Source organism: Scyliorhinus torazame, chromosome 4 (genome assembly GCF_047496885.1).
Source record: "Scyliorhinus torazame isolate Kashiwa2021f chromosome 4, sScyTor2.1, whole genome shotgun sequence".
Taxonomy (NCBI): domain Eukaryota; kingdom Metazoa; phylum Chordata; class Chondrichthyes; order Carcharhiniformes; family Scyliorhinidae; genus Scyliorhinus; species Scyliorhinus torazame.
The window spans coordinates 207821520-207893608 of record NC_092710.1 but is presented as its reverse complement, the minus strand read 5'-3'; positions in this window follow the sequence as shown (position 1 = coordinate 207893608).

Below are 72089 nucleotides of genomic sequence, written 5' to 3'. Positions count from 1 at the left end.
TTGGGTAGGGTGCTCTTTCCAAGAGCTGGTGCAGACTCGATGGGCCGAATGGCCTCCTTCTGCACTGTAAATTCTATGATAATCTATGATTAGATACATCACACGGTAGATCCCAACTGGGTCTGCCTTGCCAGTGCTTAACTGACCAGCTTTATATACCGTACAACTATACATTGTTTAGAGGTCCCCGCCCCCTTAACGGGGGAGCTCATATTCTGCAAGGTCCATGGGACAGTTCATTGTTCACACCCCGTAAGGTACTTGTAACTTGTAACAGAAGGATTCAAAATATGTTTTTATTTGCTGTAACAATGTGCCCTCATGCACAAAATAACAGCTGGATGAGGGTCAGAGGAAGTTAAAGTCTACGTTCTCCAATCAATATAATATAATGCAGTATAATTTGGATAAGTGTGAGGTTATTCACTTTGGAAGCAAAAACAGGAAGGCAGATTACTACCTGAATGGTTGTAAATTGGGAGAGGGGAGTATGCAGCGGGACCTGTGTGTCCTTGTGCACCAGTCGCTGAAGGTCAGCATGCAGGTGCAGCAGCCGGTAAAGAAGGCTAATGGTATGTTGGCCTTCATTGCAAGAGGTTTTGAGTATAGAAGCAGGGATGTGTTGCTGCAATTATACAGGGCCTGGGTGAGGCCACACCTGGAGTATTGTGTGCAGTTTCGGTCTCCTTCTCTAAGGAAGGATGTTCTTGCTCTCGAGGTAGTGCAGCGAAGGTTTACCAGACTGATACCAGGGATGGCAGGACTGTCATATGAGGAGAGATTGACTAGGTTGGGATTGTTCTCACTGGAGTTCAGAAGAATGATGGGGGATCTCATCGAGACTTATCAAATTTTAACGGGACTAGACAGGGTAGATGCAGGGAAGATGTTAACAATTATGGGTGTGTCCAGAACCAGGGGTCAGTCTGAGGATTCAGGGTAAACCATTTTGGACAGATATAAGGAGACATTTCTTCACCCAAAGAGTGGTGAGCCTGTGAAATTCATTATTACCACAGGAAGTAGTTGATGCTAAAATATTGAATATATTCAAGATAGCACTTGGGGAGAATGGGATCAAAGGCTTTGGGGAGAAAGCAGGATTAGGCTATTGTCATGTGAGAGTACCTTTAAGACATGGATGTTTAAGCAATGTACCTTTAAGAAAACAGTGATGTCAGAGAGTGGGTGGAACGGAGGTCAGGTCAGCCATTTTGCAGTTTAGTTTTGCAGTTTGAAAAAGCAGCTTGTGTGTGTCTGTGTGTTTCCAGAGAGCTGCAGTTGCAGTTTGAAAAGAGCTTGGGAGTGTCTGTGTTTGCAGTGTTCCAGTTAAGAGATCCAATGTTTATTTAAGATATTAAGTTGAGCTCATGGAATAAACATTGTTTTGTGTTTAAAAACCCACGTGTCCATAATTGTAATCCCACCCCTAGGGAACAAGCCGTGTGCTAGGAAAAGCAACAAATACATTAAAGGGGGAGGTTGGTTGAACTCCATGATACATTTTGGGGTTCTGAAAACGCCTCGCCCATAACAATTGGGGGCTCGTCTGGGATAAAAGTCTATCTATTGGATTGGCTTTTGTGAACTTAAAGACGGTGAAGGATTGTTGCTTTTCCGGTGTGGTATTTTAGTTTAAGTGGGGAGAGTGTTGTGAACAATGGCTCTTTCAGAGGCTCAGAAGTTTTTGGGGGTGGAGAATGTCACACGTAGTACCTTACAGACAGAAACGAAAGCAGACTGTTAGATTTGGCAAGAATATTGCAGTTAGCATTACCGTTAGCGAAAAGGTGAGGTAATTATGGCAGAGGTTAAGCATTTAAAGTTGCCTGAGATAGAGTTTGACTCATTGTAAATGGCAAAAATTCAGTTGCAAATTAAACAATTGGAACATGAGAAAGAATTAAAGCGGCTTGAATACATGAGTGAGAGAGCGGAAAAAGAAAGAGAAAGAGAGAGAGAGGAAAAAGAAAGAGAAAGAGAGAGAGAGGAAAAAGAAAAGGAGAGGGAAGAAAGGAGAAAAGAAAGAATAAGAAAGGGATATATAGATCAGGGAAAAAGATAAAGAGAGGGAGTTTGAACTTCAGAAAATGGCCATGAAACATGGCAATCAGTTAAAATTGGCAGACATAAAGGGAAACGTACAGTTGGATGATAGTGATAAGGATAGTGAGAAAGAGTGTCATAGTCGAAGGCTTGGTAGGAATCTATTTAAATATGTCCAAGCATTGCCAAGGTTTGGCGAGAAGGAAGTGGAAGCCTTTTTCATTTCATTTGAGAAGGTAGCTAAACAAATGAAATGGCCACAGGACATGTGGGTGTTACTGATTCAAATAAAGCTGGTAGGTAGAGCTAGTGAAGTGTTTGCATCACTACCGGAGGAGGTGTCTGGAACGTATGAGGAGGTGAAGAAATCCATCTTAAGTGCATATGAGCTAGTGCCTAAAGCTTACAGACAAAGGTTAAGAAATCTAAGGAAAAACTTTTGTCAAACATACATGGAGTTTGAAAGGCTCAAACAGAGTAATTTTGATAGGTGGATAAGGGCTTTGAAAATAGACCAAACTTATGAAGCTCTCAGAGAAATTATACTTTTGGAGGAGCTGAAAAAATTCAATTCCTGATGTAGTGAGAACTCTTGTGGAAGAACAGAGGGTTAAAACTGTGAGATTAACAGCAGAAATGGCAGATGATTATGAATTAGTTCATAAATCAAAGATTGGTTTCCAACATCAGTTTCAGCCAGTGAGGGATAGAAACTGGGGACATGAGAAATACTCAAGTTGTAAATGTAAAGGTGATCTGATGGGAGACAATAAAGAGAGTGTACCTCAGATTAAAAAAGAAATCCAGGCGGGTGGAAAAGAAATGAAAAGTTTCAGATGTTTTCACTGTAATAAACAAGCCATGTAAAGTCACAGTGTTGGTGGTTGAAGAAAAGCACTGGGAAGGCTGATGTGGTAAAACAGGATAAGTGGGGTTTGTTAGAGTGGTAAAGGAAAGCCCAAGGGAAGTGAAGGAGGTACAAACGATTGTACAGCCTGTTCTAGAAGTAATTGTTAAGAAGGTGCCAGATGTCTTTAAAGAATTTACTTGTGTGGGTAAAGTTTACTCATGTGCATCAGGAGGAGCAGGTAAAGAAGTCACAATTTTAAGAGATACAGGGGCAAGTCAATCTTTAATGGTAACAGATGAGGAAATTATTTCGTTTGGGAAGAATGTTGCCAGAAAAGGTGGTGATATGTGGAATTCAGGGTGAGAGGAGTAGTGTTCCATTATATAAGGTAAGGTTGGAAAGTCCAGTGAAGAGTGGTGAAGTGGTCGTAGGAGTAATAGAGAAACTATCTGGTCCAGGAATACAGTTTATCTTGGGTAATGATACAGCTGGATCGCAGGTGGGAGTGATGCCTACTGTGGTTGATAAGCAGTCAACTGAAGTGTTGAAGGACAAATATCCTGGGATTTTTCCGGATTGTGTAGTAACAAGGTCACAAAGTCACAGGTTAAGACAAGAGGAGAAATCAAAGAGTGAAATGAAGTTGAAGTGCAATTATCAGAAATGATTTTTTGATCAGATGGTTGAAAAAGAACAAGAACAGGTGGAGGATGAGGCGGATATTTTTAGTTCAGGAAAATTGGCAGAGTTACAACAGAAAGATGTAGAAATAAAACGGATATATCAGAAAGCATATACGGAAGAGGAATCTGAGAGTATACCAGAGTGTTATTACCGTACAAATGATGTCTTGATGAGAAAATGGAGACTTGTACATATGCAGGTGGATGAAAAGTGGGCAGAAGTTCATCAAGTAGTATTGGAGGTAGGGTATAGAAAGGAGGTGTTGCGAGTTGCACATGAGGTACCAGTGGGAGGTCACTTGGGAATAAGGAAAACTCAAGCTAAAATCCAGAAACATTTTTATTGGCCTGGATTACATAAAGATGTAGTTAAATTTTGTCAATCATGTCACACATGTCAAGTAATAGGGGAAACTCAAGCAGTGATAAAACCAGCACCCTTAATACCCATTCCAGCATTTGAGGAACCTTTTACAAGGGTCCTAATCGATTGTGTAGGACCACTTCCTAAAACAAAAAGTGGGAATCAATATCTTTTGACTAAAATGGATGTGTCTACTAGGTTTCCAGAGGCCATTCCAGTACGTAATATTACAGCTAAAAGGATTGTGGAGGAGTTACTTAAATTCTTTACTAGATAGGGACTACCCACAGAAATTCAATCGGATCAAGGAACAAATTTTACTTCAAAGTTATTCAAAGAAGTTATGGATAGCTTAGGAATAAAACAATTTAAATTAACTGTGTACCATCCAGAATCGCAGGGAGCATTAGAAAGGTGGCATCAGACATTAAAGACAATGTTGAGAGCGTATTGTCAAGATTATCCAGAGAATTAGGATAAAGGAATCTCATTCGTATTGTTTGCAATTAGGGCTGCACCTAATGAGTCAACCAAATTTAGTCCTTTTGAACTAATTTTTGGTCATGAGGTAAGAGGACCACTTAAATTGATTAAGGAAAAATTGGTGGGTGAGAAATCGGAAATTATACTATTGGATTACGTGTCAAATTTTAGGGAACGATTAAATAGAGCAGATGAATTGGCTAGACAACATTTGAAAGGTGTACAAAATGTGATGAAACGGGTTGTTACCAGTGGTAGGGGAGCCTTTAAGAGCTAGGTTTTGTGGATCGTATCAGATTGAAAGGAAATTAAGTGAGGTGAATTATGTGGTAAAAACACCAGATAGAAGGAAGACTCACCGAGTGTGTCATGTGAATATGCTTAAAAAGTACTTTGAAAGGGAAGGAGAGGAAAAGGAGGTTTTAATGATTGTAACTCAAAGTGATGAACCAAATCCAGATGACTGTGAATTTGACATACCTCAAATTAAATTGGAAAATGAGGGTGTTCTTAAAAAATGGGATGAATTGTTAAGTTACCTTCCAGGGGAAAAACAAACTGACCTGAAAGAGTTATTGACATCACATGGGCAAGTTTCTCGAGATAAATTGGGAAGTACTAAAATGGCTATACATGACGTAGATGTGGGCAATGCTGTTCCTATCAAACAACATCCATACAGACTTAATCCTTTAAAATTGGCACAGGTTAACAAAGAGATTTAGAGTATGCTGAAGAATGGCATAATTGAAGTGTGTTGCAGCCAATGGAGCTCACCCATAGTGATGGTACCTAAACCAGACGGCACCCAATGGTTGTGTGTGGACTGTCGAAAGCTGAGTGCAGTTACAAGAATGGACTCTTATCTTATCCCACGTTTGGAAGATTGCATTGAGAAAGTGCGACAATCCGCTTTTATTTCCAAATTGGATTTACTGAAACGTTACTGGCAGGTACCTTTATCCGAAAGGGTGAAGGAGAATTCAGCTTTGTGACTCCAGATGGTATATACCAGTTCAAAGTTCTGCCATTTGGCATGAAAAACGCCCCAGCAACATTTCAACGGATAACTAATACAGTCGTTTCAGGATTACCTAATTGTGCGGTATACATCGACGATCTGGTAGTTTGCAGCCAGACATGGAAAGAACATTTAAAACATCTGATGGAGTTATTTGATCGACTTCAAGTGGTGGGTTTGGTGATATACCTAGCCAAAAGTGTATTTGGAAAAGCCCAAGTCACTTTCCTTGGTCATACAATCGGACAGGGTCGACTGGTCCCACGAGATGCGAAAACAAAAGTTATTGGGGAGTTTCCGATACCCTCGACACGACAGGAAATAATGCGATTTCTTGGTATGAGCGGATTGTACCTGAAATTTGTACCAAATTTTAGCAGTGTGGCCGCTCCACTGACGGACTTGCTCAAGAAGCGTAACAAATCCCAGTGGACAGCGGAGTGTCAACAGGCATTTGACGGCCTGAAGGCTGTGTTAACCACTGCTCCTGTGTTAGTCATCCCAAATTATACCAAACCCTTCAAAGTGGCTGTTGATGCGAGCGATGTGGGTGTAGGTGCGGTGCTTCTACAAGACGATGATGAAGGGCTAGAGCGGCCTGTTAGTTATTTTTCAAAGAAATTGAATTCTCACCAGAACACGTATTTGACGATTGAGAAGGAGACTTTGAGTTTGGTGCTGGCTTTGCAACATTTTCACATTTATGTGACCAGTAATCAGTCTGACACCATTATATATACAGATCATAATCCTTTGACGTTTTTGGAGCGATTCCGGAATAACAATGCAAGGCTGTTTCACTGGAGTTTGTTGTTACAGCCATTTCATTTAAAAATAGTACATGTGGCAGGACGGGAAAATGTGATAGCCGATGCTTTGTCACGAATGTGATCAATCGAGAAGGATTTTGGGTGGAGGAAAAACGACGAAGAAAAATGGACTATATTATTATAGCTGTTTGCATGTGTTGTATTTTTTTTAAATGAAAATGTATATTTACTGTGTGCATTTCTTAGTGGATGGTGCAAAAGTGAAAAATGAAACCATCTTGAAGTTGATGGTTTATTTTTTTTCTTGGGGGGAGGTTTCGTGTGAGAATACCTTTAAGACATGGATGTTTAAGCAATGTACCATTAAGAAAACAGTGATGTCAGAGAGTGGGTGGAGCTGAGGTCAAGTCAGCCATTTTGCAGTTTAGTTTTGCAGTTCGAAAAAGCAGCTTGTGTGTGTCTGTGTGTTTCCAGAGAGCTGCAGTTGCCGTTTGAAAAGAGCTTGGGAGTGTCTGTGTTTGTAGTGAGCTGGATCTCTGCCATGAAAGACTATCTCTGGATCATTTGGGTGATTTAAACTCATAATAGTAAAGCCTTTAACCTGATGTGATTCTGTTTAAAGGTGTTAAGTCTCTTGGAAGTTTGAAGGAACATTTTGAGGAATTATTTACTGTTGCAATATTTTCTGAGTTATCTTTGGAGTAAGGGGTGTTAAGAGATCCAATGTTTATTTAAGATGTTAAGTTGAGCTCATTGTTTTGTGTTTAAAAACCCACGTGTCCATAATTGTAATCCCACACCTAGGGAACAAGCCGTGTGCTAGGAAAAGCAACAAATCCATTAAAGGGGCAGGTTGATTGAACTCCGTGATACATTTTGGGGTTCTGAAAACGCCTCGCCCATAACAATATTGAGTTGGATGATCAGCCATGATCGTGATGAATGGCAGAGCAGGCTGAAGTGCCAAAAGGCCTCCTCCTATTCCTATATTCTATGTATGTATCTATATATGTAACTCTGGTATTAGAGAAAGTTGTTGCACCACTCCAGAATCCTTCATTTCGGTCATGAATTGGATCCTTGAAAGGAGCCCTCATTTCTCGAGGAATGGAAGCCATATTGTCAACCGTATTGCTGGCAATGCCCTATTATCAGAAATGTTTGCAATCTTTGTCTTGTCCTTTAAAATATTACATAAGAAGCCAGCCCCTTGTTAACTTCACACAAAATCATAAAGTGTTCAAACCATCCCTTTACTTTTGGATCAGAGCCAAAGTCCAGTGAGAGATGCAAGAGCAAAAATTCCACTGTCATATATCATCATTGATCCTAGCGGGATCACTGATACAGGAAGCACCTCATATGGCTTCATCAGATAAACAAACTCAACACAGGGATAGGTAGAAAGCTGTGTTTTAATTACTTGCATTAAACATTTAATAAACTTCTTCAAATCCTGGGACTCAGAAGTGAATCACACGTGTTGGAAATGCTATGTGAGCAATTAGTTGGGGTTTAAAATGTCTTTGCATTTGCGAGACTTATCCATTATTGGTAGTTCTTAAGATGTGTTCTTGGAAGATTTTAATAAAGTGCTTCAAATAAAGTAATGGAAATCAGACTGTCGATAGATTCACCAATGTTCTAAAACCGGGTACACAATGGTTTTAACATGCCTAGTCAAAGGTGCTAGAAATATAGCGAAAGAATGTCAGGTGTGGCACCATCAAAACCATTACTTACTGGGATCTCTGAAGCTGTATAGCTAATCCAAAGGTAGTATTGTGGACTGTTGGTAGGTTTAGTTGGCCATTAAACTGAGTAACAGAGTTAATAAGAACAGCAGCTTACTGGAAGGCCAAGTGCAAAATGTAACATTTTCAGAGCAATCCTCATTGTTTGCCACCCACTCAGAGATAAATCACACTGCAGATACGTTAAAGACCAATTGAATGTCAAAATGTGCAGTGCCTGTGAATGAGGAAAAGTACAGATTGAAATCATGAGAGGTTTGTTGGACTAGTACAATGGTTTTTATTTATATTTGTTACACTCTCCTTACAATGACCAATGTTAACCATTGTTATTTTTCAATATCGTAGAAAGAAACTTGTTTTCTGTGTATCTGTCTGTGAATGTTGCAGTGATACCCATTCTTGCTCCGCTTGCTGTGCCAAGGATGTAATGCATGCTTGTGGCTTTACAAACAGAAAAATATTTTTCAGCATGTTGATGCCATAGAGGTATTTTAGAGTTTGAGTTTTTAAAGTTATTTTACTCCATTTGTTTCTCCCTTTAAATGTACCATTTCCCTACTGACAGAACGCACAAGTGACTTAGCAACTGACTGACAAATAAATGTATGAGAACAACAAAGGTGATTGACTTTATTACTTTTTCATTTCCTTTAAAGAGCTTTTAACCAAGGTTTGCATTTTAACACATGGTGCCACAGTGCAGCAACATGCCCTGACATGACTATGGGTTAACCACCAATCTTTACACATACAGGAGAATTATTTAAAGGATGTTCACACAACAAGCACAAACACAGGTGGAGACTTTGGGAGCATTTCAACTGACTGCATCATGGTTTTTATACTCATTTCTAGTTCTGTAATATGTTATAAAAAATGTGCTCTCATAATCAGCACAGCAGATTCTAACTTATTGCTAGTAATTTCCTTCAATTACGAAGCATAATTAAGTGTACACTTAACAGAATATTGATGCCTGAGTAATTGAAAGATAGATTATTACAATCTAAATTACTTTGTGCCTGGTATTTTAAAAATGAATCAGATAACACGTAACTTGTATAAATGTATTAACATTTGTGGGTTGCTGTAGCATCTCGCTACTGAATGTGGAAGTAGCTAGATTCATGTTAGTCCGTGAACATGGTGAATTGTTCTATTTATTTATTCTAAGTTCAGTTTTATTATACACCATGTTCATTTCCAGCAAGTGGAGGTTTTAAAGTCTGAACAATAACCTACATTTTTTGTACTCCTTTCAACGTAACAAATCATTCCAAAGTGCTTTAAAGTGGTGGAAAAATGACACCAAACAGGCGACAGGATAGGGGATATTGTCCAAAGAGTGATCAAAGGGGAGGCTCTTGAAGGCGATTATTGTAACCCCCATGAGATCCACGGGGATGACCTGATTGATCTCCCCGTGGGGCTTGTGGAATATGAGCAACCCCCCCATCCCCCAGCCCACCCCCGCAGATGGGCGAAGGCCCAACAGCAGGGCTAGTCAATTTCATCTAATCAAAGCCAGCCCAGAAGGGAAGCGGCATCTTTGGATGGTCCCGGCTGGGACTAGCTGGGCTCTCCACCGCTCTGCAGCTTTATTTTGTACCAGAAATAAAACTTCTTGAAATAGCCTTTTCAGGACTCCTCGTGACTACTGTCGAAATGTAATATATTGAATGGGTTTCGGATCAGCATCTTAAAAAGTTCAGGAAAAGCAGCGACCGAGTCTGTGATCAAAATGGGGCAAAAAGAGGAGAGGATGCAAAGGAAATCTGACTCAGTATGGTGGAGGCAACTAACTAACTTATATCTTTTTTTAATTAACATTTAAAAAAAAACATTTTTAAAATGTTTCCAATTGTAATAATCTTTATTGTCACAAGTAGGCTTGCATTAACACTGCAATGAAGTTACTGTGAAAAGCCCCGAGTCGCCACATTCCGGCGCCTGTTCGGGTACACAGAGGGAGAATTCAGAATGTCCAAATTACTTAACAGCATGTCTTTAGGGACTTGTGGAAGGAAACCGGAGCACCCGGAGGAAACTCACGCAGACACAGGGAGAATTTGCAGACTCCATGCAGATAGTGACCCAAGCCGGGAGTCGAACCTGGGACCCTGGAGCAGTTAAGCAACAGTGCTAACCACTGTGCTACTGTACTGCCCAACGAGCAATTTAGCATAGCCAATACACCTACCCTGCACATATTTGGATTGTGGGGGTGAAACCCCCGCAGCCACGGGGAGAATGTGCAAACTCCACACATACAGTGACCCAGGGCCGGATTCGAACCCGGGTCCTCAGCGGCGTAAGGCAGTAGTGCTAACCACTGTGTTACCGTGCTGCCCCTAACTGACTAACTTATAAAGCTGGAGGAGGTTGCAGAGTTAGGGAAGAAGTGGGTCCATGAGATGAGGACAAGGATTTTGAATGATTTATATTGAAGGATGGGAAATCAAAGCAAGTTGATAAGGACAAATTGACAGGATGGCCGGCAAAGATGTAGTTGGAATACAAAGAAACGGCGAGGAACATAGAATTTCATAGAATTTACAGTGCAGAAGGAGGCCACTCGGCCCATCGAGTCTGCACCGGCTCTTGGAAAGAACACCCTACCCAAGGTCAACACCTACACCCTATCCCCATAACCCAGTAACCCCACCCAACACTAAGGGCAATTTTGGACACTAAGGGCAATTTATCATGGCCAATCCACCTAACCTGCACATCTTTGGACTGTGGGAGGAAACCGGAGCACCCGGAGGAAACCCACGCACACACGGGGAGGATGTGCAGACTCCGCACAGACAGTGACCCAAGCCGTAATCGAACCTGGGACCCTGGAGCTGTGAAACAATTGTGCTATCCACAATGCTACCGTCTTGCCCTTAAGCATGTTTTGGAAGTCAAGTCTAGATGTGGCCAAGGTGTAGGAAAGGGTTAGAGTGATATATGTGAGTGAGTGAGATATTAGTGGAAGGAAGCCATGCTGCAGAGGGAGAAACTTGATGATGACTAGAATGTGAGTTCAAGCAAGACAATAAGATTGCATGTGTTCAGATTCTGTTAAAAAAAACAGGAAAGGGCTGGAATCAAGAGCGAAGGTGAACCTTCTTTGCCAACAGTCAAACAACATGACTACCTCACCTCAGGCACAATAAAGCCGAATGCAAACAGACAAAGCTGCGCGTCTCAAATGAGCAGCCCTACTGCACAGCATAAATTTTCCATTTTTCATATCAACCATCCTCCATTCGCACCACACAAGTGCCAGACAATGACCATCTCTTAGTTCAGGATCCCCCCCATGAGGGAAAATATCTTCTCAGCATCTACCCTGGCAAGCCATCTATCAATCTAATGTTTCAGTAAGATCACCTCTCATTCTTCTAGCGTCCAATGAATACAGGCAAATGTGCACAACCAATCCTCAGAAGACAACCCCTTCATCCCAGAAATCAGCCTAATTAATGTTCTCTGAACTTCCTCCAATGCAAGTATGTCCCTCCTTAAGTAATGTGACCAAAACTGCACACAGTTCTCTAGCTATGGTCTGATCAATGCCCTGTTCCTCAAACCAGCCTACAACCCTCCCCCAATCCTCCCTCCAACCTATCCCTAAACTATTAACCTCCACAAAACCCTGCAACCTCCCCTTCAAACTCCTATAACATCCCCTGCAAAAATCTGTGGCACCGAGGATCCCAAGTGTCCTTATACATGAATCATAAAATGTCACGATGAAGGTACCGCAAGGAATTAAAAAGGCAAATGGAATGTTGGAGTTTAATACAAGGGGAATGGAGTATAAAAGTAGGCAAGTCTTGAGATTGGAAGAAGTTCTGGAGGAGATTGGAGGGGAGGTTGGCCTTTGGAGAGGAGGTTAGAAGGGTTGAGGCGGAGTTTGGAGGAATTTGGGGGGAATCTAGATGTTGGGGTTGGAGTGGCATTGCGTTGGAGGTTGGAGGGGAGTTGGAGTGGTTAGTTGGGGGTTGCCAGGGAGGTTAGCTGCAGAGTTGAATTGTTTTGCAAATGTAATGATTTCTTTGTAGCCACTTTCCTAACATTCGTTGATTGCTCTGTGATTAATTATCCTTAGAGAATCAGCATTGGGCCTCTAATTTCATCATTGCTACAGTCACTCTGCTTACTGCAGGAGGGTGTAATGAAAGAAAGACAAAACTGACATATATACAGCACCTTTCACAAAATCCCAAATTACTTTACAATAATTCAGTACTTTGGAATTGTAATGGCTGGTGTTCTCGTACCAGCCTCCCCGAACAGGCGCCAGAATGTGGCGACTAGGGGCTTTTCACAGTAACTTCATTTGAAGCCTACTAGTGACAATAAGCGATTTTCATTTCATTCATGTAGGCAATGTTATCAAATGGCAGAGTAGGCTCGAGGGTCAGAATGACCTACTCCTGTTTCTAATACAAATGTTCACATGTCATTTTGGCATGGATGAGATGAACTGGACAAGATGAGTTTAATAACTCTGACAAGGCCAGGCTTCATACAAAACTTTTCTTTATTCAAACAAGGAAAACAACTGCTGCCATGGTGTACAGTGCTTGCATCCCAGCCCAGTAATCATTGGGGACGCCAGTCCAGGTCTGAGCTGCGGGTTCAAAACTCCTGCTGAATGGTGCCTATAGGGAAAGCGTCCACCCCCTCAATAGGTGAACTCGTATTCCATGGACCCCACGGGGAGATCAATTAACAATCCCCCGTGTCCTTTGTGGTCGTCATAATATCCCTCCCCCCTCAAGTCAGTTTCACCCCCCTGGTGCTTCAGAAAGAGGAGGCCTCTTCACACTATAGCCTCAAGTCCGCAGTAGATGGAGCCAGATCGGGAAGTGCAAAACAGATTGGTGATCTTCGCTTTCAAATCTTCTCTGTCCACTGGAGAGGTGTCAGAGGACTAGAGGATAGCTAATGTGTCGCCATTATTCAGGAAGAGAAGTGGAGATAAACCAGGAAGTTACAGGCCAGTCAGTCTAATTTCAGTGGTCGGGAAACAACTGGAAAAAATTCTGAGGGACAGAATTAATCTCCATTTCGGGAGGCAAGGATTAATCAAGATTCGTCAGCATGGCTCTGTCAAAGGGAGATCAGGTCTAACAAATTTTATTGAATTTTTCAAGGATGTAACGAGGTGTGTAGATGAGAATAGTGCAGTTGATGTAGTCTCCATGGACTTAAATAAGGCTTTTGACAAGTTCTCGCATGGGAGACTGGTCAGGAAGGTAAGAGCCCATGGGATCCAGGGCAATTTGCAAATTCGATCCAAAATTGGCTTAGTGGCAGGAGGCAGAGTGTGATGGTCAAAGGTTATTCTTGTGACTGGAAGCCTGTGTCCAGTGGTGTTTCACAGGGATCGGTGCTGGGTTCCTTGCTGTTTGTAGTGTAGACTAATAATTTTGGCGTGAATGTAGGAGATTTGATCAGTAAGTATGCAGATAACACAAAAATTGGGAGTGATAAATAGTGAGGAGGAAGCCTTAGGTTACAGGACGATGTAGATGAACGGGTTAGATGGGTGACAAATGGAATTTAACCCTGAAAAGTGTGAGGTAATACATTGTGAGAGGACTAACAAGGCAAGGGAATATACAATGAATGGTAGGATCCTGGGAAGTGCAGAGGATCAGAGGGACCTTACTGTGCATGTCCATAAATCCTTGAGGACTGCAGGAAAGTAGATAAGTGGCTATGAAAGCATATGTGATACATGGCTTTATTAACCAAGGCACAGAATATAAGAGCAGGGAGGTTATGATGGAGCTATATAAAATGCTATTTAGGCCACAGTTGAAGTAATGTGAGCAGCTCTGGTCACCACGTTATAGGAAGGAAGTGAGTGCACTAGAAAGGGTGTTGAGGATATTTACCAAGATGTTGCCTGGGCTGGGGTGTTTCAGCTAATGAAGAGAGACTGGATAGGCTGGGGTTGTTTTCCGTGGCGCAGAGAAAACTGAGGGTAGGCCAGATTGAGGTGTATAAAATTATGAGGGGCATAGATAGGGTAGATAGGAAGTAACTTCTCCCCTAGTGAAGAGGTTAATATCCAGGGGGCATAGAGTTACGGTAATGGGCAGGAGGTTTAGAGGAGATGTGAGGAAAAACCTTTTCACCCCGAGGAGGGTGGGAATCTGGAACTCTCTGCCTGAAAGGGTGGTGGAGGCAGGAAGTCTAACTACGTTTAAAAAGTATTTAGAAGAGCACTTGAAATGCCATTGCATACAAGGCCACAGGCCAAGTGCTGTAAAATGGGATGAGAGAAGATGGGTGCTTGATAGCTGGTGCAGACACGATGGGCCAGAGGGCCACTTTCCGTGCTGTAAAATCTCCATGACTCTGAAATTCAGGTCCCAGCCTTGGCCATATCGTAACTATATCTCTATGATGGCAATTTATTTCTATTTGTGCTTTCAATTCACCCATCTACTTATGAGTCACGAGAGGAATCAGATAAAAAGCCTTTAGCTCTGCCTTTTATCATTTTTGCTTATTCTGACCTTATTTTCTGGTGTTCACTTATGTTTATATACTCTGTTCTTCCTGTCACACTCTGATTATAAATACTTGTATCATTAACGTGCACTATCATCTTCTCCTCAAGATTGGGCCAGAGACTGGAAATTCTGCAGCACATAACCCACACCCTAACCCCCAAAGTATGTCCACCTTTTACAAGGCAGGACGTCAGGGGTGAGGTTTCATAGCTTTCATAGAATTTGCAGTGCAGAAGGAGGCCATTCGGCCCATCAAGTCTGCACTGGGCCTTGGAAAGACCACCCTACTGCCCACCCCTCCACCCTATCCCCGTAACCCAGTAACCCTACCTAAACTTTTTTGGACATTAAAGGCAATTTAACCTGGTCAATCCCCTAACTTGCACATCTTTGGGCTTGTGGGAGGAAACCGAAGCACCCGGAGGAAACCCACGCAGACACGGGGAGAACGTGCAGACTCCGTGCAGACAATGACCCAAGCCGGGAATTGAATCCGGGACGTTGGAGCTGTGAAGCAACAGTGCTAACCACTGTGCTACCGTGCTTTACTGCTACTTTCTCGAAGCTAAATAGGAATGGTAATAAATAAGTGACCTGGCCAGTGGTACTCAAAAGGAACAGATAAATAATGCTTAATTTGAGCTTAAAAGGGCAAAGACACTGGGTGGGATTCTCCGTCCCGCCAGCCCCATTTTCTGGCACAGCACACCCCCGCCGACTGCAAGATTCTCCATACCATCAGACGGCTAATGAGCTTTCCCATCATAGCCACCCCTAAGCCCACGGGTGTGGGTGCGCTGCCGGTCAAGCGGAGGATCCTGCCAACGGGAGTCCCGCAGACCATATTTATCTTTTATCCATCACTGGTGGAAGTGTAGTGGGGTGCCCCTTGCCGGCCAGACTCAACGCTGATTCCACAAAATCTAGTGCCATTTGCATCATATAATTAATTTCAGTGGGCTCCCAGTGATGTTGCTGCCTAAGATTCAAGGCAAATCTCCAGACGAGGCAGGAGGAGGAAATGGCGTACACCTGTAGGAATTTAAAATGCTAGCAGCAATTTTAAGGGTCAGCCATCTTTGAGAAGTATCTCGTTTCCATGGAGAAGCAACTGTTTGCTGAATGTCAAAGAAGGTAGTTTCAAAGAGCAGAGCTCACAATTGAAGATCAGGATGAGGAGAAGCCAGCCAGGGGTGCTGAATGGAAAATTCACAGGCAGCATTTGTTCAAATTCTCAAAATGACTCCTTGTATCATTATCGTGTTACAAAGGAGAGGAGTGACAAACTGCAATTGCCACTTAGATGAATTTATCTGGCACATTAGTACACCTCATAAAACTGAGATCTCAAAGCTCTTCACGTTCAATGAATTACCCTGAATATAACACTTCAACAAAAATAAAACGTTCCAAAGCAATTAGCAAGAGCATTATAAAGCAAAATTTGACACCAAGCTGCAGAAGGTAATTAACGGGCAGATGGCCAAAACCTTGTTCAAACAGACAGGTTTTAAGGATCATCTTAATGGAGAAAAGATGATCGAGAGGTAGGAGAGTTTAAGGAGAGAATTCAAGCGCTTTGGCAGCATAAGGCTCCACCAATGGTACAGCAATTAAAGTTGGGATATTCAAAAGCTAAGAATGAAAGAAGTGGAGATAATGGGTGGAATTTTCCGGAACAATTACTGTGATTTCCCAGGTAAAAGCTGGTACGATTCCCATTGGCTCAGGTGGTGCAAAACTGATCGTGATCTTCCCACACCTAGATACAATAACTGAACCCCCCACGTGAAAGAAGCAGAGCTGGAGTTCCCAGATGTCTGATTTCCGGGATCTGGGGCTCATCTCTTCACTGCTAACAAGGGGGAGAAGCATCTAAACTATCCAGCAGCGCTCACTCCCAGTCAAGCCAGGAGGATGGCAACGCTTCCAATAGGGGGACCTGGCCAGACTGCTGGACACAGTGAAGGAGAGGTGGGCACCCAGACCCCTTAAGTCACATGATTAATCCTGCCTGGGTGCGGCAGTAGCTGCAGTCAGTGCCAGCAGTCTGTCAAGGTGAACCAGCATCCAATGTCAAAAGAAAATGAATGACCTCCTACGAGCTACAAGGATGAGTTTCCAGTTCCCACCTGTCTCCTCCTGACATCAGTCCCGGCTGCCACCCCTGGAATCTCACCCTTAATCCCCTCGCATCCATCTCACAGCATCCGAACACCCGCCCTCCCAGTATCCTCCTCAGAAACCCCTCCGGCACTCGTCATCACAACCCCTTTCTGTCCAGGCGAAGTGCCCACATATGCTACTTGCTGAAGACTCTATTTTTTGACCTACCAGCCGTCCGGCTCACAATGTCCTCTTTGTGGCCCTGCAGTAGAAGTTACCCCATAATAAAAGGTAGAGGAAGAAGATGTGCAGAGGTTGCCCAAGGTATGATTCCTCAACTCCTATGAGGAAAGGGTGATGGGGATTGCACGGGAGGGCAAAGACTGAGCAGTGGAGGACAGCGAGGTTGGCCTCTGCCAGAGAAGTGAGTATCCACTGCACCTTCATCTGCAAGACAGCTGCAACCCTCAACTGCACCTCGGAGGAGAGCTCCGAGGAATATAGCAAAGAAGTGTCACATTTTGCACCATCCAGCAGCGCAGACACACACTTCAGTGGGCGATCTTAGCAGACAGGCTTCAGGGTCACTATCTGGTGAGCGCCACACAACTATTGATGCACAACAGGTGGAGGCACAAATGACCCAGGGATCGGGCAGTCGGAGGTCTGCTGGATCCCAGGAAACAGATGGCCCACTGCCAGATGCAGAGCCTCTGGAAAAGTTTCTCCCTGAGCTGCTGGAAATTCAAAGGCAGAGCTGGGAAATCCAGGAAGAGTTGTCAGTGACATTTCTGCAACTGCAGGGCCGATTGGAGGAGTCACAAAGCCTTCAGTCGCAGGCGATGTTGCTAGCATTGTGTCACACTAAGGCCAACACTGGAAGGATGGTGACCACAGTGGAAAACCTGGGGCAGGACATCCGGACCATGAGTGCTGGAGTGAAAGGCATAATTCAGTGTCTGAGGACCATGACTGAGGGCCTCAAGAGCATGGTCCAGTCACAGAGGGCCACTGCTTCAGCACCATGGAACAGACAATGGTGGGCCTCCAGGACTGCTGACACAGGGTGTCCTGGAGCCTACTCCAGCTGCCTATCCATCCCATGGAGTAACTCAGGGACCCACAAGCACCCTGAAGGAGAAGGAGGTGCTGGAGCCCATCCTGGGGCCTTCCACCAAAGAGATTGCAGTCTGCAGTCCCCCCTTCCTGACACCAAAGCATCTCAGGGGCAGCAAGCAGAACAAGATGACACAGCAACGCCAGTGACACCCAAAAGTCGGCCAGTCCTTCCGGCTCCAGGATGGATATCTGCCAATGACATCTCCGTCTACAGGGCAGGGAAGGCAGCATGCTGCCTCCACCGCCAATGTGCATCCTGGGGTAACAACTAGACATAGCAATAGGCCTTGTAAGATTAAGGAGTTTTAGGAGCACAGTGTGGGCATGGGTGAAGTCAGACGCCGTTATGAAGGGAGTAGATAATGTAGCAATGTAACGATTCATTACATTAAAGAATTTTGCACCTCAAAGCCACAACGCCTCTGTCTTTGACCCCTATCCCACAGGGAAGATATATCTCCCCAACTGAACTCAGGTCCTCCTGTAGGTCCTCCAATCAATCCCAACAGTTAGGCCTCAAGAGACCCACTGTGACAGACATCTGGAATCACTGCTGCTTCACCTTGGCCTTGCAACATTTCCCCCTTGGAGCAGTGGAGCAAAGGAATGCCCCCAACGATCACTCAGACTTGAACCCGGGAGTTAGTGTGCAGTCAGCAGACAGATTGGGTTCAGACATAAGCCAAACCTGAACAGCATCACAGCTTCCCTCACAGCGAGTAGTCATCACTCTCCTGCCTTGGCAAGCGACTCACTTTTACTGCCAACCCAAGCTCATCACCACTGTGTGTTGCCAAAGAGACCTTCGGGTGGTGGTGGTGGGGGGGGGGGGGGGGGGGGGGGTAGTTAATGTTTGATGGGGGGGAAGGGTTTTGGGGGAAGTTAAAGGTTGGTGGGGGGTGGTGGAACTGCCGGACGCCGAGTCTCCTATCCAAGAATCTGGATGCTGTAAGGGCGCTCACGAGCTTGGAAAATTTCCGAGGAAGCCACCTGTAGTCTCAATTGGCATGCCAGCAGATGACTGATCTTCTCCCCATACTCAGAAACTGCCCCTTCCCCGTCTCAACTGCTGCACCACCTTATCCGTGGACACCAGATCAAACTGAGTCTGCAACAACTTCCTACTGGCCAAAAGCTTGGGAGTAGGATCCTCCAAATACTTCCCATCCACCTCATTCACCAACCGCCTACGTTCCTCTCTTGCTTCCGTATCCACCTGCATCTTGTAGCCAATCGCCTCCTCCCTCACTAGGACCTTCAGAAGTTACCCTCCAACTCCGCCTTAACCATAACATACCTTCCCCCCGGTTTGTTACCAACTTCTCCATCTGGAGACAAGTTATTTTGTTAATCAAGACTGCCACCGCCCAGGCCCTACTGTCAAATCCTGAGTGGAACACATGACTCATCCAACCTTTACGGAGCCTTACCTGGTCCTTCACTCGCAAGTGTGCCTCCTGTAATAGCACAACATCGGCCCTCAGATTCTTTAAATGCACCAGCCACTCGCCCATTTCACCTTGCCTCGGACATTCCATGTCACCATCCGGATTAGGGAGCTCTCATCCCCTCCGGGGAATGCCCACATTCCCCCCACTTGAATACCGGAGCCCGAAGCCCACATAACATGGCGCCGTGCCCCACCCATCACTCGCACCCAGTCACCCTCCCCTTCCCAGAAACCTCACATTCACTTTCTCTTGAAATCACCTCATTCCCCAAAATCTTCCTCCCCACATTCACACCTCCTAGGTGTGCAGAAACCTGCCAAAACAGGTTCAACAAGCCGCAGCCCATCCTCCAACCTCGCTCCCATTCACTAGCGAACTGCAGCTTGCTAGCAAGGAAGCCCCTCCACCAAAGTCGCCCCCCGCCCCCCCCCCCCCCCCCCACTCGAGCAAAAGAAATTGAAATGTCACCAACCCACCTAACCACCCTGCCGCCTCGAAGCACCCCACCAAAACACACTCTTCACCCCACCAAATACCCATATTCGAGGCAAGGGCACTGTGGTAAACACCACTGGTCACACACTACGTGTATTTCAGTACTGCCACTGTACTACAGTTAACACAGTAAATCCCAGCCTGCTGGCTCCTCCCAGCAGGCGATGTATAAAAGTGTATGTTTTCCTGCGCTGCTTCCATTCTGGTTCCAGCTGCAGGAGGCTCAACATCTTGTGCAATAAAGCCTCGATTGCTTCACCATTCTCGTCTCGTGGTCATTGATGAGACATCAATTTATTGCACTAGAATTCTAGAGATGAACGTCTTAATCAAGCCTGATCACCTGGAGCTGAACCCTCACGCAGCCGACGCCACAGCCACCTTCGAGCACTGGCGAGCCTGCCTTGAAGGATACCTCGGAGCATCCACAGAAGCCCTCTCAGACCCGCAGAAGCTCCAGATCCTCTACTCACGGGTGAGCCCACAAGTTTTCCCCCTCATTCGGGACGCGCCCACCTACACGGAAGCGATGGCGCTACTAAAAGGACAGTACACCAGGACTGTGAATCAAGTGTTCGCCAGGCACCTCCTGGCCACGAGACGGCAACTCCCGGGGGAGTCTCAGGACGATTTCTTGCGTCCTCTGCGGATACTTGGTAGGAACTGTAATTGCCAGGCAGTGTCAGCAGTCCAACACACAGAACTGCTGATCAGAGATGCCTATGTCACGGGCAATAAGTCTAACTACGTTCGTCAGCGGTTATTGGAAGGGGGTACGCTCGACCTTACAGAGACTGTGCAGCTCGCTAACTCCCTAGAAGTGGCCACCCGCAATCTAGAGTCCTACACCTCCGACCGCGCGGCACCCTCGTGGGCATCATGGGCCCCACCACATTCCGACCCGGGTACGTCGCAAGCCTGCGCCGCGCGGCAGCCAGCCAACTCCGGAGGGCCCAAATGCTCTTTTGTGGCCAGAGCAAGCACCCCAGACAGCGCTGCCCAGCGCGGAGCGTGACCTGCAACGGGTGTGGCAAGAAGGGCCACTTTATCTCCGTTTGCCAGGCCCGATCGGTCACTGCCGTTTCCAGGCCCAGCATCGCTACACCCTCCACGTGCAATCCAGGGGCGCTGCCATCTTCGCCGCCGCCCGCCACGTGCGGCCCGTGGGCATTGCCATCTTCGGCGCCATCTTAGACCAAGCCTCAGGACCCCTGCTCGCCTGGCCATTCGCGGCCCGCCGATACCTCCGCCACCGCCGATCAGCCCAACAACTCCCACCATCTTCTGCAGCTCGCCTCCATCACCCTCGATCAGTCTCGGCCCCGTAACCTCGCAACCGCTACGACGACTGTAAGGATCAACGGGCACGAGACGACCTGCCTCTTCGACTCCGGGAGCACAGAGAGTTTCATCCACCCTGCTACGGTCAGGCGCTGCTCCCTCCCGGTCCTCCCCGTCACCCAGAAAATCTCCCTGGCCTCCGGATCCCATTCCGTACAAATCCGGCGGTACTGCGTCGCGACCCTCTCCGTACAGGGCGTAGAGTACAGCAACTTCAGACTCTACGTTCTCTCCCACCCTCTGCGCTGCCCTGTTACTAGGTCTCGATTTTCAGTGCCACCTCCAAAGCCTTACTCTGAGGTTCGGCAGACCCCTGCCCCCCCCCTCACCATCTGTGGCCTCACGACCCTTAAGGTCGATCCGCCCTCACTTTTCGCAAACCTCACCCCGGACTGTCAGCCGTCGCCACTAGGAGCAGATGGTACAGTGCACAGGACAGGACCTTTATCAGGTCGGAAGTCACACGGCTTCTGCGGGACGGGGTCATTAAGGCCAGTAACAGCCCCTGGAGAGCTCAAGTGGTGGTAGTTAAGACTGGGGAGAAACACCGGATGGTCATCGACTACAGTCAGACCATCAACCGGTACACGCAGCTCGATGCGTACCCCCTCCCACACATACCTGGCATAGTCAATCAGATTGCGCAGTATCGAGTCTTCTCCATAGTTGACTTGATGTCCACCTATCACCAGCTCGCCATCCGCCCGGAGGACTGCCAATACACTGCATTCGAAGCAGATGGCCGCCTCTATCGCCTCCTCAGGGTTCCCTTCATCGTCACCAATGGGATCTTGGTCTTCTAGCGGGCCATGTTCCCGTACCTAGATAATGTCACCATTTGCGGCCACGACCAGCAGGACCACGATGCAAATCTCCAGAAATTCCTCCATACCACCAAACTCCTTAACCTCACCTACAATAATGAGAAATGCGTTTTCCGCACCACCCGCTTAGCTATTTTTGGCTACGTTGTGGAAAATGGAGTCCTAGGGCCCAACCCCGACAGCATTCGCCCCCTCCTGGAACTCCCCCTCCCCACTGCCCCAAGGCTCTGAAACGATGCCTGGGGTTCTTCTCATATTACACCCAGTGGGTCCCTAATTATGCGGACAAGGCCCGCCCACTCATCAACTCCACAGTTTTTCCCCTGATGGCTGAGGCCCGCCGGGCCTTCAACCACATCAAGGCGGACATCGCCAAAGCCACGATGCACGTGGTCGATGAGATCCTCCCCTTTCCGGTGGAGAGCGATGCATCGGACGTGGCTCTGGACGCCACCCTCAGCCGGGCAGACCCGTGGCTTTCTTCTCCCACACCCTTAATGCCTCCAAAATTCGGCACACCTCTGTCGAAAAGGAGGCCCACGCCATTGTGGAAGCTGTGTGACATTGGCGGCATTACCTGGCCGGCAGGAGATTCACTCTCCTCACTGACCAACGGTCGGTTGCCTTCATGTTTAGCAATACACAGCGGGGCAAGATCAAGAACGACAAGATCTTGAGGTGGAGGATCGAGTTCTCCACCGAAAACTATGAGATCTTGTATCGCCCGGGAAGCTCAATGAGCCCCCATAGAACATAGAACATTACAGCGCAGTACAGGCCTTTCAGCCCTTGATGTTACGCCGACCTGTGAAACCACTCTAAAGCCCATCTACACTATTCCCTTATCGTCCATATGTCTATCCAATGACCATTTGAATGCCCTTAGTGTTGGCAAGTCCACTACTGTTGCAGGCAGGGCATTCTGCGCCCTTACTACTCTCTGAGTAAAGAACCTACCTCTGACATCTGTCCTATATCTATCTCCCCTCAATTTAAATATATGTCCCCTCGTGCTAGACATCACCATCCGAGGAAAAAGGCTCTCACTGTCCACCCTATCTAACCCTCTGATCATCTTGTATGCCTCAATTAAGTCACCTCTTAACTTTCTTCTCTCGTACGAAAATAGCCTCAAGTCCCTCAGCTTTCCCTCATAAGATCTTCCCTCCATACCAGGCAACATTCTGGTAAATCTCCTCTGCACCCTTTCCAATGTTTCCACATCCTTCCTATAATGCGGTGACCAGAATTGCACGCAATACTCCAAATGCGGCCGCACCAGAGTGTTGTATAGCTGCAACATGACCTCATGGCTCCGAAACTCAATCCCTCTACCAATAAAAGCTAACACACCGTACGCCTTCTTAACAACCCTCTCAACCTGGGTGGCAACTTTCAGGGATCTATGTACATGGACACCGCGATCTCTCTGCTCATCCACACTACCAAGAATCTTACCATTAGCCCAGTACTCTGTCTTCCTGTTATTCCTTCAAAAATGAATCACCTCACACTTTTCTGCATTAAACTCCATTTGCTACCTCTCAGCCCAGCTCTGCAGCTTATCTGTGTCCCTCCGTAACTTGTAACATCCTTCCGCACTGTCCACATCCCCACCGACTTTAGTGTCATCTGCAAATTTACTCACCCATCCTTCTACGCCCTCCTCCAGGTCGTTTATAAAAATGACAAACAGCAGTGGCCCCAAAATAGATCCTTGTGGTACAGCACTAGTAACTGGACTCCAGGCTGAACATTTCCCATCAACCACCACCCTTCGTCTTCTTCCAGCTAGCCAATTTCTGATCCAAACTGCTAAATCACCCTGAATCCCATGCCTCCATATTTTCTGCAATAGCCTACCGTGGGGAACCTTATCAAACGCTTTACTGAAATCCATATACATCACATCAACTGCTTTACCCTCATCCACCTGCTTGGTCACCTTCTTAAAGAACTCAATAAGGTTTGTGAGGCACGACCTACTCTTCACAAAACCGTGTTGACTATCTCTAATCAAATTATTCCTTTACAGATGATTATACATCCTATCTCTTATAAACCTTTCCAAGACTTTGCCCACAACAGAAGTAAGGCTCACTGGTCTATAATTACCGGGGTTATCTCTACTCCCCTTCTTGAACAAGGGGACAACATTTGCTATCCTCCAGTCTTCTGGCACTATTCCTGTAGACAAAGATGACTTAAAATCAAAGCCAAAGGCTCAGCAATCTCCTCCCTAGCTTCCCAGAGAATCCTAGGATAAATCCCATCCGGCCCAGGGGACTATATTTTTTCACACTTTCCAGAATTGCTAACACCTCCTCCTTATGAACCTCAAGCCCTTCTAGTCTAGTAGCCTGCATCTCAGTATTCTCCTCGACAACATTGTATTTTTCCTGTGTGAATACTGACGACAAATATTCATTTCGCACCTCTCCTATCTCCTCGGACTCCACGCACAACTTCCCACTACTGTCCTTGACTGGCCCTACTCTTACCCTAGTCATTCTTTTATTCCTGACATATCTATAGAAAGCTTTAGGATTATCCTTGATCCTACCTGCCAAAGACTTCTCATGTCCCCTCCTGGCTCTTCTTAGCTCTCTCTTTAGGTCCTTCCTAGCTATCTTGTAACTCTCAAGCGCCCTAACTGAACCTTCACGTCTCATCTTTACATAAGCCTCCTTCTTCCTCTTGACAAGTGTTTCAACTGCTTTAGTAAACCACGGTTCCCTCGCTCGACCTCTTCCTCCCTGCCTGACAGGTACATACTTATCAAGGATACGCAGTAGCTGTTCCTTGAACAAGCTCCACATTTCCATTGTGCCCATCCCCTGCTGTTTTCCTCTCCATCCGATGCATCCTAAGTCTTGCCTCATCGCATCATAATTGCCTTTCCCCCAGATATAACTCTTGCCCTGCGGTATATACCTATCCCTTTCCATCACTAAAGTAAACGTAATCGAATTGTGGTCACTATCACCAAAGTGCTCACCTACCTCCAGATCTAACACCTGTCCTGGTTCATTACCCAGTCCAAATCCAATATGGCTTCGCCTCTCGTTGGCCTATCTACATACAGTGTCAGGAAACCCTCCTGCACACATTGGACAAAAACGGACCCATCTAATGTACTCGAACTATAGCGTTTCCAGTCAATATTTGGAAAGTTAAAGTCCCCCATAACAACTACCCTGTTGCTTTCGCTCATATCCAGAATCATCTTTGCAATCCTTTCCTCTACATCTCTGGAACATTTTGGAGGCCTATAGAAAACCCCTCACAGTGTGACCTCTCCTTTCCTGTTTCTAACCTCAGCCCATACTACCTCAGTAGACGAGTCCTCATCAAACGTCCTTTCTGCCACCGTAATACTGTCCTTGACTAACAATGCCACCCCTCCCCCTCTTTTACCACCTTCCCTGAGCTTACTAAAATATCTAAACCCCGGCACCTGCAACAACCATTCCTGTCCCTGCTCTATCCATATCTCCGAAATGGCCACAACATCGAAGTCCCAGGTACCAACCCATGCCGCAAGTTCACCCACCTTATTCCGGATGCTCCTGGCATTGAAGTAGACACACTTTAAGCCACCTTCCTGCCTGTCAGTACACTCCTGCAACTTTGAAACCTTACTCATGACCTCACTACTCTCAACCTCCTGTATACTGGAGCTACAAATCAGGTTCCCAATCCCCTGCTGAACTAGTTTAAACCCTCCCGAAGAGCATTAGCAAATTTCCCCCCAGGATATTGGTACCCCTCTGGTCCAGGTGTAGATCATCCCATTTGTAGAGGTCCCACCTACCCCAGAATGAGCCCCAATTATCCAGGAATCTGAAACCCTCCCTCCTGCACCATCCCTGTAGCCATGTGTTGAACTGCTCTCTCTCCCTTTTCCTCGTCTCGCCAGCACGTGGCACGGGTAATAACTCAGAGATAATAACTCTGTTTGTCCTAGATCTAAGTTTCCACCCTAGCTCCCTGAATTCCTGCCTTACATCCCTATCCCTTTTCCTACCTATGTCGTTGGTACCTATGTGGACCACGACTTGGGGCTGCTCCCTCTCCCCCTTAAGGGTCCTGAAAACACGATCCGAGACATCGCGCACCCTGGCACCTGGGAGGCAAGACACCAACTGCGAGTCTCTCTCGTTCCCACAGAATCTCCTATCTATCCCCCTAACTATGGAGTCTCCAATGACTAATGCTCTACTCCTCTCCCCCCTTCCCTTCTGAGCAACAGGGACAGACTCTGTGCCAGAGACCTGTACCCCATGGCTTACCCCTGGTAAGTCGTCCCCCCCAACAGTATCCAAAGCGGTATACTTGTTACTAAGGGGAACGACCACAGGGGATCCCTGTACTGACTGCTTCCTCCCAGCCCGTCTCACCGTCACCCATCTATCTTTATTCTTCGGAGTTACTACATCCCTGAAGCTTCGATCTATGACCACTTCTGCTTCCCGAATGATCCGTACTTCATCCAGCTCCAGCTCCAGTTTCCTAACACGGCTTCTGAGGAGCTGGAGATGGGTGCACTTCCCACAGCTGAAATCAGCAGGGACACAGGCGGCGTCCCTCACCTCAAACATTCTGCAGGAGGAACATTGCACTGCCTTCCCTGCCATCCCCTCTAGATAAAACAAGAAAAAGAAAGGAAGAGCTTACCTGATTTTCACTCAACCCCTTAGGTTAGAGGTGGTGGAAGGGTGGGGGACAGTACAAGTGTCGTGTCTCGGGTTTAGCAACCGCCCAACTTATATATAGGTACTAACAAATCTTCCCAGAAATCCCCACGGCCGACTTGCTGCAGCTGTAAAGATAAGTTTTTAATGTTACACTTACCTTCCTGACAGGCCCCTGGACACTGCTCCAGCCGAAAATCTGAAGGCTGCTTCTCCTGCAAGGTAAATTTTTAAAGTTAACCTTATCTTCCCGACAGGCCCCTGGACACTGCTCCCGCCGAAAATCCAGATGCCCTATCCCGCGGTACATGTGCCAGCGCACAAGTGGACTGACTCCGGGCTCTCCACAATGACCTCTGCCACCCGGGGGTCACCCGGTTCTTCCATTTTATCAAGGCCCGTAACCTGCCCTACTCCATCGAGGAGGTCAGGACCATGACCAGAGACTGCCAAGTCTGCGCAGAGTGCAAGCCGCACTTCTACCGGCCAGACAGAGCACACCTGGTGAAGGCCTCCCACCCCTTTGAGCGCCTCAGCATGGACTTCAAAGGGCCCCTCCCCTCCACAGACCGCAACGTGTACTTTCTCAATATAATAGATGAGTACTCCCGTTTCCCATTCGCCATTCCATGCGCCGACATGACGTCTACCACGGTCATCAAGGCCCTACACAGCATCTTCACCTTGTTCGGTTTCCCACCTACATCCATAGCAATTGGGGATCCTCCTTCATGAGTGATGAGCTGCGGCAGTTCCTGCTCAGCAAGGGCATCGGCTCGAGCAGGACGACCAGCTACAACCCCCGGGGAAACGGGCAGGTGGAGAGGGAGAACGCGACGATCTGGAAGGCCGTCCTGCTGGCCCTTCGGTCTAGGAGTCTCCCGGTCTCCCGCTGGCAGGAGGTCCTCCCCGATGCGCTCCACTCCATCCCGTCGCTCCTGTGCACTGCTACTAATGAGACCTCTCACGAACGTGTGTTTGCCTTCCCTAGGAAGTCCACCTCCGGGGTCTCACTCCCAACCTGGCTGACGGTTCCTGGGCCCGTCCTCCCCGGAAGCATGCGAGGAGTCATAAGTCGGATCCCCTTGTCGGAAAGGTCCTCCTCCTCCATGCAAATCCACAATACGCCTACGTGGCACACCATGACGGGCGACAGGACACAGTCTCCCTCCGGGACCTGGCACCCGCAGTGTCCCCACCCACAACCACCACCACCCCCGACCCGATACTGTCCCCTCCCCCTCCGGTTGCCTCCACCGCCCCTGCGCTGTTCACCCTCCCACCAACGACCCTCACCGCAGCCCCCACCCCAGCAGCATCCGTCCCTCACCGGATCCACTACTGGGTGAAGAAGGAGAGGACAACACACTCCCGGATTCGCAGGTACCCACATCGGCACCCACACCACAACCAGGACTGAGGCGATCGCGGCGGAGGGTCAAAGCCCCCGACAGACTCAATCTGTAACGTTGTTTTTCACCCCTGCTGGACTTTTTTAAACAGGGGGTGAATGTGGTAAACACCACTGGTCACATACTATGTGTATTACGGTACTGCCACTGTACTACAATTAACACAGTAAATCCCAGTGTCGTACCCTCAATAACGACGCTAGAGAGTAAAACGGTAAAGAAGGCTTTAATAAGCTAATAACTAGCCTGATGCCAAGACGGGTGCTTACTGGGTGCCGCCTGCAAGGCGGCCCCTTATATATGACTCCCAGGTGGGCGGAGCCAGAGGCGGTGTCCCCCAGAGTTCCAAGCCTGGTCTTAAAGGGGACATCACCTTACATGATGATAAGGGTACAATAATACAATAACCGTTCATCACACCCAGCCTGCTGGCTCCTCCCAGCAGGCGCTGTATAAAAGTGTATGCTCTCCTGCGCTGCTTCCATTCTGGTTCCAGCTGCAGGAGGCTCAACATCTAGTGCAATAAAGTCTCAATAGTTTCACCATTTCATCTTGTGGTCGTTGAAGGTACATCAGGCACCAAAACACCTGGACAGAATAAACAGGAAAATACAACTTTATCAAATGTTTGTTCACAACCAACCCCAGCCCACCCCCCACCCCCACCCCCCACAGCAACAAAGTCTCTCTTCCACCATACTCAATCCAGTCCTTCTACCTTTATGAATGTTTCCGCCTCTTTTATCATCGCAAAGAAATGGTCCCTCGAGTTGTGCATAACCCTCAATTTTGATGGGTAGACCACTCCGAAACGTACTCCAATCTTGTGCAATGTCACCTTGCCCTGTTAAAGCCAGCTGACTCTTCGCTAGGTCCACCATAAGGTCCTAGTAAATACAAATATCAGTGCCTTCCCACGTCACCTCTTGTGTCTGCTTGGACCACTTCAGCACTTTCTCCTGCAACTGGTATCTATGGAAGCAGACTATTACCGCCCTCAGTGGCTCATTCGCCCGCGGTTTTGGCCGAAGCGACCAATGGGCCCTCTCCAACGCCATGGGAGGAGCTCCATCCCTCTCCCATCAGCTTCCTCAGCATCATTACAATAAACTGTCCACTCTGTTGGACAGCCACACGATCCTCAAATTCTGCTCCGGCCCGATCTATTTTCAGGGTCCTCCACCGTGATTCTCAGGTTCTTATTCTCCACCTTTGCCAGTGAGGCGAGCTGGTCACAGAGCTTCGACAGTGCGTCTTTCAACACCTCACCCTGCTCCCACACGGCTTCCGATGTTCTTCCAACTCGCTCTCTGATCGGGGCCATCACAGCTTCATCGACTGCTTACGCCATTCCAGCATATCCCTCACATGCCACCCAAAATTGTCGTTGAATTGTCGTTCAAATTCCGCCGCCAACACTTCCGCCAGTGTCTCTACCGGCTGGTTCAGCACACTGGGCTAAATCGCTGGCTTTTGAAGCAGACCAAGCAAGCCAGCAGCACGGGTCAATTCCCGTACCAGCCTCCCCAAACATGCGACGCAATGTGGCGACTAGGGGCTTTTCACAGTAACTTCATTGAGGGGCTGGTTTAGCTCACTGGGCTAAATCGCTGGCTTTTAAAGCAGACCAAGGCAGGCCAGCAGCACGGTTCAATTCCCGTAACAGCCTCCCCGAACAGGTGCCGGAATGTGGCGACTAGGGGCTTTTCACAGTAACCTCATTGAAGCCTACTCGTGACAATAAACGATTTTCATTTTTTAATTTAATTTTACTTAGCAAGCTTGCCTCTGCCATCTTCCCTGCCAATGAACCTTTCACTGTGCTCTAACCTGCCGGGGTAAAGTATCCTTTCCTCACAGTTTTATAAATTGAAAAATCGTTGGGGGTCGCGTCTAGTTTCCTAACATAAATTGGCATCTGATCTGGGATCTTAACAAACGCACCAAAGATCCCTTTGTTCCGGAACTTCAGTGATGGGGATGTGCTGAGCGCGAGAGATGGATCTCCGCCTGAAATTTGAAATTAGGCACTTTTAGGCGATAAAAAGGCGGCTAAATCCACACCACCACAACGAAAGAGACATGCCAGGCAACAATTGTAGGTGCCGATAGGATGGCAGAATCAGCAAAAGACTGGAGAGGAAGAATGAGGCGACGATGAACACGCGGCAACAAGGAATCGTCCACACCCGAATGGGATGGACCGGCAGGATATATGCCGGGCTACCCCTCGATAAACAAATGGATGGACCTCCTAACACAGGAGATCCAATTGCACAGAGACGCCATCAAATTACAAAGGATGGCGAAGGAGAAGGCGATGGTAGCAGAGGCACTGGTCCCCTTTCATGTGGCGCTGGAAAAGGCAGAGCGGCGACTAGAGACACAGGAGGCGACAATCAGGGAGCTGGAGAAGGCTGTGACCGAACAGAGCGACCAGATCGCCTCACTGGAGATGGTGGCAGGGTTGGTGTCGATACAATGGACTCTGAGGGGGAAGATCAAAGAGCAGGGGAACCGGTCACACCGCATTGTAGGCCTACCAGAGGGTACCGAAGGCAGGAACCTCATGGAATACGTGATCCAGATGCTGGGAAGGTTGGTTGGGGGGAAAGTTTCCCCAAGCCCCAGTAGTGGACAGAGCCCACAGATAAATCTGGCCGAGGTCCAAAGCCAGGGAGCAGCACGAGCCATCATCACAAAACTGCACCGGTACCATGGCGGGAAAAAAGTAGGAGGAACACTCAATTGGTGTGTACTAGGACACGGGGCAGACCTGGCCAAGCGCTGGGTGGAATTCAACGCAGCCAAGGTGTCCCTATACAAGAGCTACGTGCAGTTTGGGATGCTGTACCCTGCCAAACTCTGAGTGACTTTCCAGGGTAGGGGGTACTACTTCACCGCACCGGCAAAAGTAGACCATTTTGTGCACAGGCACAGGATGGGAAGGCAGCGACACAAGCAGTGATCTCGAACTCTGGTTTCCTCTGTTTAAAAAGAAGAGATTAATTGCATAGGATAAATCGGCCTCGTCTTCGGTCTGACTATGAGTCTCAGGAAGGAGGGGGGCGAGAGTGCTAAGGGACAGAAAGGGGTGAGGAGGGGGAAGGAGGGAGGAGAAATGCGACAGATAGGTGAAGGTAAAGATCTCTCCCGGTGGGCTACCACATTAGCGGATGAGCTAGCACAGGGAAGCACGGGCAAGGGGGGGCTGCGGCACAACTCCCGATTGGGAGAGAGTGTCTGACAAAATTGGGGGAGGGAAAGTAGGGGGGGGGGCAGACAGGCCCAGGGTATAAGTCGAGGGGTTGAGGGTAGAACACTGGAAACGACAGGTCGCACATGGCGACAACTGAAACAACGGCACCGCAAAGAGTCATCTTTGAGGGCCCCAAACAAAGGGAAACCCCGGAGTGCAGGGGCGCATCCACATGGTGTACACAACAATGGCAGCCACCTTGGTTGGCCCCTGGACAAAGGGAAACCCCTGGGTACAGACGCACAGGCAGATGGTGGGTATGGCGACACTGGCCATCCAGATAATCGCCCCCAATATCTTTGAGGTTTGTGGAGCTTAATATTACAGCCCTCACGACTCTCCACCTCATCTCGGGCTCTGGTCCCATGCTCCCTCAGCTCAGCCCCCACCCCCACTCCCATTTCTCACCCACTCACAAAGTTGCAGCAACTTCCAAAGGCCTTTGCCATAATAACATCTCATAATCCTCATTTTCTCTCTATCAGTGACCATCTTCAGCCTGAATGTCATACTGCACATTGTGTGATCTAAAACAGATAAAAGGCACAGCTTAAGTAACTCGGTATAGGAAAATGTGTGAGAAGCATACAGAGAGAGTACAGACATGCAGAGGAGAGAGATCAGACAAGATAAGGCAGAAAGGGAACAACAAATATTGAAAGAACAATGAGTGAAATATAGAGGACAGAAATAGTGCAAAATAGATAGGGAAAGGAGAGAGGAAGAATTACATATAGGGAAAGAAGTCCCATGAGAACGGAGTGTGAATTTTAACAGTGATCCTCCTTGAATTTTATTTAAAATGGTTCCCTGTGATCAAAATCATTTTGATCATTGTGTTGCTTTATTTCCCAGAATTTTATATTTCTGAGATCTTGTTCAATTATCTGTGTAATCAATGTGACTGTGTGATGGAGCACAGTCATTTCTGGATGCTGCTATCTTTCATGCTTTATTTGTGATGAGAGACAAGCTTTTAAGAGTGATCGATAAGAACATCATTAGCCAGCAGTACTGTGGGTGCGAGATGTCTACTCTGTGAACGGTATTATTCCTTATGTTGTGCAGAAGTGCCTTCTTTCAGAGAATGCCACGAATTGTGCTCTACCAATTGCCACTTTTATAGTCTGCTATTATTTTATTCTTTCTCTTCTTTTTAGGCCCCCTCATACTGCAAACTGACCTCTGTTTGGTAGTCTAAGAGTCTTCACAGCTGTTACTTAATCCAAGCAGATAATAGTCTGAAAGTGCAATGCTAAAAAAGCGACCCGAGGCTTGCTTTGAGCATTACTCATTGCCAAACATCAAGGCAATTTTCCAATGCAATTAAAAAACAGCACCAAGACATTGCAGCCCAATTTATACATCTCAGCTGCTAGCTAACTTTATAGCCATGAAACTTTATTTCACTATCTTCTTTCTGTGCTGTTATAATATTTTCTCTTATAAGGTATATTTAAATTAAAAGTGGAAAATCATCCATGACATTTTTTTCTTTACATAATCATAATAAAACAGTTGCAGAAGATGTGGAACTCTTATGTCCACAAAACAGGACCACGGAATATAAAATGAGTTCCTTTCAATGAGTGTAATTGAAAAAAATACAGGCATAGAGAAAAGCTGCAAATAATGACACGGAACAGCACATGAAAAGCGCCAGCTAATGAACTTTAAGTGGCAAATCAAAGAAACAAACTTAAGCAAAGGAAATATAATGATTCATGATCAAATCAATTTAGTATTAGCAAGTAGTCGAAAATTAAGAGCATTCAGAGTCCCAGGAAACAATGTACTTCAGACAGGATTCAATTTAAAGCGTTTTGAAAGACTGATACAGATTTAAACTGGACAAGAACAGCAGTTGTTAGCAGAGAGAATAGTAAAAATGTAGTTCCTTCAGGAAAGTGTTTAAACTATGCATTAAATTGGATTCCGAATGACATATACTTTACATTTTCAGATAAAATTTCAGTATGTTCCTTGAAAAAGCAACGTTTAAGTTACTTAGCAACTGTGTCAATGGCACAGAGCTGAACTCAAGAGCTAAGGTCAAGTGACTACCCTTAACATCAAGGCAGCATTTGACAACATGTGCCATCCCAGCAAAACTGGAGTCACTGAGAATCAAGGAGAAAACTGTCCACTGGTTGAAGCCATACCAAGCACAGGTGGCATGGTGACACAATCGTTAGCAGTGCTGTCTCACAGTGCCAGGGGCCCGGGTTCAATTCCAGCCTTGGGTGACTGTCTGTGTGGAGTTTAAACATTCTCTACGTGTCTGTATGGATACTCTCGTTTCCTCCCACAGTCCAAAGATGTGCAGGTTAGGTGGATTCGCCATGAACAATGCGCGGGGTTACAGGGATAGCGCAGTGGAGTGGGCCTAGGTAGAGTGCTCTTTCGGAGCACTCAAAGGGCCGAATGCCCTCTTTCTACACGGTAGGGATTCTACGAAATGAAGATGGTTGTACTTATTGGAGGTCAATCATCTCAACTCCAGGGCATCACTGCAGGAGTTCCTCAGGGAAGTGTCCTAAGTACAACCATCTTCAGCTGCTTCATTAATGACCTTCCTTCCATAAGGTCAGAAGTGGGGATATTCGCAGATGATTGCACAAAGTTCAGCACCATTCGCGACTCCTCAGACAATGGAGCAGTTAATGTTCAAATGCAGCAAGACCTGGACAATGTCCAGGCTTGGGCTGATATGTTGCAAGTAACATTCATGCCACACAACTCCCAGGAAATGATTATCTCCAACAAGAGGAAATCTAACCATCTCTCCCTGACATTCAATGGCATTACCATCACTGAATCCCCTACTATCAACATCCTGGGGGTTACCATTGACCAGAATAGAACTGAACTAGCCGTATAAATACTGCAGCTATAAGAAATGTTCAGAGGCTGAAACATCTGCAGTGAATAACTCACTTCCTGACCCCCCCACCCCCTCCCCACACACACAAAGCCTGTCCACCATCTACAATGCACAAGTCAGGAGTGTGAAGGAATAGACTTCACTTGCTTGAATGAATGCAGCTCCAGCAACATTCAAGAATCTCAACAACATCCGTGACAAAGCAGCCCGCTTGACTGGCATCCCATCCATTAATTTAAGCATTCGCTCCCTCCACCATCGATACCGTGTACAGCACTGCAGCAACTCACCAAACCTCCTTAGACAACAGACGCAAACTACTGGCTGCGTCGCACCGGGCGCAAATGTGAGCGGGTCGGTTAGAGCGGAAGAGGCCCCTGGGCTGGGGGTGGGGGGGGGGGGGTGGTGGGGAGCAAGCGGGCAAAGTGCCCTTGGGCCCTCCATGCCATCTCCCTGATCGTGTATACCCATAAAGGGGTCAACTCAATCTGCTGCCTGTCTGTCCCACCGAACACCCCATGAAAGAGTCCCGTCCTTGGTAATATGGGGAAGGTCACTTTGGCTGCACAGCTGAAGGCTGGTGCTAATGGTGAATTGGCAATTCTGGTAACGTGAGCACTTAACAGCTCCAAGTGGATCACTATGGGTACACGTGCCGTGACGCTGGCAGTTGTTACTGCCGAACATCCCAATCAGACTATGAGGCCTGGACACTTGTCGGGAACTCCAGAGGCACCTACACGACAGAACAGCAGCCAACATTTGAACACCCGAGAGCTGGGCCTCAGCACTAGGGACAACCCGCAACCAAAGGGTGGGTGTATGGACCGGGGAGGGAACCAGCGCCCAGTCCAGGTCATGTTTCCTGCTTTTGTCTGGGGTCCTATGCCCAGGGGCCACTGCTGCAGCTGGGGGTGCGTGTGCAGTGTGTGTCGGTTCGCAGGCTAGGCGGCCAGACACCGGAGATCAGTGGCAGCAGTGTCGAAAAAGGCTCAAGGCGGCGACCCATGTGCAGGGCCCCACCCCACACCCTGAGGATCCGGATGCCCATCAGGCCAGGGCGGGGCTCAAAAGAGGAGGCCTGCAACGGCCCAAGGTGTACAGGCATTGCTGGTCATTCGAACAGATGATGGATAGCATGTGCGGCAGGAGGCTCCGCCTAAACAAGAAGACGGTGCGGGAACTGTGCCATGTCCTTGCAGACTTGGCACCACATGGAGGAGGAGGCTACTCACTCCCGGAAGCAGTCAAGGTCACCACAGTCCTGAACTTTTATGTCTCAGGACCATTCCAGGGCTCAAGTGGGGACCTGTGCAGCATATCCCAACCAACAGCCCACAGATGAATCTGTGAAGTCACAGATGCCCTCTTTGGCGGCACGGTAGCACAGTGGATAGCACTGTTGCTTTACAGCATCAGGGACCCGGGTTCAATTCCTGGCTTGGGTCACTGTCTGTGCGGAGTCTGCACATTCTCCCCGTGTCTGCGTGGGTTTCCTCTGGGTGCTCCAGTTTCCTCCCACAAGTCTCGAAAGACATGCTTGGAATTATATTGCCGTTCCTTCACTGTCACTGGGTCAAAATCCTGGAATTTCCTCCGTAACTGCACTGTAGTTATATCTACACCACATGAAATGCAGCGGTTCAAGGCATCTCACAACCACCTTCTCCACCGCATTTAGGGGTGGACAATAAACGCAGGCCTAGACAGCAATGCCCACATCCAGTAAACAAATAAAAAATGTTAATGTTTTAAATAATTTCCATAGACTGCTGCTTTACAAAGCCCGGTGTAAGGTAGCAGAATATTGGCAATTGTGGGGCGTTGGGAACAAGTGAAACAAGCAGGCACAAGATAATGTGAGAAAATATTTCCAAAGAGAGCGAGAGTGAGAGAGGAAAGCAGGCAGAGTAAATATAAATAATTGCAGGGCTGCACAGTTGGTTAATGCTGATGCGTTTAAGTAGTTTTGCTACTTCATAGGTGTTGTTACAGCATCACTTAATAAACTGCCGGTTTTGCCACATTTAAAACCTTTGGATGCCTAGGGAATATTTATTAATTCTCAATAGGATTCTTGGTGAGTCAGGGTGCCCAGATAGACGTCTTTCAAATCATGCCGCTCAAGCAGAATGGTAAGATCAACATTGGTCTAATGCATTAAATCAGTAGCCCTCAAATTTCTCCTTGTCTGCTTTACACAACATAAAATGCATATTATAAGCTTTTGTATAAATTAATGTAAAATACTAACATTTTTAAAATTTGGAGCCCGCATAGTTTAAAGTCCTGAAGGTACGAATGGCATGTAAAAGTGCTGACCCGGTCAGTATTGACAACTGTGATTTCATTCCCTTTCTTCTTATACTTAAACGCTGTGCTAATTTATTCAAATGCACCACTTTCAAAGTAGGACAGATATTGATGTCATTATTCCTCCAGAAACACAAGTAGAAATAGGGCTGAATGTTTAGCAGGAATTAGCCTGAATAAAACCCATGGGTTTAAAAAATAATTTTCGTTGGTAAGTACAATCAACCATTCTGGTCAAAAATAGTAGGCGGGATTCTTCGTTAGCTGACGGCAAAATCAGGAAATGCAATTTGGCGGAGATTAGCTTCCGATGCCAAAATTGCACAGATGCCGATTTGACACAAAATCCCAATTCTCCGTCAGCTCGAAAACGGTGTCAATGCGTTTCACTCCGCGCGTACATGAGGCACCGTTGCATATCATTAGCAGACCCGACCCGGTATTCTCCGGGGCCTCCACAATTCTTCACCTCCGATGGGCCGAGTTCCCCATGCCGTGGTTCACTTGTGCTTTTAAAAATCATGAAACCAGCATGGTGGCTGCTGAGAGAGAGCGGGGGGGGGGGGGGGGGGGGGGGGGGGGGGGGCGGTTACGGAAAGTGCCGCTGGCCGGGGGGGCTTCTGCCAGGGCCGGGGGGGAGTAGTGAGGTGTGAGTCTAATTTAGAAAAATGTGAGGTGATGCATTTTGATGGCCAAGAGGTGGGCTGTGGGGTCAGGGTGGACGGACACGGAGCACCATTGCCGCAGCCTGCAAGGTAGCCATGCAGCTGCGCACACCACTAACAGCTACTTTGAACATGGTGCCATGGGTCAGATAGGTCCCCCCCCGGGTGTCCTCTAGCCCCAGATGACCCATCAGCTGTATGGATGCACTGCAGCACAACCAGTGCCATCTTTTTGGCTGGGATAGGTGTGCGTGGGGAGTGTAATGTGTATGTGTGGCTGCAGCTTGTCAGCCTCCTGAATGTCGATCACAGACCCAGCATATCCCGCAGCATTTTTCATTGGAATCGAGTGTGTTCCATGCGGCACTGGTGAGAGCCCCTCTATGGTAGTGGAATCGGTCCAGGTGCAGCACTGGTGAGAGCCCCTCTATGGTAGTGGAATCGGTCCAGGTGCGGCACTGGTGAGAGCCCCTCTATGGTAGTGGAATCGGTCCAGGTGCGGCACTGGTGAGAGCCCCTCTATGGTAGTGGAATCGGTCCAGGTGCGGCACTGGTGAGAGCCCCTCTATGGTAGTGGAATCGGTCCAGGTGCGGCGCTGGTTTTTCGGTTCTAAAAGTCCACAAATTCTCCATTGGCATCAACACTGTGTCAGAAACAGAGAATCCCGCCCAATAAATCAGTTTATTCTGCACCTTTTTCATTTGTTCTGCTCAGTGTAGTTCTGATAGGGAACAGAAGCAGATCCCTCCAACATGTGGTCCTGAACTGGAAAATATTGTTGTAAAGTCACTTTGTGTCTCACTAAGAGGTCTGGAGATTATGGTTTAATATGAACTGTTTGTTGTGAACATATACCTATGTACATATCTCCAAGGTAGAGCCTTAGCTAGGTGCTATCTTCATGCAGACTCTTTCAGGCTCACCCTGCACTCAGACCCCCATCACGTGATTCTCTACAGCACAATGTAGACAGCATTGTTCTCCAGTCCGACATCAACCTTTTGCTATGCTGAACACCCTTATACTACAGATATTATTAATGACTTCCATTCTGCAGTGCTCCTGTGTACAAAAATATATCACAGAACAGCAAAAGAGTGGAGGAAGAGATTAATTGCTGTTAATGGGCACTTGGGAGCAAATTTCCTGTTTTGCTTCACTTAGTGCAGTCCACAGAGAAAGAAACTTGACAGGGTTGATTGCTCATCTAATGCATCACATAATAGGTTTGGCATATTTATTTTATCCAATACTCTCAAGTTATGTGACTATTTTTGCAAGGTCCCTACTGACAGTACAGGGCCTCACTGATAGACACGAGGCACAAAGTGGCCCTGTGATCTGGTGCATTTCATGGTGCAAGATTTCAGAGTGGTGAAGGGTACATCATGTTTCAAGCATGTGCAAGCCTCGATTATATTGTACCCCGATGAACACCGATATTGAGGGCCGATAAATGGCAGATGGAGTTTAATTTAAATAAATGTGAGGTGATGCATTTTGGTAGTTCGAATCGGGCCAGAACCTAATCAGTTTATGGTAGGGAGTTAGGGGAGTTATAGAACAAAGGGATCTAGGAGTACAGGCTCATAGCTCCTTGAAAGTGGAGTCACAGGTGGACAGGGTGGTGAAGAAGGCATTTGACATGATTGGTTTCCTTGGTCAGAACATTCAATACAGGAGTTGGGACGACTTGCTGAAGTTGTACAAGACATTAGTAAGGCCACACCTGGAATACTGTGTTCAGTTCTGGTCACCCTATTATAGAAAGGATATTACTAAACTAGAAAGAGTGCAGAAAAGATTTAGTCGGATGCTACCAGGACTTGATGGCTTGAGTTGTAAGGAGAGGCTGGATAGACAGGGACTTTTTTCCCTGGAGCGTAGGAGGCTGAGGTGATGTTATAGAGGTCTATAAATAATAAGGGGTATAAACAAGGTAAATAGTCAACATCTTTTCCCAAAGGTAGGGGAGTTCAAAACTAGAGGACATGCATTTACATTGAGGGGGGAGATATACAAAAGGTACAGAGGGGTAGTTTTTTCACACAGAGGTTAGTGAGTGTCTGGAATGAGCTGCCAGGGGCAGTAGTGGAGGCAGGTACAATTTTGTCTTTTAAAAAACATTTAGACAGTTATATGGGAAAGGTGGATTTGGAGGATATGGGCCAAATGCGGGCAATTGGGATTAGTTTAGTGGTAAAGACTGGGCGGCATGGACAAGCTGGGCCAAAGGGCCTGTTTTCATGTTGTAAACCACTTATGATTCTATGACTCTATTAGGCCCCACACTGAATTTTACCACTAGCACTTCAGGATGCACCTGTGTGCATCTCACCCTTGCAAAATGAGGACAGAACTGATTTGGATCGCCTGTTGAAGCAAGGTACATATGGTTTCACCTGGTTTAGTACTTTGGCTGAAAGCATCGCTCTACTTTTTGGCAATAGGTTCTTCAGTCGAGCCAATTCCAATAGTACATTCTCTTAGGGTCCAGCTGCTTGTCTTGCCTGGACCCCATCAATGGGGCTATTTTGTGTCTCATCATACCAGTTTCTGTTATTACATCTGGTCCCCAATAATCCTCTGGAGCGGGAATGCCTGTTTAAGGAACTCTTCCCACTGGCTCTGCTCTCAGTCCAATCCCATGTCTATCTATCATCTATGCTTTAAAGAGCAGACAGATCATCTTATAAAACCATGAGCATCCCACACAACCAGATCTATCCCATTTTCTTGGTGTTCAACTAATTAGGGGCAGCACGGTAGCATTGTGGATAGCACAATTGCTTCATAGCTCCAGGGTTCCAGGTTCGATTCTGGCTTGGGTCACTGTCTGTGTGGAGTCTGCACATCCTCCCCGTGTGTGCGTGGGTTTCCTCCGGGTGCTCCGGTTTCCTCCCACAGTCCAAAGATGTGCAGGTTAGTTGGATTGGCCATGATAAATTGCCCTTAGTGTCCAAAATAGTATTGGGTGGGGTTACTGGGTTATGGGGATAGGGTGGAGGTGTTGACCTTGGGTAGGGTGCTCTTTCCAAGAGCCGGTGCAGACTCGATGGGCCGAATGGCCTCCTTCTGCACTGTAAATTCTATTTCAAAAAATCTCCCACCAAATTTACAGAACTTTGGAGCTTTGAATTCTCTAGGTTTACTCGGGCATTTTTTTGCAAAGTTGATTTTGCTGCCTTGTTGTTTCTGCATTATTGCTTTTGGATCACTTTTTTCTGCTTCTTGCTGCTGAATCCCTGCAACGGAGTACTCCCGTTATCGGCAACTGTCAACCTGAGCATTATTCACACGGTTGACATTCCATTAGGCCGAGCAATGGATTTTGGGGTGGAAAAGGATTTTAACCAAAGGAAAGAAAGGTAGCTGTGCTTTGCACCTCAGGAATCTGGCACCCACTCAGCATCTCCAATTCTTTTTTTTCCAATTAAGGGGCAATTTTAGCGTGGCCAATCCACTTACGCTGCACGTCTTTGGGTTGTGGGGGTGAGACCCACTCAGACACGGGGAGCATGTGGAAACTCCACACGGTAGTGACCCGGGGCCAGGATCTAACCTCGGTCCTCGGCGCCGTGAAGCAGCAGTGCTAACCGCTGCACCACCGTGCTGCCCTATTATTGCTTTTCAACAGGACTGAAATCAATGAACAAAAGGATTGTAGCATTTTGTTCACTTAATGCATTTTACAGCATTTTAAAGTAAACATGGTCAAGGTTTAGTCATTTAATGTCTCCAATTATTTTCCTATAAACGTATTAAAAATACACTTGAGGAAAATCTTTTCCCTTTTTGCTGATGCTTGACAGAGAATAATAGAAAATAATTGCACTGTCATTATCACTGCACCAATAACTGCTGAGAGAGCCACATTTCCACTGCATGCTTAAGGTTGCTGAGGAGACTGTCATATCCTGAAGCCAACATTTCATTTGTAAAATTTCACACTCCGTATCATGTAGTTGTTCTTCATTGTCAAATAGCAACAGGCAGTTGAAGTGCCCCAGGTTAATTACTCATTCCCCACTGATATTAATTTGGCTCCGTTATACTGATGGATGGCATCAGTACTCCTTCAAACTGGCTCTCCAATTATGTCAGAAGCACAACGTAAATGAAAACATCAAACATGTGAAAAGGCAAACAAAAAGAATTACATGTTGCTTTTGTAACTGCTTTTTAAAAAATAGCACACACATCTCAGAGTCTCATTGACAGTCTCAGAGTTATTTATACTGTCACTGTCATGCCAAATTGTACATTGCACTGATGCTAAAATAAATGGGCAACTCCAGAGTCAGATCTTCATCAGGGCAGGATGTTTCAGAAGGCAGCGTTTCCCGCAAATCGCAGTGTCATAATATCCACTCATGTATATAATGAGATGCAGACAGGCAGTGATTGACACACAGGATGACCAGTAAGCACACAACACAGTGCAGCAAATCACCAGACAGGACATTACCACTATAAAGCCAGAGGGGACTAGGTTTCCCGCTCTCTCGGGGCCCAGCCACTGAGACAGTCAGAGTCCACGAGCTAGCAAGGGCAAACATGCGGTAACTAGTAAGTCTGGTCAGGCTGCTACAAGGTCTCCAGTCAGTTCAGAATAGTGTCGCCCCACAGCTGAATATGTATATCAGTTCTATTGTTGAATAAAACAGTGTTGGATCTTCTCCAGTGTTAGAAGTCTGTTTCTAGCTTCCCTGCATGAAGTGCAGTCTACATCGAACCTACCTAACACATCACACAGCAGCCCCACAGCCATTTTTAATTGACTGGAAACAAAACTTCTGACCCTCACTTGGGCGCAAATCACTCTGCAGATGGTTACTGGCCAATCTGATTAGCCAGCAGTTCTGTAGTCCCAGCAGCAGTGGCCAGGTCTTGGACTGCAGTCCCCTGATTCTAAGTCACTGAGTCTAGGACCGTGTAAGTGGAGAGGGGTCTCACAATGGCAAGGGCAGGTGAGGTCCGAGGGAGGGTTGGGGAGAGTGATGTGGGGGTGATGATGAAGAGGAAGGTGAGCCATCCGAGGCCTAATCCACCCTCTGGCAACCCAGCAAAATACTACGGACCCCTCCTTCCTGCAATCCCCCCCCCCCCCCCCCACCCCCCCAGCCCAGCGGAGACTATTAAATTCTGCTCATGGTGATGACATTTTCTCTCACCCCAAACCCAACTTGGGAGACTGCTCCTGCTGCTTGGACATGTGGGCAGATTGTAGTGAATGTATTATGCCAATAATCCACCATTGTATTTGTATCTGTGCTGTTGCCCTTGTATTTGTATCTGTGCTATGCTGTTGCCCTTGTGGGCTCCTCCTATGGGCCATTGTATGGCATTATCCATAGGGGAACATGTTGGGGCCTGTATGGGCTCCACCCATGGCTCCTCCCCTTGAAGGGAGGTATAAAGAGCAGTCGACCTGTAGGTGTTGATCAGTTGATCAGTATTGGATCAGTCGCAGGCAGGCACTGTTCTAAGTTGATTAAAGCCACAGTTTACTCCCGCCTCGAGTGAATTGATGGTCGCATCAGAGATATACTAACCTCTACCTCTCTATCACGTGAGAGTGAGCCTGAGAGAGAACAGTGCTAGAAAACCAGCAGAGGAAGTGATATTTCAGGTACAGACTAGGAACACGTCAACAGGGCAAAAGATAATGGAACCAAAGCCCTGGATGAGTGCAGCTACAACACTCAAGAAGCTCGACATCATCCAGGACGAAGCAACCCACTTGTTTGGCACCCCATCCACAAACATTCCCTCCCTCTACCACCGATGCTCAGTAGCAGCAGTGTGTACCATCTACAAGATGCACTGCAGGAACTCACTAAAGCTCCTTAGGCAGCAACTTTCAAACCTACTATCTAGAAAGCCAAGGGCAGCAAATACATGGGAACACCACCACCTGGAAATTACCCTCCAAGCCACTCACCATCCTGACTTGGAAATATATCGCCGTTCCTTCACTGCCGCTGAGTCACACATCCCATAAATAAATTCAAATAAAATAGAAAATGAAGCAGAGTATTGTCTAGTATGAAATGTTTGAGGAGAAGCTGAAGAAAGTTCAAATGAAAATGGAAAATATAAAATATGATCAACTGTTAAATGGGGAGGCAGTGTGTCGTGTTATTCACCCTTGGGTAACACGGACTGCAACTGGATGCATTAGTACTTGAAAGTAGACACCAAACTTTGATGTAAGTTCAATACGCTTTATTGAACTTGTTAAGAAGAGCACACAGTTCGCTGTGGGTTTGACATTCTACTAATCTAAGTGTGCTAACTATAACTAATTAGGCCAGACTAGCTCTGAGCCACGTGTAGAAGGTGCTAACTGATATATACACCCTGACTGTCACTACAGTTGTCACCAGTGGAAAGAGACAGAGTGCTGATGCCTCGTGTGTTTTATAGTTGGAAACCCCCATCTAGTGTTCTGCCTGGTGATTGGTTGTGTTCTGTCCTGTGTGTTGATTGGCTGTATTGAGTGTCTGTCACTGCCTGTCTGTATCTCATTATGTGCATGAGTGCATATCATGACATCCCTCCCTTTTTAAAAAAAAAATTGTAGGTTGCTTGGAGCATATGTGACTGTATGTACATGTATAACTTTTTACATTAAATGGCGAGTGGATGAATATATACATGAGAGGTGTCTAGCGTGCAGATACAGAACAAAATTTACAAGATAAATGTCTATAAGTCCAATCTTTTGGGCTTGCGGCGGATTCTTGTTGACCTTCCCGTTGGACTGCGGGTAGTGTGGGCTTGAGGTAATGTGTTTGAATTGGTACGACGTGGCGAAATTAGACCACTCTTGGCTGTGGAAGCAGGGACCATTGTCACTCATGACAGTGAGTGGAATACCATGCCTGGCAACTGTCTCCTTGCAGGCCCTGATGACTGTCCTTGATGTGAGGTCTGACAGCTTCACAACGTCCGGGTAATTTGAGAAGTAATCTATGATGAGCACATAGTCACGCCCATTGGCATGAGAAAGGTCGATTCCCACCTTGGACCACGGACAGGTCACAATCTCGTGTTGCTGGAGTGTTTCTTTTGCCTGAGCAGGCTGGGAACGCTGGCAGGTCGCACAATTGAGGACCATGTTGGATATGTCCTGGTTGATCCCAGGCCAATAGACAGCCTGCCGGGCCCTGCGCCTACACCTTTTGACACCTAGGTGTCCCTCGTGGATTTGTTTGAGCACTAAGCTCTGCAGGCTGTGAGGAATAACGATACGATCCAGCTTGAGGAGGATCCCCTCGACGACTGTCAGGTCGTCCTTCACATTAAAGAACTGAGGGCATTGCCCTTTTTGCCAGCCATTTGCGAGGTGGTGCATTACACACTGCAGAAGAGGGTCTTTGGCAGTCTCTTCATAAATGCTGATCACTCTTTCACCTGAGGCCGGGAGGTTGCTGGCACACAGCTGCACCTGTGCCTCAATCTGGCAGATGAAGTCAAACTGTTGACAGGGCGAGGTGATGGAATGGGACAGGCCATCCGCAATTATCAGCTCCTTGCCTGGTGTGTATACTAACTCAAAATCATAACTTCGGAGTCGAATGAGAATGCGCTGAAGCCTGGGCATCATGTCATTCAAATCCTTATGAATGATATGGACCAAGGATCTGTGGTCAGTCTCCACTGTGAATGTAGGGACACCATAGACATAGACATGGAACTTTACAATGCCGGTTAGGAGGCCTAGGCGCACTCTTTTTCTATCTGGGCATACCTTGGTTCAGTTGGAGTCATGGCCCTTGACGCATAAGCAACTGGAGCCCAGGATGAGGAGACATCTTCCTGGAGGAGCACCGCACCAATGCCGTCCTGGCTTGCGTCCGTGGAGATTTTTGTTTCCCTGTCCGGGTCAAAAAACGCTAGTTACGGAGCAGTGGTGAGCTTTGCCTTTAGCTCGAGCCACTCTGCTTGATGTGTGGGTAGCCACTGGAATGCAGTGGACTTCTTCACCAGATGCCTGAGAGCCGTGATGTGTGAGTCAGGTTGGGAATGAATTTTCCCAAGAAGTTCACCATTCCGAGGAAGCGTAGTACCGCCTTTTTGTCTTCCAGGGTCTTCATGGCTTTAATGGCCTTGACTTTGTCCGAATCTGGTTGCACACCCTGCTTGGATATCTGGTCGCCCAAGAACTTAATGGATGACATGCCAAAGGAGCACTTGGCCTTGTTGAGCTTGAGGCTGTTTGCATGGACACATCGAAAGACTTGTTTGAGACGAGATATGTGTTCCTCGGGGATCGTGGACCATATGATTACATCATCTACGTAGACACGCACACCCTCAATGCCCTCCATCATCTGCTCCATGATCCTATGGAAGATTTCAAAGGCTGAAATAATGCCGAACGGCATACGGTTATAACAATGCCTGCCAAATGGTGTGTTGAACGTGCAGAGCTTCCTGCTGGACTCGTCCAGTTGTATCTGCCAGAAACCACGCGATGCATCTAGCTTCTGGAAGAATTTGGCATGTGCCATCTCACTGGTCAGTTCTTCCCGCTTCGGGAGCGGGTAGTGTTCCCGCATTATGTTCCGGTTAAGATCTTTGGGAACTATGCATATCCGCAACTCTCCTGAGGGCTTCTTCACACAGACCATCGAGCTGACCCAGTCAGTCGGTTCCGTCACTTTGGAGATTATGCCATGGTCTTGGAGCTCCTGCAGCTGTGCCTTTAAACGTTCCTTCAGAGGAGCCGGCACCCGGCGTGGTGCATGGATTACAGGCGTGGCATCAGGCCTGAGTAAGATCTTGAGGAGTATGGCAGAGTACCCATTCCACTAAACACAACCGGGTATTACGCAAGGATGTCATCAATGTCAGCCTGAAGATCCACATTGGAAGAAGAAACAATGGGCTCGCTGTACGAGGTTGAGTAACTTGCATGCATGGACACCAAGCAAGGATGCCTTATCAGGCTTGACGATTTTAAATCGCAGTGTGGCATTGATGGTCTTGTTGGAGACAAATAACTGACAAGATCCTAATGCAGTTATGGGATTGCCATTATAATCAAGGAGCTGGCAGGCTGGCGGAAGAATTTTGGGTTGCTTTTTAATGCGGTCAAAATCAGCTTGAGAGATGAGATTGGCAGAAGCACCAGTGTCCAGCTTGAACTGTGTGCTGCATCGATTAACGTGTATGACAGCACGCCATTCGTCCGCAGAATCCATATTGAGGATAGATAAGCGTCTTGCTGAATTTGAGGAGGCATATTCACATGTAGTGATGATGCCCACACGATATGGGGACTCCAGGCAGTCGTCCTCTGGATCCGTAGTGCTACCAGGATCAGAATCCAGTAGACCTTGCTGTACACATTGAACCGTTTGCGTTGGAAATGGGATCGCTGGCCCTTGACCGGTGGTGCAGACCTGCACAAGGCTGCATAATGTCCAGGCTTCCCACAATTTAAACATCGCCTGCCTTTTGCAGGGCATTGCCGCTTTAAGTGGGCGGTGCCGCAGTTCGGGCACGTCATGACGTTGACGTCGTTACGCTCCGTGCGTCGTCGCACATGTGCAGTGCAGTCAGCTGACGTTCGCACCTGCGCAGTTTGGTCTTTGGCCGCTTCGTTCTCCCGTTCGTGTTGCGCATGCGTGGGGCCCAGAGAAAAGCATGCGAAATGGCCACCTTCATCGATACTGAGGCGCTGCATCCGGGCGATGGCCTGTACACTCTCTGCCCAGTGGGAGGCAAGTTGTTCATTTTCTGCCGATTTGAAACAGGAGTACCGATTTCTTGCCTGTTCATGGACTTTGCGACTGGCAGGGCCATGTGTTTAATTTTGAGGAGTTGCTCCTGCAAAGAATCAGAGTGGACCCCAAACACGATCTGATCCCTGATGATGGAATCAGCGGTGTCACCATAATTGCAGGACTGCGCTAATATATGGAGATGAGTTACAAAGGATTGGAAAGGTTCATCCTTACCCTGAAGGCGTTGCTGGAAGATATAGCGCTCAAAGCTCTCGTTTGTTTTGACTTCACAGTGACTGTCGAACTTCGCTAAAACGGTCTTGAATTTGGTCTTGTCCTCGCCGTCGGTAAAAGTAAGCGAGTTGAAAATCTGGATGGCTTGGTCCCCCTGCAGTTGATAGGAGCAGCACGATTTTTCTGGCATCGGACGCATCCTCGAGGACCGAGGCCTCAATGTAGAGAAGGAACCTCTGCTTGAAGACCCGCCAGTTAGCGCTGAGATTGCCGAAGATCCATAGCTGTGGAGGGGCCTGGATCTGCTCCATGCCGCTGGAAGGCACTTGCTGGTCATCACGGAATCACTCGAGGTAAACCACTTAGATAAAATAGACTAATGGTACCGTCGTGTTATTCACCCTGGGGTAACACGAACTGCAACTGGATGCAGTAGTACTTGAAAGTAGCCTCCAAACTTTGGTGTTGGTTCAATACGCTTTATTGAACTTGCTGAGCAGTGCACACAGTTCGCTGTGGGTTGACAGTCTACTAATCTCAGCGTGCTAACTATAACTAACTAGACCAGACTAGCTCTGAGCCACGTGGAGAAAGTGCTAACTGATATATACACCCTGACTGTCACTACAGTTGTCACCAGTGGAAAGAGGTAAATGCTGATGCCTCGTGTGTTTTATAGTGGGAAAACCCCCTCTAGTGTTCTGCCTGGTGTTTGGTTGTGTTCTGTCCTGTGTGTTGATTGGCTGTACTGAGTGTCTCATTATGTGCATGAGTGCATATCATGACACAGTGGTGTAGTGGTATTATCACTGGGGTACTAATCCAGAGGCCTATACTCTGGGCACCCAGGTTCGAATCCCACCATGGCAGGTGATGAAGTTTAGAATCAATAGAAATCCGGAAATACAATTCTAATAATGACCATTGTCGGTTGTTGTAAAAGCCCAACTGGTTCACTAATGTCCTTGAGGGAAGGAAATCTGCCATCCTTACCTGGTCTGCCAACACATGAGTCAGATCCGTATCAATGTGGTTGATTCATAAATGCCCTCTGAAATGGCCTAGAAAGCCACTCAGTTCAAGGGAAATTAGGGATGGGCAAAAATGCTGGCCCATCTAGTGATGCCCACATCCCACCAATGAATTTTAAAAATCAGCAATTTCAATGTTTTAATTTCTTTAATTAGCACAATCATCGTTCATTATCTCCACTGCTGTTCAGGAAAGAAATGCACACAATTCACAAATATTAATGGCAGCATGGCTGCATATTCTTATGTTGCCTAAATGAGCACACAAGGCAAAGGGGAATAAAGAGTTGTGCTGGGTTAGATGAGGAAAAGTAGGAGGGGAACAAAAACACAAGCATAGATTGGTTTGATCAAATGGCCTGTTTCTGTGCCAAATATTCAGTGTAATTCAAGATAATCTCTACATTTAAAAACAATGGACGCAATTTAATTAAATGGGAACAAAGTCCCATAGCCAGCGCGTCTAGCCACGAGTTTCGGCGCTCGCAGCACCGAGAAACACAAGGCTATAAAACACACTCGCATTTGATAAGGGGCCTCAACGGGGAATCCCCCCAAACACATTATGGGAGGGTCCCTGCCCCTACCACATGCCACCCAATACAGGGCACCCCCAACCTGATCACAACCATGCACAAAATGCCAGCTTGGCAGTGCCCAGCCAGCTGGCAGTGCCACTGGGCACCTTAGTTGTACCAGGCTGACACTGCCAGGGTGCCAATGACAGGGTGCCCAGGTGGCACCAGCAGTGCCAGGGTGGCACCCTGCCCAAAGGGCATTCATCTGGGGGCCTCCAATCCCCTGGGAGACCCCCATGAATGCTGTTTCTTCTGGTGCCCATTTGTGGCAACCAGAACTGAACGGTACTCACCCAAGGTCTCCAATGCGAGGGAGATAAATCCCACACCTCGGGTAACGGGAATCTGCACATTAAAGTGAGACTAGTGTCTCGCTCTAAAATGCAGATTTGCTAAGTGATCGTAATATCTAGCGAGGTCGCATTAGATCTTGCGAGGCGTTGTGAGCTGGGTAGATCCCGGGAGCGGGGTCTCCTGGCTTCAATTGGCCACGCTGCGTCACGGCGAGCTGCTTTTCTAGCACAGCATGGCTGTAAAAATGTGCCCAATGAATCAAAGGCATCATGAAACTTGATAAAACCACAAAGAATACGGTGCAAGATTTATTTAAATTGCATTCATTTAAATGGTTGTAGTGCACAGTCAAAGCTTTAAGCACAGGGGCACAAAACTGTGAGAAATGAGCATGAGATCCAGCCAGCCTGTATTACTTAAGACCAGCCTGCATCTCTTAAAGTGGAGCTGCATTTTAGCTGAAACAGGTGCTGGAAGTCATTGTAATTGTTGCAGATCCATAAAAGATCAGGAAGCTAGCCAGACAAATTCTCAGCAGGCAATGGGACCCTGCAGATTGCCGTGGAGGTTACTATCAAGAGTCAGTCCCAGAGGGCCTAGATACAGTGCTACAAGACGTTCAATGGCCTCACAAGTGATCAAGGTCAGTGAATGCATCTTCAAATGTCAAATCCTACCAACTGCACCATTAATTTCATGCATCGCTCTAATCACCACAGCCCTATCACTGACTTACTGACAATTTTTAGCAATAATTACTCATACCTCATGTTCAACGCTTTGTCTTACCCTCACACACTTAGCACTGCTGCAGGAATCAAACCCATATAATCACAGCTTGTGCATATTGCCAGCTATTTAATGTGAAAGGCACATTGCAACACATTCACTGACCCACTTCCCACTCTCTTACACGACATGATGATGCACATAATTGGAAGCAAGCAGCAGAACCTAACCAGTGGCGGTGGGGAAATCAGGCAGGGCTACAAGTCCTCATCACGGTGGCTGATATGGTGTTTGCCATCATTAGTGCAGCAATAACAGAGGCCCTGATCAGTGGAAGGGCTGAGACCATTGAGCTTGACAGTATGCACGTGGATAATCCTCCTTCTCATCTCCCACCCTGCCCTCACCCCACAATCTCTTCTAATTTACAAGCTGCGCAGAAACACAGCTCTTGCTTCCCTCCACCCCTCCCCTTACTACAACGTTAGCCTTGTGCCTTTCTCCTTCCCCAAGAGCAGCAACCTGCCCAGACAGTCATGGAAAAAAAAGAGTTGGAAAATAAGAAAGTTGATGAAGAGGAAGGAAAGCCATCCCTTGCTCTCACAGCACGATCCAGCAGTAGCTCAGAGACTGACATAGCACATACATTAGAGGTAGGGTCTGCACTTTGCGAGACAGCAGGTATGAATGGCCTGCAGACAAGGCTAGCACAGGTAAACAGCTCGCAGAAGGACAATAATTTAGCAAGTGGGGTACAATGTGGGAAAACGTGAGGTTGCCCATTTTGGTAGGAAGAGTGAAAAAGAAGCATATTATCTAAATGGTGAGAGATTATAGAATTCTGAGATGCAGAGGGATCGGAGTGTCCTAGTGCATGATTGGCAAAAAGTACACCAAATTATTAGGAAAACTAAAAGAATGCTATTTATTGTGGGGGGAATTGAATACAAAAGTAGGGAGCAAAAACAGAAAATGCTGGATAAACGCAGCAGTTCTGGCAGTAATGGAGGAGAGAAACAGAGTTAATGTTTTGAGTCCATTTGACTCTTCCTCAGATGTAGGGAGGTTATGCTTCAGTTATACAGGGCACTGGTGAGGCTACATCTGGAGAATGTGTATAGTATTGGTCTCCTTATTTAAGAAAGTATATAAATGCGTTAGAAGCATGAGAGAAGGTTTGCTAGATTAATACCTGGATTGGGTGGGTTGTCTCATGAGGAAAGGCTGGACAGCCTAGGCTGGTATCCACTAGAGTTTAGAAGAATAAGAGGAGAATTGATTGAAACATATAAGTTCCTGAGGGGTCTTGACAGGGTGGATGTGGAGACATTGGGCTGGATTCTCCGATCCAGTGGCTATGTCCGCAGCATCCGTCTGATCTTACGACCAGAAGGTCGGTGCCGCCCCCGCACTGATACTCCGTCTGGTGGGGGGCTAGCAGCCTCACAGCGTATAGTCCCGGCTTTACCTGCAGATACGGCCGCAGAATGGCTGGGTCCATGGCCGCGTATGTGCATGGTGCCAGCCTGCGGCGACTGCGCCGCGCAACATGGCACCGGCCGCACATGGACCCAGCTTGCCAAAAACTGCCAGCCTGTTAACCGCCCTCGCCACCCCCGGACCACCCCCCACCCGTCCCCCCAGCCACCGCCGAAGCTCCCGCTACCATCGGAACGGCTTTCCCCCAACTGTGGCGGTGCTCGACACAGTCCCCTGCCACCACGCAAGATCCCCTAACCTTGTGAGGACACGCGGCCCACGCTGTCAGGGTCTCGGCCCATCGGGGGTGGAGCAGCAGGGGAGGGGCTCAGGTGACCTCCTGAGGCTGTCCATTCGGTGTGCGCCATACTTCCCGGTATGCAACATCCGCATCCCATAAATGACTAAAAAATAATGTTTATCGATTATATTTAAGAGCTGTTGCTTAGCATAAGTTTATTTGTGTCTTTTATTATCGATTTATGTCATACATCCAGACCTGATTTTAGCTTGAAACCTACTGGTTTCAATAACAAAAAGTAAGCTGTTTAAAAAGAAGTGTCTGTGTAAGTAATGATGGGCGGTTTGTTAGTTTACAATCAGCAAGGCCACAGCACTCTCCAATGCCGTAACCCATTCACCGAATCTGGGCAGGTGACAGCTCAGTTTATCCCCATGCATTGTACATAACGAAAACTATGAAAATGTATTGTCTTTCTAATGGAGGAATCCACCGAACACATTAGCGGAAGAGATTCCGTACCCTAATGTGACAACATACTGTACATTAAGTCGTTTGTTAAGCTTTTGGACAGCAATCATAAATGATAGTTAATAAATCTGATTAAGAGCACCTGAAAGCATTTTGAGGGAAATAATTATTTCATTTTTGTGGTTACTTAGCTGTCACATAGTATATTGTGCTACTGAATTTAAAATGTGCCACAGGTTGGAAGAAGAATATTTAAGGTCACACAGAATTCCTCGGGCAGCGGTTTCTTAATTCTGGCCAAGCCTTCAGGTAATTGCATTTTTTTTGAGCAGCTCTTGCACATCCCCTAGTGGCCAAAGTGATATATTGTACTAGCCGAGCATGTTGTTCTACTGCTGCCCTCTCTGCTGCCTGTCTGTTGGGGAGATGTATTTGTAAATCGAGTTGTTCAATAATAGCTGCCTGCAGCTGAGCATGTAGTGCAATACATGACTACAAGCTGACAATGACTCTTGGATGGAATTATTTGTTACACTTCATTTGAGAAATTAAGGACGGAAGAACACAGTTGCACTTTTTTGGAATTCCTCAATCTATTATTGTTCAGTCGTCCTGGAAGATGTTGGGTGTCTTATTCTTAGCAAGAGATCTGGCAGGAGGCAAAGATCCTTTCCAAAAGTAATCTTTATAAACATATTTGACTATGTAGAAGACTACAAAATACTAACGCTCATCTTTCATATTCCTGTCATAATAGACACCAGTATATCATGGTGCAGACACACACTGATGGACACACAGTGGGACCAATCAACACACACAACACCACAGCCAATCACCAGTGAGAGCATACGCACTATAAAGACAGGGGGCATCAGAGTTCCCGCTCATTCGAGCTGCAGCTACCTAGGAGCACAGAGCTCACAGCCTGCAACACAGACATTCACCATGTGCTGAGTGCATCAACTGGTTAGGACAAGGCAAAGGTCTTTAGTTAAAGCTAGTATCGTATTAACCCACAGACTAAGTAAGTTTAAACAGTTAATGATTCAATAAAATAGTGTTGCACTATTTCAAGTGTTGGTGACCTGTATGTGATCCAGAACACCCAACACATCAATTCCCATCATTCTCTTCTGTGTGACATTGTTACTTAGCTCCTTACACACATGTTCAGTAGCATCTGTTGTCATGTTAGAGCTAATTCATTACTCTACACTAAAGTTGATTTTGAGGAAGCTTGAACTATTTGAAAGATTGCTTCAGTTAATGTTGGCAATTTTCTATTTCAGACTCTGTCAATTGTAAATCGGAATATTGCTCTTGGCCGTCCAGCAATTCATTCTCCAACACATCGAAAGGCCCCAGGGAGTGGCAATGGCCCATGGAGCATGAACCTGCTGTCCCCCCTCTCAGGGTGATGGAATTTGTCTTCCCACCATTGCCATTCTGCCCGTGCCCCTGCTGTTTCCTGTCGGCCAGTCAGCCCAGGCCTGCTGCTGCCCATGCTGAGGTTTTGCTGTCCGAAGCCTTGCCTTCTAAACCCAGATCTGTGGAGGTCATTCTGCAAGACTGTTTACTCTGCACCGCAGCCCCCCGCCCCCCCCCCCCCCCCCCTCCCACCAGCCATGCTGCAGCCACTGGGGTAGCACTAGGCCATGCAAAGGCATGCAGGGAATTCACACCATGATTTGCTCAGTTTTGTATAGAATATTGGATGGTTTGATTGATAACTGGTGAACTGATGAGCAATCACTGAATGCTAGCTAGGCTGGAGGGTCACGCAGTGATACTGGAACCACCAGAAAACTTGGCGACAGTTTCCAAAACATATTAAACTGTTTGAACTGTGGAAAACAAGTGTGCTTGGCCCTATGGATGCACCAGTCACCTTGCCTGGCTGTGGTAGTCACCACTGTTGTATTATATTGTATATACTGCACTGCATACGAGGGTATTACGGTAAGGCCCCTGTACTACAGGTACGGGGATAGATCCCTGCCTGCTGGCTCCGCCCAGTAGGCGGAGTATAAATGAGTGTGCTCTCCGACCTGCAGCCATTTTGGCAGCAGCTGTAGAAGGCCACACATCTGTGTAATAGAGCATTGATTACTCTCTACTCTCATCTCGTCATAATTGATAGTGCATCAATTTATTACACAGAGATTTTTCAGAGATGGATCTCCGCATCAAGCCAGATCGCCTGCAGCCGCACCCTCAAGCAGACAACGCCAAAAAGGACTTTGCACATTGGCTAGCTTGCTTTGAAGCATACATCGGATCTGCGACAGACCCAATCCCAGAAGCACAGAAGCTCCAGATTCTGTACACGCGGCTGAGCTACGATGTCTTTCCCCTCATCCAGGACGCGCCTACCTACGCAGAGGCTATGGCACTACTGAAGGAGAACTACGCTCAGCAGACCAACAAGATCTACGCCAGGCACCTCCTGTCCACACGGCACCAACTTCCCGGTGAGTCTGTGGAGGATTTCTGGCGTGCCCTGCTCGCCCTGGTGAGAGACTGATTGCCAGGCCGTTTCGGCCGCTGAGCATTCTAACCTGCTAATGAGAGATGCATTCATTACGGGCAAAGGGTCGGCCTACACCCAGCAGCGCCTCTTAGAAGGGGCTACGCATGACCTCGCGGCGACCAAGAAACTAGCGCTCTTGCTCACAGTCGCCTCACACAACGTACAGGCCTATGCCCCCCACCCAAGGCTCACCCCTCCTGGGCATCGTGGACCCCGCCAGCGGCCACTCCACATTGGACCCCATCAGCGACCGCCCCCAGCCAACCCCACGCCTGCGCCATGCGGCAGCCAACCAACCCCGGGGGACCCAAGTGCTACTTCTGCGGACAGACAAAACACCCCCGGCAGCGTTGCCTGCGGCAAGAAAGGACATTTCACTGCAATGTGCCAGGCCTGCTCAATTGCCGCTATTGTCCCTGCACCCCTGCGTGCGGCCAGTGGGCGCCGCCATCTTCCTCGTCTCAGACCACGTGCGGCCCGTGGGTGCCGCCATCTTGCTTGCATCACAACCAATGGGCGGAGCCATCTTGCCTGCCCCAGGACACGTGCGGCCCGAGGCCGCCGCCATCGTGCCTGCCTCAGGACACATGCGGCCCGTGGGCGCCGCCATCTTTCTCCCCTCACAACACGTGTGGCCCATGGGCGCCGCCTTCTTGCCTGCCTCAGGACACGTGCGGCCCGAGGGCGCCGCCATCTTGCCTGCCTCAGGACACATGCGGCCCGTGGGCGCCGCCATCTTCCCCACCTCAGGACCCCTGCCCGTCAGGCACCTCATCGGGCCGCTCGTCGCCTGCAACCGCCGACGACTAGCCTCGTCTCTCCTCCGTCACGATCGACTAGTCCCGACCGCACAACCTCGCGACCGGGTCGACAAAGATGAAAGTCGACGGGCATGAGATATCCTGCCTTCTGGACTCCGGGAGCACTGAGAGCTTCATCCACCCCGAGACGGTATGGCGCTGCTCCCTCACAGTACACCCCATTAACTAAAGAATCTCCCTGGCCTCCGGATCCCACTCCGTGGCAATCCGGGGGTACTGCATCACCACCCTCAGCATCCAGGGCGTAGAGTTCAGTGGATTCCGGCTCTACGTCCTCCCCAACCTCTGCGCTGCCTTGCTACTCGGCCTGGACTTCCAGTGCAATCTCCAGAGCCTAACCCTGAAATTCGGTGGGCCCCTACCACCCCTTACTGTTTGCGGCCTCACGACCCTCAAGGACGATCCCCCCTCCCTTTTTGCCAATCTAACTGTGGATTGCAAGCCCGTCGCCACCAGGAGCAGACGGTACAGCGCCCAGGACAGGACCTTCATCAGGTCTGAGGTCCAGCGGCTGCTGCGGGAAGGTATCATCGAGGCCAGCAACAGCCCCTGGAGAACCCCTGGTAGTGGTGTAAATGGGGGAGGAAAACAGGATGGTCGTTGACTACAGTCAGACCATCAATCGGTACACGCAGCTCGACGCGTACCCCATCCCACGCATATCTGATATGGTCAATCAGATTGCACAGTACCAGGTCTTCTCAACAGTGGACCTGAAATCTGCCCACCACCAGCTCCCCATTCGCAAAGCGGACCGCCCGTACACCGCGTTTGAAGTGGACGGCCGCCTTTACCATTTCCTTAGGGTTCCCTTTGGCGTCACTAACGGGGTCTCGGTCTTCCAATGGGAGATGGACCGAATGATTGACCGGTACGGACTGCGGCCACTTTCCTGTACCTGGATAACATCACCATCTGCGGCCAGGACCAGCAGGACCACAACACTAACTTTTCCAAATCTCTCCACACCGCCAAACTCCTCAATCTAACCTACAACAAGGAGAAGTGTGTGTTCAGCACAAACCGATTAGCCATCCTCAGCTATGTGGTTCAGAACTGAGTTCTAGGGCCCGACCCCGATCACATGCGTCCCCTCATGGATCTCCCCCTTCCCCACTGCCCCAAGGCCCTCAAACGATGCCTGGGGTTCTTTTCGTACTACGCCCAGTGGGTCCCTAACTCTGCGGACAAGATCCAACCACTCATCCACTCCACCGGTTTCCCACTGACGGCCGAGGCTCACCAGGCCTTCAACCGTATCAAGGCCGACATCGCCAAGGCCGCGATGCACGCGGTCGACGAGACGCTCCCCTTCCAAGTCAAGAGCGATGCATCAGACGTCACTCTGGCTGCCACCATCAACCAGGCAGGCAGGCCCGTGGCATTCTTTTCCCGCACCCTCCATGCGTCCGAAATTCGGCACTCCTCCGTCGAAAAGGAGGCCCAAGCGATCGTTGAAGCTGTGCGGCACTGGAGGCATTACCTGGTCGGCAGGTGATTCACTCTCCTCACTGACCAACGGTCTGTTGCCTTCATGTTTAACAACACACCGCGGGGTAAGATCAAAAACGATAAGATCTTGCGGTGGAGGATCAATCTGTCCACCTTTAATTACGAGATTTAGTATCGCCACGGTAAGCTCAATGAGCCCCCGATGCCCTGTCCCGAGGTACATGTGCCAGCGCACAAGTGGACCGACTCCGGATCCTGCACGACGATCTCTGTTACCCAGGCGTCACCCGCATTTACCACTTCATTAAGGCCCGCAATCTGCCCTACTCCATCGAAGAAGTCAGGGCTATCACCAGAGACTGCCAGGTCTGCGTGGAGTGTAAACCGCACTTCTTACGCCCAGACCAGTGCGTGCCTGGTGAAGACCTCCACCCCTTTGAACGCCTCAGCGTGGACTCCCCTCCACCGACCGCAACATGTATTTTCTCAATGTGATCGACGGAAATTCCAGATTCCCCTTCGCCATCCCATGCCCCGATATGACGTCTGCCACCGTCATCAAAGCCCTCAACACCATCTTCGCTCTGTTCGGTTTCCCCGCCTATGTTCACAGTGACCGGGGATCCTCATTTATGAGCGATGAGCTGCTTCAGTTCCTGCTCAACAGGGGCATTGCCTCGAGCAGGACGACCAGCTACAACCCCTGGGAAAACAGGCAGGTGGAGCGGGAGAATGGGACGGTCTGGAAGGCCGTCCAGCTGGCCCTACGGTCCAGAAATCTCCTGGCTTCCCGCTGGCAGGAGGTCCTCCCCGACGCACTTCACTCCACTCGGTCGCTCCTGTGAACGGCGACTAACGAAACCCCCCATGAACGTCTCTTTGCCTTCCCCAGGAAGTCCACCTCCGGGGTTTCGCTCCCAATGTGGCTGGCAGCTCCAGGACCCGTTCTCCTCCGCAAGCACGTGCGGCTCCACAAGGTGGACCCATTGGTTGAGAGGGTCCAGCTACTCCATGCAAACCCGCAGTACGCCTACGTAGCGTACCCCCACGGCCGACAAGACACAGATCCCTCAGGGACCTGGCATCAGCTGGGTCCCCACAAACCTCCCCCCCCTCTGCCCCGGCGCCACCCTCCCTTCCCCCAGTGCACCCCACTACAGCCTCCGCTCCAGGACAATCCGTCCTCCCCTTGGTCCTACCCAGGGATGAAGAGGATGTCGACATGCTCCCGGAGTCACCGACGACCAAGCCGATGCCTGACTCGCCACCAGCACTGCGGCGCTCTCAACGACGGATCAAGGCGCCCGACCATCCAAAATTGTAACCTTCTCTGAAATTTTAATGACAACCTGTATGTAAATAGTTTTCCATCACCCCCGCTGGACTCATTTTTAACAGGGGGTGAATGTGGTAGTTACCACTTATTTATTGTATATACTGCACTGCATACCAGGGTATTACGGTAAGGCCCCTGTACTACAGGTACGGGGGTAGATCCCTGCCTGCTGGCTCCGCTCAGTAGGCGGAGTATAAATGTGTGTGCTCTCCGAACTGCAGCCATTTCAGCAGCAGCTGTAGGAGGCCACACATCTCTGTGTAATAAAACCTCGATTACTCTCTACTCTCGTCGTAACTGATCGTGCATCACTGGTGACTGATTTTCAGCTCACTAATTGTCACTTCTTGGACCCTTCAGTTTGACGTGTTTTGCACTGGAGTTCTGGGGCTGGATTCTCCACTTCCTGACGCCGAAGTCGCATTCGACGATGGGGCGGAGAATTTGTTTCGGCGCCAAAATTGGGAGCGGCGCCGGTTTTTCAATTCTCCGCCCCCTGAAAATCGCGGCGAGTATCCACCGCCTCAGTCCATTGCCTGAAGCCCGCCCCACGATGCTCCGTTGCTGACAGGCCAAATTACCGACGGCATGGCTTACGCATGCTGACACCGTCCGGGGTCCTCGCGGAACGGCTGTGGACTCAGTCCAGGGCCGCCACAGTCGGGGGAAGCCAATCGGTGGGCGAGGGGGGCTTCATTCGGGGCTGGGGGCAATGTGGACAGGCAGTCCGGGGCGTGCGAGCGGACGATGCAGGGCACTACTTTGGCGGTCCAGGTCCGCAATGGAGCACAGCGCAGCCGCTGCAGGCCGCCGCTGTGCGCATGCGCGGCCTCTGACCCGGAAGTGCTGGGGGCCGTATCAGCAGCTAGAGCTGCGAGCTCTACGACGGTTTCCTGCTAGCCCCCAGCAAAACGGGGAATTGGTGGCTTTTTGATGCCAGTTTTCCTGGTGTAAAAGACCACTGCCTTCCCGATGGCGTCAGCACTTAGTCTCAAAATCGGAGAATCCAGCTCCTGATTTCGGTTTGGTGGACACTTTGAAATTTTGGGCGCGATTTAACGGACACATTTCTAAGTGTCATTTTGGGCACAATTGGCAGGGTGTTTCTCGACAGCCATGTTCACGCAGCCCGGGTATCGGCACTTAGTTCCCGAAATGAATCCCCACGAGCTTCTTGCCATTACTGCCCCCTCTCCGTCTGATTCGCCTGACCCACGCCTCAACATCTCACCGCTAACAAGGGGGACCTGCATTTAAATGCTCCCTCACCACTCACCCCCAGTCAACTCACAGGCATGGCAGCGAGGAGACCAGCTGCTCACTTTGGGAGTGCCAACCTGGCCAAGCTTCTCGATGCTGATGTGAGATGGGACATCCTGTTCCCCCGAGGACGTCGGAGGACCAGCAGCAGGGTCACCAATACCGCCTGGGAGGCAGTGTCAGGGGCTGTCAGTTCGGGCAGCATGACAAGGAGGAATGTTTAATGTTCACTATTAAAACATGTTACACAGGATACATGTGAAGCCTCTGTCACGATAATCTTCACACCAGGCCTACCTGCACCCCACGTGCTGTCGCCCTCCACTCTCTCCACCCTCCACGGGCACAATGGTCCAAAACCAAATGCCCCGATAAAGTCCCCATTCAGAGGATGGTGCGAGCTCGCTGTCAGCAGAAAGACAGGAGTTTTTGAGGAGCACCAGAGCTTACCTCACAGTGAATTATCATCACTCCCCTGCCTTGACCCACTGACAATGCCAACATAGGCCAATCATCCTAGGGTGATGTTATACAGACCCTTGGAGGGTGGAACAGGGTAGTTAGGGGTGGAGGGGGTGGACTTCTGGGAGGGGTGGGGAATAAGGAAGGAGGAAGTAGAGGAGGAGGGGGATGGGGGGAGAGAGGAGATTTGCAGGAGGAGTGGATTGGGGGGGAAAGAGCATGGGGGGATTGGGGAGGGGAAAGAGGAAGAGCCGATGGACAAAGCCTCGTCCTATGAGATTCAGGTGAGGATGAGGCTGAGGCCCTTGCTGGTCCTCCAGGCATGACAGGCCCATGTCCCAACATGCCGTCCATCCTCCAGATCCTCCTGTTGGCCCTCCCGGGCTTGTCCTCCATCCCTCCCTGGTCCGCCCCCTGCTCAGATAAGGCTGCATGCCTATCCTCCTCCTCCAGCATGTCACTCCACTGCTGTGCCAGGTTATGGAGGACACAGCAGACCACCACAAAGCCAGAGACCCTTTGGGTCATGTATTGGAGTCACCACTAAAGCGGTCAAGACATGAGAATCGCATTTTGAGCAGATACCCCTTATCCCCCAAGAGCGAACCCATCATTCTGAGGTGGCCCTCAAAGATGCCGGGGATCTCCAAGTGTCCCAGGATGTAGCTGTCATGCATGCTCCCCGGGAAGCATGCAATTCTGTACGTGATCCGTGGTGGTCGCATGTTCAGGAGTTGAATGTTCAGGAGTTGAATCCCATCCTGTTAATAAAGGGAATACCGTGATTCCCTGGTGTGCATCTAGTATCCCCTGGACCTGGGACACCTTGGTTGGCCTGGTCCAGCTCAAAGTTGATAAAATTTGATGCCTGGGCATACAGGGAATCCGTGACCTCACGGATGCACTTGTGGGCTGTAGCTTGTGAAATGCCTCACAAATCCCCACTCGAGCCCTGGAATGAACCGGTTGCATACAAGTTCAGGGCTGCGGTGACCTTCACAGCCACCAGGAGTGGGTGTCCTCCTCCTCCACGGGTCGCCAAGTCCCCGAGGATGTGACAGTTACCCCACTGTCTCTTTGTTGAGATGTGGCACAGTGTCCATCATCTCCTCGAAAGACCAATGATGTCTGTACACTTGGGGCCGTCGCTGGCCTCCCCCTTTCGGTTCCTCCTCAGCCTGATGGGCAGCCGGGTCTTCAGGGTGTGTGGCAGCCCCCGGACATGTGGTGCCGCATCCAGCTTGCATCGGCGCTGCTGCCTTTGCCAGTGTCTGGCTGCCTGGGCTGCCACCAGCACCACAAGGGCAGCCTCTGAACGACCAACATAATCAGCCATACTGTTATATCTGTAAGGAAGTGGAGAAGGAGAGAGACGGACAATCAGTTAGGGCTTCCATCCCGGGACCCTCAAAATCCCGAAGCCTACCCCAGCCGTGTGTGCCCCACCTTCTCTCAGAGTGCCATCCACTGAGCCAGATGTGCTGGAAAACCTCGCCCTACACACTCACCCCTGACTGCAGCAAGAGACCCAAGACCCCAACCGGGAACATTAGCGAAACTGTGCTCAGGTGCTTTCCCCTGATCCACACCCTTTGGTTGTGAGGATATCCCCAGTGCTGAAGCCCAGCTCTGGAGTGTTTGATTGTTGGCTGCTGTCTCTATGTTACTGCGGCTTCTATAGTTCAGGCAAACTGTTCTGGCTTCAGAGTTTGTTTGAAATGCGATGCAATAATCATCGTCTAGGACATGGCACGTGTAACCACGAGAAGCCACTTGAGAATATTGTGTTTATTAAAAGGTCAACAGTAACAAAGATTTGAAAATCAACTACATAATATTCCACATATCACACTAACCATTAAACAACAAAGGAAACATCACTGTTCTATATTGGTACCAATACAAAGCTATATCTGCTCATTTTCACACAAAAACAAACACAGTATCGCCTCTTGCAGGTTCCTCAACAGAAATGGAGGATAAGCCTGAGAATGTGTAATCATGTCCAGAACTTTGTTGTAGAAATTACCTGTCCATCAATGTGTGTCTTGTTCCACGTATCAGTGCCATTCTCCACCCAGGAGCCTCAGCTGTGCAGGCCCTTCCACACGGCCCAATCTCACCGGAACCAAATCCTGGCATCCACATATTCCACCGGCGCACAAGGTACAGTTGAACATCTTTGATTTCCAGCGAGTTTGACGTGCCAGTTACCTGCAGCCCTCACCAAACCAGCAACAAAAACATCAGCAATCTGCAAAAGCATTTCTTCAATGGTGTCATCAGGTGGCCCATTTGGAACAATGTCGCGCACTAGGTCCCGCAGCATCTTCTTGCTTCAAACCGGATTGCGTTTGGACTGATACGTACCCCTGCGCCTGGTGTTCCAGGATCCAGGTATCTTTGGAAAAAAATTGTCCTTCTTTCCGGCTACAGAAAAGGAAAGAAACAACAACAGCAGCCTCCAGACATCTGCAGGAGCAAGCAGCAAACACAACCTGCTGCTGTGAAGTGCTCTCACAACTAACACAGCCAATTCCTCATTAGCAAAATCCTTCAACTGTGAATCTAGAGGCTGCTCACAGTCAAAGGGACCTTTAGCACATAACCAAGAGCAGGGCAACCAGGTGGGGCAGTGGGTTCGATCCCAGCCCTAGGTTACTGTCCTTGTGGAGTTTATACATTCTCCCCGTGGCTGCGTGGGTCTCACCCCACAACCCAAAGATGTGCAGTGTAGGTGGATTGGCCAGGCTAAATTGCCCCTTAATTGGGAAAAAAAATAATTGGACATTCACCACCCTCAAGACAGGTTTTTTACAGGGTGGTGAGTGCCTGGAACATGTTGCCAGGGAAGTTTGTGGAAGCAGATACATTAACGGCATTCGAAAGGCATCTCAATAAATACATAGATAGGATGGGTATAGAGGGATATGGCACAAGGAAATGCTGAGGGTTTTGGCCAAGAGTGGTATCATGTCTGTCATAATATACACACAAGTATATGATGGTGCACCGACAGAAAGTGAGTGACACAAAGGATGACCAACGAACATACAGAATACAGCAGCCAATCACCAGACAGGACACGGCCACTATATAACCAGGGGGCACTAGTTTTCCCGTTCTCTTGTGACGCAGCCTCTGAGACAGTCAGAGCCCGTGAGCAACAACTAGAACATCCACCATGTGGTAGTAAGATAGTCTGGTCAGGTTAGCCTCAGGTCTCCAGTTAACTCAGCATAGTGTCAACCCACAGTTCCAGCATGTTTAATAGTTAAGAGTTTAATAAAATAGAGTTGCATTTCTTCAAGTGTTGGAAGCCTGTCTCTCTCTCTACTACAGTAAACGTAGTCCTCGCAGACCCAGCTTACCCAACACATCATGGTACCAGTGAGTTATGTTTGAGTTTGACGGACCCACCTTGAGATAGTCTGCCTTTGACCAGCGATCAGCCATCCGGCAACATGGACAGCGTCCGCCCTCCCCCGCCGCTCCGCATCGCTGGCAACCTCGGTGCGAACTGGAAGATTTTTAAGCTGAAGTTTCAGCTATATCTTGAAGCCATCGACCTCGAGGCTGCATCGGATAGCAGAAAGATTGCCCTCTTCCTCTCCACAGCCGGGGACCACGCTATCCACATTTTTAACTCCCTCACCTTTGCTGAAGGGGAGGACAAGACAAAGTTCAAAACAGTCCTGCTGAAGTTCGACAGCCACTGTGACATTGAAATCAACGAGAGCTTTGAACGCTATGTGTTCCAGCAGAGGCTTCAGGGAAGGATGATACATTTCAGTCCTTCTTAATCCATCTCCGTATCCTTGCGCAATCCTGCAACTACGGCTCCACTTCCAACTCCATAATCCGCGACCAGATCGTTTTTGGGGTCCATTCCGATCCCTTTCACCAGCAACTCCTCAAAGTTAAGCAGCTCACCCTCACCATCGCCATCGAAATCTGCGTCCTACATGAGCACGCTAATAACTGGTACTCCCATATCAAGGTGGCAGAGACGGCGAGGCAAGGCCCCCACGATGCGGAGCGGGTGCAGGCCGTAAAACAGCTCCAGGGTCTGAGTCTGGATGAGGGCAGCCATTTTGCGCGCTTTTCCCGGGCTCCTGCGCATACGCGCAATGACCGAGGGGACGGCGAGGCCGAGGATCGAACTGCGCATGTGCGCACATCTTTAGCGGATGGAACGTCCTGACATCGGCGTCATGATGTCTAACATCTGTGGCTCCGCCCACTTAAAGCGGTGTAGCCACTTAAAATGGCCAACTCTCGATTCAAAATGGCGAACGGCAAAGGCTGATGAGAAAGTCAGCCAACAGGACAAAAATGAGCAGCTGCAGGTTGGCTGTGTATTTACCTCTGGAAAGGCCAGACAAGATCGATACCAGCAACCATGAGCATAACAAAACACCAGCCATACGCATACTAATGAGCAATCCCCGGGAACAATGAGCAACATTTAGACACACAAAGCAAAACCAGACTCTTCGGCGGCAGCAGAAGCCTACACAAAAGGAGGTGAACGACCACCTCAAGACTGCCCATCAATCAGGGAACCGCTCCAGCATTGGAGAAAATCGAACCAAGTGATTGGGACAAAGTCCAATCACTTGCGACCAGGTACAGGGTCCTCCCCGAAAGGCGGGAAGCCCCTGGGGACTAGAAGAATTGAGCCCCAAGTTCAAGGCGCTCTCTCTTCCAGCTCTCGTCACTCTTCAGCAGCTGATCGAACCTGTAAGTCTTACTTCAACGCTCGCTACGAGATAGGCGCTCCTAGCTACCAATCTGTACCAACTTCGAATCCCGCAGGCTCAGAACCCGAACGAAAGGCCATTCGTTTCCCTGACCTGGTGGGCCAGTTCCAAGTTAAGTATAGGCCTGTTAGTTGTAGAAGTAGCTTAGACGTAGGATTTGTGCATGAGTAGCGATTACTGTGCATAATAAATGTGCTTTGATTTAAATCTGTGTGTTGGACTATTGATCATTACTCGGACTTGAACCACGTGGCGGTATCATAAAGATACCTGGCGACTCAAGAGCAAAGGTAATAAAACAGAGCAATTGAACTAAGGCAAAATTAGCAACATTATTTGGCGACATCCTGACGGGACCCGATCTAGAAGTGGAAAACCACTTCGGGAGAACCCAGAATTTGAATTAGAGATCCAATTGGAAACAGGAAACCACAAGTGTTCAAGCAGTTCTGATCAATACTCATAATTCGGAAGTGTGTGTATGCATGCGTAACTAACAGGGAGATAAGGTAAAACCGATAGATTTTTTTGTTGCGACAAAACTGTCGGAAGTTTGTCTATCGGAAAGTAGCGAAAGCCGTACCCGTATTTACAGCACCGCCTTAATACAAATTTGAAGAGCAGCATTTGGATTAAAACCCCTGTCCCAAATTTGAAGAGCAGCATTCGGATAGGAAAGATGGCAATGCAGGCAATGCAGCGCCTAATGAACCCCGAGGAATTTGCGATCACAGCGACCAGCAGCAGCAGAGTGGGACAATGTCCGATTTGGGAGGAAGAGGTCAGGAAATATCTCAAAGGGAAAGGATGGCCCCTTTGGAATGAATTCTGTGACAACAAGGAATCAGGTCTCGGAAATATAGGACATACTTGGTGGGAGAACCTGAGCGAGATCCACAAAAAGAGCTAAGGGAAAGCTCGCAAACCGATGGCAATCGTGTCCTGCTTGGCACAATTACGAGGCACAGACGAGGTCGTTAGGAAGCTCCGGAAAGAAGTTGAGGGCATACATAGAATGAGTAAGGTCGTTGGAAGTGAGGTAGAAAAGGAGAATTTGGAATTAAGAAGGAAGTTGGCAGCAAGATGGAGAGGTGGAGGATGCCAAAAGGGCTCACCAGTCTTGTCTGGCGCACTTAAGCAGCTTCCAGTCGCAATACGAAAAGACCCATCAGGACACGCAACGTGGAGTCCTGGTACGTGAAGAAACAGAAAAGCAGGTGGAGGCATTACAGAGACAGTGTAGTGACCTAAAGGCAGCATTAAGAGCACTCCATGCTGTCACCACAGAACAAAGACAAAGCATGCTAGATCACGCAAAGTGCCGGAAGCAGATTGCAGAGCTGCAATCGCTGCTTTCTGTTCAGAAAGGTTTCCAGGAAATCTTTGGAGACAAATTAGATCAGGAAGACGGCCCTGATTGGGAAGAATTGAATGAAACAGCGCAGAGATATGTTCAGGGAACATGTGCGCAGGGAAAGCCACAAAAGAGGAAAGCGCCCCAACCCCCCACACAGCAGATAGTTCAAGCTCCAATGAACCCAGTAACCACCCACCGCACAGCCACATCGGACGATGCGGAATTTCTATACTCCACCCCCTTAACAGTGACCCAATTACGGGACGCGTGCGATAAGATCACACCGTCCCTCCCCACCTCAGACCCCCACCATTTCTTTGCCACAGTTAAGCATCAGGCGACCATGTACGGCCTGGATGAGCGAGAGCATGTAAAGCTCACAGTTTTAAGTTTAGACCCTTCAGTAGCAGCAGCCCTTCCCGACCCACAGAATGTAGGAGGAGGCACCCTTGCAGAAATGCATACCGCGATCCTGGATGCGATCGGGTATAACCAGGGTGACCCCGTAGATGGCCTCAACTAATGTAGGCAAAAGAAATCCGAGCACCCCACAGCGTTTGCTGGATGCCCGTGGATCCACTTCGCAGCAGTCTTTGGAGAGTTAGACCGTGCCCATTTGTCCCCAGACAACATGGCCAAATGGACCCGCACCCTTATCCCCCATGCCACAGAAACAGGACAGAAAGTTTGCATGAGTTATGATCCCTCAGAGGAGGCCCATACGAGAAGTGGGTAGTGAAAAGATTGTCCCGCACTTGGGAGCAATCTGTTCAAAGTAAACCCGCAGTTAAGGATACCGAGGAAAAGCAGGCCGGCGCAGATATGCAGGCAGTAAAAACACACCACAACCCCGCATGGGTGAATGAGGGAAAGAACAGCCCCCTCACCCAAGTCACAGGAGTGTTACAACTGCAGACAGTTGGGACACTTCGCAAGAGAGTGCAATGCCCTCAAAAAGCCACAGAGAGCCCAGCAGATGGGCACTCTGAGTAAGAAAAAGACAGAGCCCATTCATAGCGTTAGCGCCCGTTCAGATCAGACGGACTTGACCGGAGCGGACTGACGGTGTACGGGCTCCCCCAGTTGGGTCTGCGACACCCTTTGGGATGGGTCCGGACAACCGGTAGTTGCAGCGAAAATTCGGGGACAGCCCATCAAATTTCTCTGGGACACAGGAGGGTCCCGCACCACAATATATTCCTCCACCATGTTTCAAAAAGACACGTAGCCCACTACAGCCACTATCACCCTCAGCGGCTTTACAGGCCACTCACAGCAGGGACACATCACAGCCCCTGTACCCATTCAAATCGGTACCATCACCACCAAGCACTCCGTAGTTTTAGTTGACCTGCCCCACACAGCAGAGCACATTCTGGGAATCGATTTCATGAATTCCCACCACCTTTCATTTGATCCAGTCAACCAGTGTGTCTGGAAGATGGCAAAATCCGCAAGAGCCCCCGCAACGCTCAACATAGGAGAGTACACGAACAAAACTAGTGCAGTAGGCGAATTTTGGGTCAACCCGACCACGCTTCGTACGGACAAGCAGGTTAGGGCAGTTCTGCAAAAGAACAGGGCAGCATTCGTGACCCACAAGCACGACTGTGGCCGGATGGCTGGTTCAGTACAAATAACAGGACCTGATCCTAGACCTCAAAAATAGTATGGATTTCCCCAAGAGGCAGAGGGAGAAATCTCAACGGTAATAGAAAGCTTATTAGAGCAGGGCGTACTTAGATCAGTAGCCTCCACTAATAATGCCCCGATTTGGCCAGTGAGAAAGCCCGATGGATCATGGCGACTGACCATCGATTACCGGGAACTCAACAAAATCACCCCCGCAGCAGCCCCCACAATAGCCACAAGTCCCGAGACCATGCTCAAGCAGGGACTCAATTCCCGATTTTTTACGGTTTTGGACATCAGTAATGGATTCTGGTCCATTCCATTGGCAAAGGCGTGCCAGTACAAATTTGTCTTCACCTTTAAAGCACAGCAGTACACGTGGACATGCCTTCCACAAGGATTCCACAACTCCCCCTCCATTTTCCACCGACAGCTGGCAAATGGTTGAGCCAAATTCTCTTGCCCCGAATGTCTGGTTCAGTACGTAGACAACCTACTACTGTAGACAGACACCAAGGCAGAGCACATTGAGCTTCTGTCCGAACTCCTGAAACTCTTACACTCAATCGGTTGTCAAGTCAACGCCAAAAAGGCCCAGATTTTGGAAGATAAAGTGATATATTTGGGAACAATTATCACACATGGTAAACGCGAGATTGAGCATAAAAGGATTGACTCGATTGCTAAATTGCCCCTTCCCCAGAACGTTTCAGCCCTCCGGTCGTTTTTAGGACTGGTTGGCTACTGCCGAAACCACATTGACGGTTTTGCCAGCAAGGCAGCGCCCCTCTCAGACCTCCTAAAGAAAGGAGCCCCCTGGGAATGGCTTCCGCAGCATACGGATGCTGTGGACTCTTTAAAACAGGCACTCATAGCCGCCCCCGCACTACATGTTCCAGACCCGCTTTCCCCTTACGCCATAGAGGTAGCGACCACAGACCGCACCCTTTCGGCCGTGCTCCTCCAGGAACGGCACGACCAGTTAAGGCCCGTAGCTTACGCCTCCAGAATTTTAGATGCTGTGGAGCAGGGATTTTCAGCCTGTGAGAGGCACCTGCTCGCAGTATTTTGGGCAGTGCAGTATTTTTCTTATATTACCGGACTGAACCCCATTACAATTCTCACCGAACACACCCCCACCCAACTTTTACTGGACGGACGACTCAAGGACGGTACAGTAAGCCAGATTAGAGCAACGAGATGGACCCTTCTCTTGCAGGGACGGGACATCACTGTTAAAAGGACAAAGATGCACACCTATTTAGCCGACAACTTACAGTACCCCGGAACCCCCCATGAATGTGAAATTATCTCTCCACACCACGACACAGGCCCCTTTATCGGGAAAACACGCCCCAGAAAGATAGGTAGTTCAACCCAGAGCCCCCAGCACACAGACACATGTGAGCCCATAAAGATCTATGTGGATGGATCTTTTTAAGTCTTGGATGGGAAGCGCATAACAGGTTGCGGTATCTATGTCGAGGACGCGCAGGGACGGGCCCTTGAGGAAATATCGTTAAAACTTCCAGGCCACTTAGGCGCGCAGGCAGCAGAGCTCACGGCCATCGCGTATATAGTGGAACACCCAGATTCCTTCCCCAGCCCAGCAGACATATACTCGGACAGCGTCTATGTCTGCAACAGCCTCACGGAATTTCTGCCCCTGTGGAAAGCAAGAGGATTTGAAAATCCCTCCCCTCAGCCCCATTGCTCCATCATATTTTACAGAAAGCCCAGAACAGGACTTATGGGATAATCAAAGTCCGTAGTCACCATCGTTTCTCCCCCCCCCTGGAAATGTGAAAGCTGACGCACTGACTAAAGCAGGTTCCAGGCATGGATACCTTTGGACAACCCCCCGAAAGCGCACCAGTGAGTGCAGTTCAGGTCTCACAGACAAAGATCGAGGATCTAGTGGAGGCCCAGAAGCAGGACAGCAATCTCAGGGAGATTGTAAAAGGAAAATATCCAGCTCCCTATGAGAGGTTCAAAAATGCACTGACCACACATGACGGTGTGGTGTTAAAAGACATCCTTTATGTGGTTCCTGAACAGGACAGGAATCAACTGATTTGTTTGTTCCATGACGGTCATGGACATCAGGGAATCGATCCCACTTCAGCCCACCTCAAGCAGCTTTGTTGGTGGCCGAATTTAAAGGATGATGTAAACCACAACATCGAGAATTGTCTTATCTGTGCCCAGAATAATCCGGACAGATATGCCAAAAAGGCTCAACTCAGCCACACCCGACCCGTTAATGGCCCCTGGACTAACCTCCAGATTGATTTTATTGGACCATTGCCCCCTTGCAGGAATGGCTATAAATATGTAATTGTGGTAATTGACACATTTACAAAATGGGTGGAAGCATTCCCAGCCCGCACAAACACTGCAAAAACCACAGCCAAGATTTTGACTCACCACATCTTTACAAGGTGAGGACTCCCCCGCAGCATTGAATCAGACTAAGGTTCCCATTTTACGGGACGTGTCATGCAGAACGTCCTCACGGTATTTGGCATCACCCAAAAATTCCACATAGCATACCACCCACAGTCGAGTGGTATCGTGGAGCGCATGAATCGGACCCTAAAATCCACCCTCAGAAAAATGGTCCAGCAGAACAACACCACTTGGGACTCAGTCCTCCCCTTTGCGCTGATGTTTTTGCGTAACACAATTTCTACTTCCACAGCTTACACCCCACACACCCTCATGGCCGGACGCCCCATGAAAGGCACAGAATATTTATTAGGTTTGGACTTGACCAGCCCCGAAGTGACGGCCCTCACACACAAGAAAGCAGTAGAGCAGTTAGTGGAGAATGTAAAAATGGCTCAGGTAGCAGCCGCAGTACAATTGGGCACCAGAAAGAAACAGAGCAAGGCTTGTTTCGAGAAGACAGTGCATGCGACTGAGTACAGTATAGGACAGCAAGTTATGCTCTCTGTATATAACCCCAGCACATTCCTGTCACCAAAATACTCGGGTTCGTACTCCATTGCGGATAAAGTAAGCCCTTCCATATATAAAATAAAATACCCCAACGGTAAGACGGCGTGGTTCCATATAAACCAGCTGAAGGCATATGGAACACAGTCGAACGACGCACACCACGTCATGCTCGACGCAACACACCACGCCCCGCCCACAGCCAACGTAACCCTACCAACGCCCAACACGTCCAGCCCAGCCACGGACTCAACCTCGACTCCACCCCCAAAATATACACTCCGCCCCGGAATGCCCACAGACTGCAGCAGCAGAGACAGCGACTGTGACTCGGACGATAGCCACAGCACGCCTCCCTACTTTCCCCACGCAACAGGACCCACACCCAGCGACTCCGACTACGATCCGAGTGATCCCTTCATGCTCACTTTCCTGAACAAACCCCACCACAGACCACCGAACCACACTGATGACCCAGATTTTGTCCCCACACAGCTAGACACCAACTATTGGCACCGAGATAACTCGTTCCGACTCATCCGCAACGACGAGAGTGACCCCACCTCACACCATGCAGCCCTTCCAGCCCTGATACACTCAAGAGTTTGGCATCCGGGAGAAGATGACGACCTTGGGTATGACTCCCAAACCGAGGACCCCTTTGCGACCCTGTTCGCAACCGAGAACTGAGGTGTCCAGATGATGTTTTAAAAGGAACCGCTTGTGAGAAGTGGTGTCCTTTCTGATGGAACCTGCAGAATGTTTTATGTTGTTTGTAAGTTTGTTACATGTTGTTTGTCAGACAGGAAAAAATGTTCACGGCCCCGCGCCTTTTCAGCAGAAACCTCTGAGGACTTGCCCACAGAGACTCACTATTGCCAGACACTAGTTCAGAGGAACTAGCTTGTCTGCAGAGACTGGTTAAGGTACCAGACGCCCGTTCGTAACTGCCCTTCTGGTTCGAAGGTAGAACCACTACGGCAGCCCCACCACGATGACTACATTTCTTGCCCGTTCTTGTCGGTTGCTCAGGCAGTGGAGAAACGGCTTGGGACTCGCCCTGCCTGGGAACCCCCCCTCTGGTCAACTACGCTCAGGTAGGAGAGGCACAGCATTGGTAGCCGTCCTACCCGGGGACTCCATCCAACTCTTACCCGTCGCGGCCCATACGCACCTCATTTTGGCACTTTTCATTCAAAAGTTTTGTTTTGTTTTAGGTAACCTTTAGGTTGCCAACCACATGCTATTTACATCCTGAAACATTTGATAGTAAACTGCACAGTCTGCGAGACGGCGCGCACGGGTTCATTATTGGGAAGTGTGTCTTGTCCTAAAATTCGATTTTTGAAGAAAATAAAATGAGGGAGTCACATATAGTGACCAATTATAAAGGGAATAATTGGCACTACAGGACAGACACACTATTGTACGAGATATTAAACAAAGATAGTTACAGACACTATGCTTGTTTCCACAGAACTCCAGAAGCTCCAGGAACAGAGAAGAGAAGAAAGACAATGAAAGAGAAGAGCCATGAGGACTTCCTCCACATGGATCAGCATCATCTTTATGGACATTTGGTTGCGCGTGAACGTGAACCCCATGACTTCAAGCCCCCCCACCGTTAATGTTTCACTTCCCCGCAGTACCCAGAGCCCA